The 66,656-nt window shown below is 40.6% G+C and overlaps 1 protein-coding gene across 2 annotated transcripts; it reads right to left on the bottom strand.

The window, feature by feature from the left end:
* Positions 1-7,295: 7,295 nt before the first annotated feature.
* Positions 7,296-34,232, bottom strand: PPP1CC (protein phosphatase 1 catalytic subunit gamma). Of its 2 annotated transcripts, XM_072600472.1 has the most exons (8): positions 34,095-34,232; positions 19,356-19,487; positions 17,728-17,958; positions 14,330-14,434; positions 9,645-9,868; positions 9,353-9,487; positions 8,627-8,687; positions 7,390-7,688 (listed from the first exon to the last, which is right to left on the bottom strand). In XM_072600472.1, exons 1-8 carry the CDS (start codon positions 34,147-34,149, stop codon positions 7,618-7,620), a joined length of 1,014 nt encoding a protein of 337 aa, XP_072456573.1. In that variant the 5' UTR covers positions 34,150-34,232; the 3' UTR covers positions 7,390-7,617. The 2 variants fall into 2 exon arrangements, with proteins under 2 accessions (XP_072456572.1, XP_072456573.1); XM_072600471.1 differs by having other exon boundaries at positions 7,296-8,687.
* Between the last annotated feature and the right edge of the window lie 32,424 nt (positions 34,233-66,656).

Genomic DNA, 66,656 nt, shown 5'->3' with positions numbered 1-66,656 from the left:
AAGATTTACAGGATCAAGGGTCCTTGATCTTGTTGGTGTGAATACACTCCCCAACCCTGAGATGATCTCTACCCCTCTACACACTGGATAAATGGTCTTAATCTTCCCAAGTTGCCATGGTCAACCCCGTTCCCCCCCAAAAAAACCCAAACCAAAAAACATTACCCTGACATCAGTCTGGTGATAAAGTCTCTAAACTTCATGAAACTGGTCCTCAGACAGCAGACAATGACAATATGGTGAGATGGAAAAGCCCCAGAACGGTGAGAAGTTTATATAATAGTGACATTGTAAAGACAAACAACTTTGAAAAACTTGAGAACTGTGACGCAGTGACAAACCACTATTCCAGAGGACTGACCGCAAAGCAGAGGGGTGATGGACTTGGGATGCAGGATGAGAAGCCCATTTTTGGATGTGGCCAGTGGAGGAAGTGGTCTTGCTTGACCATGCATTTTGCAAGCATTCCATTTCTCTTGTTTTTCTTTTCAGTTGGAGGGGAGAAGTGAAAGAGAGAAATAATTTTTTGTTAAACCAAAAACAAGTAAATGAAAAACTTTTTCAAAAACAAACCAACAAACACCTGGATTTAGGGCTAAATATGATCCCGGATCTGCTACATAGTACATGAACTTGGACATATGACAACTTTTCTAAGCCTCAGTTTCTTTCTTCTCTGAAAGGCGGTCAGACCTGATGATTTCTAAGGTTCCTTTTAGCTCTAAATCTGGTCTTATAAATACATTCTGTCACGTAGGAAGGTGAATAGGACTTTTGTTAGAGGTAATTATAAAGAGAAAAGTTGACCTCGAGCGCGCTTAAGGATTTATGAGTGAGCTGATTATCCCTCTCCCTCCCCCGCTGCGTTCTGATTTCTATAGCTAGCTTAAAAACAATTGATTATGCATGTAACTTTAAGAGCAAAGCCTATATAACAATTCACTCTTCAAAAGAGAACTAGGGGAAGACTCTCAGCACACTGGATGGATTCTCCGTGGATTTATGGAAAGACATAGGTTATGAGAGTTGCCCAGGACAGGTAGGCAAGACCACGGGCCATTAATATGATGCTGGAAATGGTCTGAATGTTTCATTATACAAATGAGGAAAATGAAGTAGGTCCAAAGAAGTGATTTGTCCGAGGTAACAAAGGCAGTAACTAGAAAGTGTAGTAAGTGCTTACTACATGTCAGGCACTTGTGTTAAATATCTCATTTGATCTTCACAACCCCATTGAGACAGGTGCTCTTATACTCACTTTTGCTGTTCAGTCGTTTCAGTCATGTGTGAGTCTTTGTGATCCCATCTGTGATTTTCTTGCCAAAGATACCAGTTTGCCAGTTTCTTTTCCAGTTCATTTAATAGATGAGGAAACTGAGGCAAATAGGGTTAAGTGACTTGCCCAGGGTCACACAGCCAGCAAGTATCTGGAGGCCAGATTTGAACTCAGGAAGATATCTTCCTGTTCCCAGCCCTAGCTTTCTATCTACTGTGCCACCTAGCTACTCTATTACCACTTCACAGTTCAGGAAACTGAGACAGGTAGAAGTTAAGTGACTTGCTCAAGGTCACACAGTTTTTTTTAATATCTGGGGTGGGATTTAATCTTGGGTCTCCTTGACTCTAGGCCCAGTGCCCTCTCCTCTACACCACCTAGCAGAACTGCAGTTACACACCTAGGTCCTCTGCTTTTAGACTCAGTCTTACATCTTCCCTGCTGGCCAGCTGCACATTAATTTCGGAGACGATCACCAATACTACTTCGTAGTTACTTAATTTTGCATCTCTTCTGTATATACTTGTGTCCCAGAAGTCTTGTACGGTTTTGTTTTGATGTTTTCAAGTTTGTATCTCATCTCCCTGGTTAAAATTTAAGCTTCTTGGAAGTAGACTGTTTCATTCATTATGTTTATTTCCCGAGTGCTTAGCACTGTTCCTGGCACATAGTAGGTGCTTGATTGTGATACTTGCAGAGATATTGCTTGGTTGTAGCCACTCTTGACTATCAAAGACCATTTGGCCAAGTCTATGGGGGAGCAAAGACCCATGTAACCTAATGAAATACCTGTGTAGTATTGAAGTCTTTGCAAATGTTCTCTAAATTGCTCTTAAAGAACTAGAAAAGTAATCAAGAAGCATTTGTTAAGAACCTACTATGTGCATTGCCAGAGCTAGCTCAGTGTTTGGGAGGCTCTGAAGAAGAGTGTGGGAGAGAAGAGGTATCAGATTACCAGTCTCCAGACCCGTTGTGCTGACCTCATTGTTATATGCTTGTGAAACATGGACAGTCTATACCAGTGCCATGCCAGGAAACTGAATCGCTTCCATTTGAACTGTCTTAGAAGATTCTGAGGATCACCTGGCAGGATAAGGTCACTGAAGTCGAGCTGAACTGCCAAGTATTCAAACTATGCTTCAAAGAGCACAACTCTGATGGGCTTGCCACGCTGTTTGAATGCAAAATGTACACTTGCCAAAAGGACTACTTTATGGAGAACTCGCATGAGGCAGGCGATCACATGGTGGCCAGAAGAAATGATACAAGGACATCCTCAAGGTCTCTCTCAAGAACTTTGGATTTGACTGTGCAACATGGGAGACACTGGCACAGGATTGCTCAGCATGGTGTGCCCACATCAGAAAGGGTGCTGTGCTCTTTGAACAAAGCAGAATTGAGACAGTACAAAGTAAACACAGGATGCGCAAATTTGGGATATCCACCCCAAATATTCACATGGACTATCTGTGCCAACCTGTGGTAGAACATTCCTAGCTCATGTTGGTCTGATCAGTCACAGTTGGACACACTGAAATTTCACTTTCTCATGATGATGTCATGAAGACGAAGGACAACCAACCATGTGCATGGCATCGTGCAGGGTAGATGGAAAGACCTGGAGGTTCTAAGGGTGGAAACTAGAGGCACTGCCTAGTCTGGGAGTGATGAGGTCAGAGTTTCTATTCTACCACCACTGGGAAAGGATGAGTATCCCTAAGGATCAGAGTGGAGACAGATTCTGGGCTCCTAGCAAGGATGAAGATGGGGGAAGACCAGTGTTCAGCCAGAAGGGGAAGGGGACACTGTAGACTCGGAACAATGCAGTATTCATTTACTCACTGTATTTGAGTGCAGACATATTTTTATATACTTTTTTATAGATATACTTAAGATTAGCATTATCTTCTCCCCCTTAAAAAAAGACTAGACTTGTTATTTCATTGGTGTAGAAGACTTCTACAACCCAAGTCAGCAGTCTTATAGTCTTAGAGAGGTGAGGTGACTTGGCCAGTCACATAGGTTATGTTTGAAATGAGACTTGAACCCAGCCCTTTTCCACTTGTTATCCATTATGTACACTACCTTTAGCATTACAGTATAAGATTATGCTTTCATAACCAGCTAATGAGCAAAAACAAAGATTTTTTTTTCGCACCTTAGAATAATCCCTCCAGAGTTAGAGGTGATAGAATAGGACCACCACCATGCCCTGGATGCAGCCAACATTTGCTAGGACCTGCATGAATGAAAGGTCAAGTCAGCACCACCATATGAGAACATAAAGGTATCAACCTCAGCCATGACACCAGCCAGAGTCTATAACACTGATTTTTACCTCAATAGGTGGGGTTGCATGTCCATATTGATCCTATCCCACTTGGTTGGAATTTAGTGAATCAGCCACTAAGCATTTGTGGCATCTGCTGCATGGATGGCACTGTGCTAGGCACATCATCAGGATCCCTCCCCTGGGGGGGGGGTGGTGGTTCCCCATCTCAAAGGGAAATAAGGTTAGGTACAGATTGGAGGCATCACCAACTCTTCTATGTGGAGCCTGAACATACTGGGATGATGTGATGGAAAGAGCTCTGATCTTGGAGCCAGTCTGGGTTCCAATTCATGCTCTGGCACTGGTGTGCCCTGGTCTAGGCTGTTTTATTTGTCTAGGCCCATTTCTTCCTCTGTGAAACAGATAATGCCTCCACTACTCACCTAGCTGAGAAAGTGAAGGGTAGCAACTGGCTGAAGATGAAGATGGGAACTTCAATTCTACCTCAGAAAACATCCATGACCATGGATGGGTAAGTCATTTAATGCCTCCTTTCCTCATGCAAAATGGGTATAATAGCATCTACCCCTCCTCCCCTTCTGCTGTGAGCATCAAGTGAGGTGATGTGTTATCTTGGCACAACTTAAAAGTGTCCTAGATATGTAATGTCATCACTATCTTCCAGAATTGCTTTGAAGAAAGCACCTTTTAAACCAGAAATGCTTAGTCCTATGCTTAATGAGTGGCAAATAGAATAGAATAGCAATAATAGAAAATTATTCCAGGTGTTTTTTTTTTTTTAAGAACACCACTTTATCTTAAAAGAACTTGTGGATGGTGGTAGTCTAAAACAGGCTAAATAAAAATTTCAGAAAATTCCTATCTGAGAACTGAGTGCCAAGGTAAGACAGCAAGGGCTGCCAACAAACTTAATTGCATGTCCCCATTCCTAAACCTTCTGAAATGACACCAATCCCATTGATGCTTCTCCCCAACTACCTGTGACCTGCTGTCCACAGTGACTTACCATAATGCTCTTTGTGCTGCTAATGCTGGAAGGACAGGCTAGGCACAGAGGATACAGATAAAACAAAGGCGCTGATTTCATCCAGAGATTGAATTCTCTAGCTGTTTTTAAACGCAAAAACCTTTTTAAAGCAATAGTTTATCAGAAATAACTTATGTAAAATATTCTAAGATATTCTCTTCTTGTGAGAGGCAGCCCGTCCCAGAAAGAGCAGACCTGAGCTCAAGTCCTTTTGACATATACTGAGTGACCCTGGGCAAGTCGCATAAGCTGAGTGGTCCAAGCAAGGAGGACCTTAAGTTGCAGAGCTGGTACTGAGGCATGTTGGCAGAGAGTTTTCTCCCTGGGAGATCTGTTACAGAGAACATGAATTCTTTACTCTTTTTCCTCATCACCTTCACTGGGGCAGCTAGGTGGTGCAGTAGATAGAGCACCAGTGCAGGAGTCAGGAGGACCTGAGTTCAACTCTCACCTCAGACACTTAACACTCATTAGCTGTGTGACTTTGGGCAAGTCACTTAACCCCAATTGCCTCATCCCGAGCCATCTCCTGTCATCCTGATGAATATCTGGTCACTGGATTCAGATGGCTCCGGAGAAGTGAGGCTGGTGACCTGCACAGCCCTCCCTCATTCAAAACAAAAGTCAAGGGCAAGTCATATCATTATTTCTCTGATGGCATGGTCTTCTTTGGCAACGAAGGACAAACACATATAACCTTCACTACCAGGGGACATTGGTCAGTTCCTATAATCTGCCCACTCTCAAAATAGAAAATTAGCAATTACCATCTTTGAGTTAAACACAGGAAACGGAAATGAATCTTCTCTCTGTCAAGAGACCGAATTCCTTATCAGGAGTAGGAAGGATAAAACTAAAGAGCTAAGGAAGTCAAAACTTGAGACCGGCTGACATCTTTTATCTTAAGACTAGTCTACAAGAATGTTTCAGGAATGCTGATCAACACACAGCCCTAACAGCAAATACTTGATTTTATTTTCCCTAATTATTACTTTTGAAAATTCCTAACAATTTTCTTCAATGAGGTTTTGAAAGGGTGACAGGAGAAGTTGGAAGCTAAAGGTCTCTTGGTACTTCTTTTACAGTTCCTTCTCATGACTGCACAGTCAAAACCTATTCAAATGAGACCCCCCAGTTCCCTGGCAGGGGAACTTAAATTTCCTCCTTACCCAGGAGAAGTAAAGAATAAAACCTCAAGCCTGTCAGGGCATATAGTCAGCAGTGAGCGATCTACTTGGTCAAGACGAAATTCTGAGGGGTGAGAACTGTGAGTAAGGGGTGACAGACTCTGCAATGCCGTGGTGACTCTTCACAAAGCTGTGTTATCCTGAATGCCAGTAGATGGCACAACACTAATCCTTGGCAGTGCAACATTCCAGTAACATACAGAATACGGTTCTGGGACAGTGCACAGAACGCTGGCACCCAAGCCATACACACGTTCCAATGTCTTCCTAGAAAAGGTCAAACAGCCTGTTTGTCCAAGAACATGACTGGTTTGCTGTTCATTTGAAAGTGTCCTGAACAACTGGTGTGTGGGCTGGCCCACTCTTAACAGAAATGTTGCAGGAACTTGCTGTTTAGCTACTTGAGGAGGATTACGGGAGGAGTAACCCGAAAAGTAGTTTCTGTTAAATTTTTACTCTCCATTTCTTCCACAGATATAAGCTGACCCACAGAAGACTGACTACAGTGCAATTTGGGAAGTTAATATGTATGGGAGGAAAAACCATTTTGTCTTCAACTAAGCCAAGTTCTCTTGAGGCAACTTTAAGAACTTCATTAAAAACAGACGTAGGTTTGCTGAAAATCAGGAATAGTATTAAAGTAAAATACAGAGAGAGGTCAGTAACAGACAAGTATTCACTCCCTACCAAGCTTTAGCGCTTACCAACCCCACAACAATTCATGGGTCCGCAACTACTTTCTTTCCCAAATGAGCCCAGTTTTAGGCCTAGGGCTGGTACTAATGATGCCCACTTTTAAGTCATACGTACACAAGAAAAGAAACGAGAGGACCCACCATGGATGCTGCTGAGAGGCAATCAGCTTACTTGGCCGCACCACGAAGCCTGAGACTTCAGCCTATCTTCTAGTTTTCCCAGGTGAATGGAGACCATTCAAAAACTTAAGAGCTGACTGAACTGAAACGGTCCCTTCCCCCAGTCCTGTTCACTCTGCATTCATGCATTCGTTCATTCCAGACTGTGCAAGGTACTATGGAGATGTGAATGTGTGGGGAGACAAAGACAAGCCAAGGTCCCTGGCCATGAACGCCCCTTCAGATTTGTTGCCCCTTCCCACACTCACTTCCCACACACTAAACCTGAACTGCCACAATAGCCTCTTAGCTGACACCTTCCTCCACTCAGAGACTTCCAATTAAGCCCCAGTGTAAATCTTCTAAAACTTTGAAAAGGATTTTATGGCACAACAGAATCCCATCATAGGGCAGCTTACTGCTATAAAGCATGGATGCCATCCAAAGCTAATAAACTACATTCCCCACAACAATGATCAGTTTGTAATTTGGGGCTTGGCTGCCCTTGCCCATCCCACCACTACAATGGTGCTGTACCACAGCTTGCTCAGACCTGGAACTTTAACCAAGTTAACTGTCTCAGAGTTTCCATTTTACATTTTTTTTCCTGAAAGAAGTGTATTTGAATGTGAAGAGACAAATCCAGATGAAGACATGGTGGTTTCCAGAGCAATTTATTCATTAAAATCTACTCGCTATGCCATCGACAGTTTTCCTGTGTGTATTGTGCTGATAAATTGACACTGAGAGGATTTAACAAGTTCTTCATTTAATAAGTCTGAATTAGTTTTCACCACATGGTATAGTACACTGTCATCTGTTCAAACAGATTTCTTCAACAGATCTTAGTTTAAAAAAGTCATAGATACTGTGAGTTTTGTATAAACTGGTGAACATTAGGTTAATTCCTTTGTTTTTTGACTTACAAGCCTCAACTTCACCGCAGAATAAAGCCTGTAGGCCAAAGAAAGCATAACCGATCACTCGTATAGAACAGTATTGTTCCTATAATTTGAAGCTTTCTGAATGGACGGGTTCAGGCCTGATGCAACTGTAAAAAGATTACTTAATGAATAGGCAATATGGAAATTGTACAAAATTTTATTAACTTTAATCATTAATAGCATAAACAGCACTGCATCACTATGGGCTATTCAAAATCAAAACTTCTTTTGAAATCCCCAAGAGGAAGGCATTTACATACAACCATGCCAACGTGTATTTACGGGTTGTGTCAATACATATTTCAACAGAAACTTTGGCTTTAGGAAAGTCACAAACATTTAAAATAATGGCTTTAATTGTCAAAAGTATATGGTAGGGGAAGTGTGCTTTAATTAAATATACATCATACCAGTGATGCTGGCAAGGTTGAAGGATATTCCTAACGTTGAGAGCAATAAAACTAGTTTGTACATGACAAGACAATGAAAGAAAAAGCAATCCCTCTGAAACAAATCTTTTAAAATGTAAAAAAAAAAAAGGAAAAAACACATTCACAGTGGTTTGTATAAACAATATGTATTTTATGACAATAACATATGTCTAGTCTCAGAGAACACTAGTGCCCTCCTTAGATCCTAAAGAAAAACAAGCATTTACACTACACATATATTGTACTGAATCAAAAAAATAAAAGTCAAATCGTACAGTTACCCCGAAAGACAGGATCAACTGCTATGGAGTGTGCAGCGGGGACACCAACGGAAATTGCTTTTTAAAGGAATAGAGAATTGTTTTTCAAAAAGGAAACTTTCCTTGGGAGTGGAGAAAGTCTTTCATTTGCTGCTGTAACCAGCAAATGCCATTCATTAAATCAAAAATGGGAAAAAGAAACCACAAACACGTATCTATTTGAGCAAGCTGACCAGTGCACGTTCCAGTTTAAAAGGAAGGAAAGAAAAAAAGGAAGGCTCTATCCTAGCACACAAGTCCCAACTAGGCAGTGTCAAATTGACCTCTATTTCTTTGCTTGCTTTGTGATCATACCCCGTGGTGGCGTGACAGGTCTGCTGGCATTGGGCTTCTTTTTCTCGGCAGGCTTCAGAATCTGAAATGGTCATGGAGGCAAGAGGGCATTATAGGAGGCAGTGGCAACTGTGTGTATGACATGGACACTTGAATGCCCAGCCAATTCTGACACTTAACTGTCCCGCACCCCCAACCCCCAGCCTCCCAGCAAGGCACAGGATGCAGGCCCATGTGGAACATGGTTCAGTGATACAGACTTGAGCTTTAAAGTGACATGTCTAATTGTACATCGGTGGTCCTCAGTCTGTGGACCAGGGATCCACAAGTGAATTTTTGGGGTAAATAATAATCAAGAAATCTAGAAGTATTTTTGCAAATGAACATAAATACTACTATGATTAAAAAAATATATATGTGAAACGTGTTCTTGTTTTTATAGTAGTTTTCCACTGTATTTTCTCAAATCAGCAAATGCTAGTAGTAAAAAGTGATCCCGATATTCAAAAAAGGTTAGGAATATCTACAACACGTCATTTGAAACTGATGTTGCTAAAGAGACACCTATTCTATTTGTAATTTACAAAACTTCACTCTAGGTGTCTCCCCTTCTTCCTAATTTAATTGTTGCTTAACAATATTACCAAAAATTTCTTTTACACACAAAGCAAAAAATAACACTGATTTAGACAAGGGTAAATTTGACCCAAAACAGCAGAAATAAACAAGATTTTTAACATACTGTACCTGAAAAGAACACATTAGGGTTTCGTCCACACTCATCATGGCACCTGCATTGTCAAATTCACCACAATAATTTGGGGCAGAAAAGAGTGTTACCAACTGCCTCTTTGCAAAAAATTCATATCCATCTTCAACCACCTTGGAGGAAAAAAATTTTTGTTATTAGGCACAATTTCTAAACACAGTGAAGCCAGTCCTCAATTCCCTTTTAAGTTTGTGGGTTGCTTAAGGAAACCTTTCATGAACAGTTAAGGGCTAGCACATGTGCTTGCATGTAAAATTCAAAATCTAATACCTGGTGGGCTCTACATATAAGATCCAAATCATGCTTATGCAGAAATTTGGCCACCACTTCGGCCCCAAATGTGAAGGAAACGCCTCTGTCATTTTCACCCCAGCCTAAGACGTCTTTATCAGGGTCAGACCACAAGAGATCACAAAGAAGACCTTGATCAGGTACATCAGTCGGTCGCATAATTCGTCGAATCTGCTCCATGGACTGAAGATCTGGTGATAAACCTGTACGACAAAAGGAGGAAAAGAAAAACCCAAAAAATTAGGGTAGAGGAACTTCATTTATATAATCAAGTGTCTATCACAGAGGACCTGGAATTGGGAAAAGCTTGACAGTGAGGGCCTTAAAATTGTAGGGTTTTATTTTCAATCAATCTTAAACACATACACAGAGACACATAGACACAGACACAGACACACGATTTCAAGTAGAAACCAGAATGTTAACATTTGGAAGGCAGTGAGTGCCCTTAAAATTGAGAGGAACCTACCTTAAAGAAAAATTCATTCTCTCAAATTTAAAACAAAATTGGTATTTGGCAAGTATTTTCCTGGATGAGATTTTGTTCTTAAAAGGCTATGCAAATTCCAGATTTTGCCACCAATGATGTTTAAATGTCTACAGATATAGATGATTCTAAGTGACTAGAAACATGTCTTTTAAAACTCCAGGCTGTCTAGAAAGAAACACTCAGCTTCCTGACCTCAATGCCCTCCTTTCTACAAACCCAATTCAGTTTTAGTTTCCGCTCACACTTCCAACAGCTCCATTTGGAACAAAACACACAACACAAGTGTGATCCTGGTCAAGTCACTTAACCTTTGTGGGGCTCACTTTCTTTATCTGTAAGATGAAGAAATTAGACTCCTGAGATATCTAATGGACCTGCTAGCTCCCAAACTATGACCCTACTTCATTAAAACTTGCTGATTTATTAAAATATAAAAAACCCCACAGAATCCAGAACATATATACCCTTGAAAGCCAAACATAGCTCTTGAAGGTAAAGAACATGTCTGTTCCAAAATACATAACCACTAGTTTCCATTGTCCTCTTAGACCCACAAGCCCTTGGATGGTTAATACTTAACCTGACTTACACAGGCCTTTAAAGGAGGTGAAGCATGTACGTGTCATGTTAAGTCTCTTCAGCCTGTCAGTCAACAGTAAATTTACTGAATGTTTACTCTGTGCCAGACACTCAGTGCTGGGGAGCTGTCCTCAGAAAGCCTGCCTTCTAAGAGACAAGACAACATTGCAAATAAGCAGCTCTATGCCAAATATCGATGGAATTGATGCAAATTCGACCGAGAGGGGAAGGCCTCTTGCAGAAAGTGGCATTTGAAGGCACAGAAGAGAAGAGAGAACATTCTAGGCAAGAGAGACAGCCAATAAAAAGCTATGGAAACCAAAAACCACTCCTCATCGATAGATGGTCAAAGGATATGAACAAAGAGTTCTCAAAAGAAGAACTGCAAACTACCAACCACAGAAAAGAAGGCTCCAAATCACTAATAAGAGAAATGCCAATCCAAACAACCTTGAGGTTTCATCTCACACCAGACAATGGCAAAGAAGAGAACAGTCAGTGTTGGAGGAGTTGTGGGAAGACAGCGCACTAACAATGCACTCTTGGTGGAGCTGTGAATCAGTACAACCATTTTGGAAAGCAATGTGGAAATGTGCAAAGAGAGTCACTAAGCTGTCCATACCCTTTGACCCAGAGATTCCATTACTAGGTGTATACCCCAAGGTAAACTGATAATAAAAATCTCCATATACACCAAAATATTTATAGCAACACTTCTCGTGATAACAAAAACTGGAAAGAAAAGTAGAGAAAAGAGAATGCTGATTTTTTTCCTTTTATAAATTTTGTGTTCTTTCCATGCTAAAAATCTTGCTCATTTCTGCTCTTTTGGATTAAATTTACTATTGTTTAAGTCAACGTTATTATTTTCTGCTCTGTGTTTGTGGAATATAATTCTAATAGGCACAATGGTAGTACTGTCGAGTAATAGTTAAATTAGAAAGAAGGGGAGACATCTAGAGTGAAATTTTGTAAATTACAAACACAATGGACATAACACCAGTTTCAGGGTTGTAGATGAGCAGTTTGCAACCTTTCTGAGTATTGGGACCACTTTTAAATAGTAGCTTTACTATTAGCACTCGTTGTGTGAAGGTGAGTAAAATATAAGAAGACTGGAAAGAAGGGGGGTGGGGCAAGTTGTAGAGGGCTTTACCAACCAAATAGAAAATCTGATATTCGATCCTGGAGGCAGGATAGAGAGCAAGTAGAGTTTACTGAATCAGGAAGCTGGACTTTGGGAAGATCGATGTGATAGAGGAATGCAGGGTGGACAGGACAGAGGCCTGAGGCCTGGAGACCAAGAGAATTACTCTAACAGTCTAGGTGAGGGGATATGCACCTAAACAAAGGGAATATGGAACACTGTGAAAGCAAGAATACTACTATGACTACTACCTACTACTGCTACTATTACTACCACCACCACCTAACATTTATATAGTGCTTACTAGGTGCCAGGCCTTGTGCTAAGTGCCTTCCAAACATTGCCTCATTTGATCCTCACAACGACCCGGAGACGCAGATGCTACCATTATCTCTATTTTACAAATAAGGAAACCAAGGCAAAAAGGGGTTAAGTGACTTACCCAGGGTCACACAGCTTGTAACAATCTGAGGCTGGCTTTGAACTCAAGGCTTCCAGACTCTGAGCCTGGAGGCAGAGCCTTTCTACTGTGCAGCCAGTTAACAAGATTTAGCAACGGAGCTGGCACCAAGACTGTGGACTTGGATAGCTGGGAATGATGGTGACCTCAACAGTAACTGAGAAGTTGCAAAGAGGAGAGGGTGGGTGAGAGAAGAGAATAAGCTGTTTCGCACTTGCTGCATCTGAGCTATCTACTGGACAGTCAGCTTGAGATGTCCACTGGGCAGGAGGTGATGCAGTTGGCTCACCAAGTAAGAGCATGCAACAGGAGTTCTTGACCTTTCTTGTGTCATGGAATGACCTTTGGCAGTCTGGTGAAGCCTATGGATTTGCTCTCAGAATGCCATTTAGTGTATAAAATAAAATACATAGGATTATAAAGAAAATCAATTATACTGGAAAGCAGTTATAAAACAAACAGAAAACTCAAGCTCATGGAACCCAGTTTATTGAGAGAAGAGTCCAAGACAGAGCCCTGGAGAATCCCCAGTTAGTGAGTGTGACATGGATGAAGACCCAACAAATGAGACTGAGGAAGAGAAGTCAGAGAAGTAGGAGGAAAACCAGAAGAAGCATTCTGAAAGCCCAGAGAAGAGGAGATCAACAGTCTGTCAAATGCTGACAAGAGATCAAAGAAGGAGGTTAAAGATGGACCTGAATCTGTGACTGATTTCACTGAAACCAGAGCTCTCAGATAAGGAAATTCCCTCTAATAATACAGATCAGCACTTTATCTGCAACTAAACCCTGAGTTTTAAGGGTCAGAGGGTGAGGCAGGGAGTGAACTTGAGCCCATGTCCACCTGCCTTTTAGGCCAGCTCTAACCACTACAACATGTTGCCTCTTTCCAAAAAGGATAAGGATGGAGAAAAAACTTTTAGATTTGGCCATTAAAAGAGCACTGGTAACTTTGGAGAAAAGTTTCTATTCAGGGATAAGGCTAGAAACCAAACTGCAGCAGGTTTGGAAGAGAGGAGAGAAAATGGGGGTACCATGGCTTTTTCAGGAGTTTAGCTAGGGGGAGGGGAGAAGAGGAGATATAGTAGTTGGTGGAGTTGGTAGATTAAGTGAGGATTTAAGGATGTTTGGAGGTTGCAGGGAAGAATCCAGTAGACAGAGAGGAGATTAAATATTAGAAAGTGTTGGAGGAGGGGATGATATCAAGGGTGCATAGAGAAGCTGGTTTTAACAAGGAAAAAGGCCATCTCTTCAGAGGCAAGAGTGAAAGAAGAGTTAACTGGGTATGTTGCCAGAAGGATGTGAAATCAGAAGGGTAGAAGAGGGAGGTTTTCAGTGAAAGGCTTAAATTGTGAGGATGATGTGGGAGGCTTGAGAGAGGTTTACTAACAGTCCCTATGGAGAGTGGGATGGAGAACTGATTTGGGAGTGGTTGGACTTCCCTGATCCAGAGAAGGCCACTGTGATTAGATTACAAATTTGTACTAGACACATTCAATATGATTTTGTGATTTCCTCCAGGCTCAGTTCAGCAACAAATGATTAGGAGAGAAGGAGTAAGACAACAGAGGTCCCATGGTTCTGCTGTAATGTGTTTTGAAAATCTGAATTTATTCCAATTCAACTGATAGAATAGAGGAGGGCAAGAACAGGGTTAGTGATCATAAGGCAAAGGGAATAATTCAATGACCTCTTTTAATGAGGTTAAAAAAGAAAAGAAAAAAAGAAAAAAACTAGAACCAAAAGACTAGAAACTACACATAACCAAAGATGACCTCCCACAAAATGGGTCATTTACCCTGAATTTTTCCTCAGACAAGTAATTCCAACTTGAGAAACATGGGTGGATCAGGGAAGATGGGTGACAAAGTCAACAATGAGAACTGCATTCTGGAAGCCAGGACTGATATTATGAGACCCATAAACATGAATATAAAATCAACTCTGGCCCTCCAAACAGCTACTTAGGAATCAAATTCTATCACATACCTCCATGACAGCAGAATATCTTCTCATCCACAATGGCTGCAATTGGTAAGCAATTAAAGCAGTCTGTAAAGGTTTTCCATAGTTTAATGTTGTATCTTCTTTTACCTATAAAGATTTTAAAATGACTTAATCTGTAGATTCACTTGCTCAACATAATTTTCAACCAAGTAAAATTCTAAATATCTTAATAATAATAATAAACCCTCAAGTACTAAACACTAGGGAGTTTGGAAGGCATTGGGAAGAATTAGACCATCTCTTTGGAGGTGTCTGATCAACCAACATCAAAAGTAATTCTTATTATATGGACCAAGGCGTTACGAATTTCATGGTGAAATCAGGTGCTGACATGAGAATATAATTAAGCCATTTTTGTCAAAGTCAATGAATATGTGATAACACAAATTCAACTTGAAATCCCTATTTTTACATGCCCTGCTACAAGGGCACCATCCACTTGTGCACCCAAAGGCCTGTCCATGCCATGGCTACTGCAGTTCTCCTGTCAAAAACGTCAAGGCCAGTGCTGGTGGATAGGAGAGCTGAGAATGTGAGAAGAGGGGCCAGGCTGAATGTCATTAGTACAGAACTACATTTCTGATTGGACACTTAAACTCTGCTTATTCAATACCTCCTCCTCCTGGCATGCATCTAATGCTGAATATTCTAAAGCTCCATGTACAGTGAAAAATAATTTCTGTTAGGCCTTATAAGCTGGAAAGGTTCAGTGATGAACTATATATAAACCAAGTACCAACCAGAAGCTCTTCACTAAAAGCTGGCCACTGGGGAATTTATCTTTTGGGGATCACTGTACTTATAAAGATTTGCTTAGTGACGGGAGGTCTATAGCAATTACACTTTTTTCAAGCATTAGTGTGTATGTACAAAGTATATGAATTAAGTACATTTTTGTTGGAATTCAGACAGAATAAGAAACTAACTTCTCTTTAAAGTAGTTTTCTAGGGAAAATGTGTCTCAAAAGCTAAATCAACTTGCAAATATTTGGAATGGATTGTTGCAAACTGTAAGAGAGTCTGCAGGTCAATAATCACCCCCAATTCCTCCAAGTGATAAATATCCTGGCAAATCTGGCATATGCCTTCATTCTTCTCATGGCAAACACAATGGTTTTTTCTAAGTATGCAGTCTGCATTTGATACCGAGGACCACTCCCTCCTTGAATGAAGTTGTCTCTTAAACAGAGATACAGTGATTTCTCTCACCCCTGACTACTTCCTCTAGTTGTTGTTTCAGAGAAGATCTAAGTTCTGACCTGACACCAAATATCTACGACTCTGGGACTAACTACTAAAACTGCCTTCTATTCTGGTGCAAAATATACCCCACCAATTACTGCAGAGTATGTATCAGACAGTTCCTGGAGTCAGAAAGAGGAAAATTAAATCTTTATGCGATGACAGGCTCATACTCCATTAAACTACAAATTTGATGATTGCTTCATAAAGGTGTAACTTTTCATGTTAAGATCATAAAGCTCAAAATACTTTAAGCATGATATCTGATATCTCTCTGGAAACAAGTTCATTATGGAAAACATCTCATTGTAAGGATGTGTCCAAACTCAAAACTGTATCACTGTATATCAGAGGTCCGTGAATGATAAGGGGAATTCAAGTAAGAGAATCATGCTGATTCTTTATAATATCAAAATCTTGATATTTATTTTCTGAAGGCAAATATATCACTGGTAAAAAGAAATATTACATATAAGCTTTGTACAAACATGATCCTACTCATGAGTAATGATTATACTGTTCTACTGATACTCTTCCCCCCATCCCCTCAGTCTCTTAAAAGCATTCAACAAGCACTTATTAAGCACTTACTGGAGGTAAGGGACTGTGCTAGAGATTGGGGCAATAGATAAAAAAATTTAAATTATCTCTAATTTCAAGGAGCCGAGTCTACCAAGGGAAAATATGAACACAGGTAAATTCAAAATATGTGCAGAGTAATTTGATAGAATGACTAAAATACAAGGAATTGAGGATTATGCGGAGTAGGGAGAGAGAGCACTCTAGGCACAGGCCATGCACAGGCACAGAAATCAGGAGTAGAAAGGGGGTCCACAAGGAGAAACGATGTACAATCAGTCGAAAAAAGCAACTTGAGGAGCCAGGGTTGACATCAGAGGTGAGGTTGGAGCAAACAGAAACTAGCTAGGGCTCTTTCTGTGAACTCATGCTTGGACTTTAACCCCATCAACACCCTAATTCCCTTAAATTTAAGAAAAAAGTAAATGAATACAATTACAAAGAGATGCTATAAAAAATAACTCTCTGGATGAAAATGCCATAAAAAATGCTTTATGTAAAATGATTCAAAAACAATCAATGTACACAAATGGAAAATTCTTAAGATCATAATTTCCAAAAATAAACACACTAGTTTGGGTTGAGTGTCAATGGCTAATCAAGGAACAACACCAGTAATCAACAGTTTTAAAATAACTTTTAAGAAAATAGAACACTTGGATTTTAAGCATACAGTCTCTGGTTTTGTTATAGATGTCATGAATCCTGAGAGCCTTAATGGTTAATATCTCCTAAAGGGCTGGAGAATGAAAGAACTATAATCACAGAGTACAGGAAAAACCAAAGTCATTGATTTTCGATAGCAAACTGTGTAAACAGTTAAAATTGAGGCTTCGTTGTTGTCAACAAAACAAATTGGCTTTGGAAAATGGATGTTTCTGATGCAGATTGTAAAACAGCACTTCTAGCTTGCTGTCATTCTTTGGTTGCTCCGTAACTCTTCCTAACACCCCTTCAAACCAGATTTTAGATGGAGAAAAAACCAAAAGGAAAAGAGGAAGAATGAGCCTCCTGCTGCTACTTTCATTCAAAGTTCTTCATCTCTAGGGTATGAGGGACAGAGGGAAGGAAGGGAAAAGTATTTATTAAGTACCTACAATATACCAGGCACTGTGCTAAACACTTTAAAGACACAATTTCATAATTATATTATGTAATCATGTAATGATGTACATCAAATTATATATAATTTCAAAATATATACTCAGCAATTTCATTGATTTCAATCAATATGTGCATTTTAACAAAAATTCATTACAACAAACCATTCTGGATACTGCATGGAATTCCTTGCAATATAAATTTTTTGCCTCTCACAGCAAATTCAACTTTTCATTGGCACATATATACTAAGAAAATGATACACATTAATAAGTGGTTTTAAGAACTCATTAAAAAAAGGTCTCAGAATTATGGTGGAGGGTATACAATAGTATACAGGGTATCCCCAAATTCTAGCCTTCTGAGAGAAGCCTCCAAGCTATCAAAGACAGTGTTACTCACCAGGTGGTGAACTTTTAAAAGGCTTATACAACTTCTCACAAAGGCAAGTTACTTACATTCATCATAAAATCCGTAAATTCTATTGATGCTGGCACATTCATGGTTCCCTCTAAGAAGAAAAAAATTCTCTGGGTATTTGATTTTGTAGGCCAGGAGAAGGCAGATAGTTTCTAAGGACTGCTTCCCTCTGTCCACGTAGTCTCCGAGAAACAGGTAGTTGCTTTCTGGTGGGAAACCACCATACTCAAAAAGCCGAAGCAAATCATAATATTGTCCATGAATGTCACCTAAAAGCAAGCATTGTATCATATAGCACTTTAATACTCTGAAGTCACTTCGTTTTTGCTAGTTAAACTTATGGAAACACACCCTCCATGGAATCTGGCATTAAATATCCTCTAATTTTAAAGTCTGACCTAAAATTCTGTAATTCTGTAGCAAACTCAGTGACCCCATGTTATATACTATATACCCTAGTACTTATTTTATTCAATTCAATGCAACTTAGTATACGTATTACTTAAATCTTTTCACCAAGGGAGGAGAATCACACCTGAACAAGAGACTAAATGTCTCATTAAGAAGACACTCCTGAATCTTCTTGTTAAATAATAGCTTTTCTTCCAGGTCTGCTGAGCACTAATAGAAAACAGATTTTAAAGTGCTACTGAGGGAAGTCTTTACTTCTAGTCCTTAGGCTTAAATATCTAATTTGCATGAAGGAATTACTATAAAATAATAACTTAGATTTGTAACTCAGTTTCTTCATTTATAAAAACATGAGAATCAGGAGTAGGAAATGATCTTTAAGGCCTCATTTCCAGCTCTAAATTCTTTACCCAGTGACATGGGCAATATAAGTAATATTTTAACCTTGTTTTGCATGTGAAAAGACTAAAATAGAGAGATTAAAAAAAAACAAACACCCCGAACTCCAAACCATTACATCTCTTCACCCTTTTCCCCATCTCTTTTCCCCTCCTCCAATACTCTTCTCCTTGATCATCAAAATAACTAAGGAGAATATTGACAGCACTTCTCCCCAAGGAGGGGAAGAGAAGACCTATATGGAGATTTCATAGGAAGTTCCAGTGAGAAAATCTCTAAGCAACACAGGTTGGCTGGGAGGGTGTGGAGAGGTTAAGTGACTGGCTCCACATCCCAATTCCCTCTCTGTCAGAGGCAGAACAGCATTTTCACCACAACCAGGGGATTCTCAAATATCAAAATAACAGAGGAACATAATATAGAGATAGAAGGGACACGTAAACTAAGTCAGCTGTCACAGGAGTAAGGCTTCAAGAATTGAACTGTTCCTCAAACCCTTATGCCTAACGAATGAAAGGGAAGTAGCATGATATAATGACAGGGAGTTGGCCCAAGTCTCAGGGAACACCTACAGTCAAACCTTGGCTGTGTAACCCTAGACAGGTATGGCCTTCTCTCTGTCCCAGACAGCTCCCTAAGACTCTAAGCTCAGAGCAGGTGCCCACATGGACTGGACATCAAGACTGCTGACTGGCAATTTTCTAAGCCTATGAAACTAGAACCTGTCCCCCCTCCTGCCTTAAAGAAAGAAGTGAGGGAGGGAGAATAAGACACCAAATAACTGCCTTATTAACACATCCACAATTGAATGACAAAAACAAAAACAAAATAAACTAGTTAATTTACCAGAACTTACCACATATTTTAAGTGGTGCTTCAAGTTCTAATAGGATAGGCTGACTGAGAAAAATTTCCCGTGATTTCAAGCACAGTCCTCTGATTTCATTCTCTTGTAGTTGGACATTTTTACCAGGCTTCGACCCTCTCACTGAGAAAAGACAAAATATGATCAGGTGAAATGCCTTTTCAAAACATCTATTTATTATTTATTTTTAGCATTCTTTTTAAAATTTTGAGTTGCAAATTTTCTCCCATCCTCTCACCCCTCCTCCACCTACTGAGAAGGCAAGCAATATTTCAATATGTATGGAAATCAAGGAAAACATAGAATATTTACATAATAGCTTCCTCAGATATTTTCAGTGTTTTACAGAGAAAATTTTAAGAAAAACATTGCAGTTTCCTTATTTTTATTAGAAACATCCTAGTCCAGTATTTAAAAGAACTTGCAACTTTAATACTCATTTCTAATCTAACAGTTGACATTTACATGGAAAGAAGACAGATATCACATAAATCCATACTCAGTTTGAAGGATCCTTTAAACTAATTTGTTGAAATTTAGGACCACGATGTTTAGATCCCATAAAGTGTAACAAAATCACAGTGTGTGTGTGTGTGTGTGTGTGTGTGTGTGTTTTTGGAACTGGAAAGGCCTTTAGTGACTCCCTAGCCCAACACTTAACTGAAAGAATCCCCGTGGTAGGAGTGCCACCAGCTGTCTGGCAGCCTCTGCCTCAACACCCCCAAAGCTGGGGCGGAGCCCATTCCTATCAAGTCTAAGACTTCGTTTTTGCAGCATTTGCAGTCCCACTACTGGTTCTGTCACCCTCTGGAGCCAAACAGAAATGGTCTTACACCAGCACTCCACCAGCCTTTTCCTTTTTCAATGCATATAAAGGCAAGAAAAACTATATTTTCCACATTTTTCATACAGAATCCAAATACAGCTCTTATCAAGCAGGGATCTCTTCATTCTTTGTACTTCTATCTCCAGCATCTAGCAAGTGTCTGGCACATAGTAGGCACTACAGGAGCAGCAAGGTGGAGCAGTGGACAGACTGCTTGCTGTGCCTTGAGTCAGGAAGATCTGAGTTCAAATCTAGTCTCAGACACTTATTAGCTGTATAATCCTGAGCAGGTCATGCCTTCTCTGCCTGCCTCAGTTTTCTCATCTGCAAAATAGGGATAACAGTATCTACCTCTCAGGGTTGCTGTGAAGATAAATTGGGATGATAACTGTAAAGCACTTAGCACAGTGCCTGGAACACAGTAAATGCTATATAAATGTTAGTTACTCTTATTAGCTACTGTTAGTAATAAATGCTTAGTGATTTTTTTCCTTTCTGAAGAGATATCATTTTAAAATGTGGTGTGGTCCATATTCAGACCAATGAATTACAGATCGAATCTTCACAATTTTACTTCAATTTATCATAAGGTTTTATCCAATAATCATTCTTGGGATAAATTCTTTATTACTAACAGTACAAAACCTTTTTGTCCTCTAAACTTAAACAAGCACTTCTTTCTGGAACTCTCAATTTACAGAACAAATCCCTCTCCATCCCTCATGACTTTATAGACCTCAAGCTTTTCTTCCATCACTAGTGTAGAAAAGTCCTAGTTTTTTTTTTTTAAATGTCCTCCTATGGCAGGCCTTCCATCCTTTTGATCACTGAGTTGACCTGCTCTGGACCTATTCCAGTTCCAGTGGAAACGGGTAACCACAGGAAACAGTTATATCAAGATGCATTCTATCACTGGTCATTCCTCAGGGGATCTATGAAGGTTTAGGCAAAGAGTTGAAATAAAATCTCAAGGCTAGTCATTTTCACAATGAAAGGCCAAAGGAATGAATATTATTAAAGAAGTAGGACACTGAAATGACCTACTTGGCCACATACTATAGAATTGTTCAAATTAAAATTTAAACAAACACTCTTGTAACAAATATGCATAGTCAAGCAAAACAATCTCTCATATTGGCCTTGTTCAAATATTTTTACATTCATTCACTCATCTGCAGCCCCAACCCCTAACAATATTTCTTGAGTGAATATCTGAAATTTTAGAGATCTCCCTTCCTTTTGCTACCTCTACTGAATCATTTTGTACTCTTTCCAAATTTATTTTCTTTCCATTTCCCAAGATTCCTCTGGTTTGCCTCTCCTCTTTGTCCATTTCTAGCAAACATACCAATAATTAAATTTGAAAATGCCACTTTATAAGCCCACCTACAATTATCCTCTTTTTATAGTCTACTTCCAATAAGGAATTCACTTTAGTTATTTGAGATTGTACAGATGTTAGGCGGTTAAAAAAACACACAAACTAGTGTTTTGCACGTACATTGTAGGCATTTAATACTTACTGAACTGAAATGTTACATAATTTAAGATACTATTTTCTTTAAAAGAGAAACTTTGTCAGAGACCTAAAGCTCCATTTGAGGGATTCAAAGCCTGGCCTAGATGACTGAACACATTTTCTATCTACATTTCCCCCTATTTTTTCAAAACTGTATAGTCCTACGGTGATTAGATTTTAAAAGCTACAAAAACTATTTCTGCACTCAGTAACTAGAATCATTAGTTTTGCTTTCAATCAAACACCTTCAATGATTTCATTATAATTTAGAAGTCACAATTATTTAACATAATTACCAATGACCTAAACAAATGTAAAACATGCTCTTTAAGTCTGCAAGTGACATTGAATGAGCAACAGTTTAAATTGAAAGAACCCAAATAAATTAGAAAGGATTAGTGAAGAGAATACCATTCAAGACCCAAGCAAAACGGGTTACCATCCTTAGGAAAAAGAAGTGTTACTTCATATTGGTAAGGGGGGGTCTTGCTCCCTACCTGTCCAGCAAAATGAATCCCAGGCATCTGAAGTAAAGGACAGGGTAGCTCCATAAACACTTAAGGTTAGCATTTATGCTGGTAGCCCAGTATTCTCTTCTAATATATTCTGATCAGAACTGGGAGGCTCTAATCAGTGATATCCTCCCCACCCTCCAACGATAAAGAACAAAGGTAACAGTAAAAAGAGGGAAGATGACAACAGCTGAAGAGCACACTCAGTAAAGAGAATGGTATTTATGAACAATTGACAGAGGAGTCAGGAGACCTGGTGGCTCACTGTGGTCAGAGCTCTGCTATGTGAGCCTGAAAAAAATTATTTGACTTCTCTGGGTCAGGAGTCTCCTCATTCTATAAAACAGTTCTCAAAGGGCATCAGAAAGGATCCTTAATTTGAAGTAATAGGACCTGAGTTCAACTCTCAGTTCTGTCACTTAATATTGTGGGAACCCTGGGGAAGTAATTTTATTTCATTTCTCTGGATGTCTCCATTTCCCCATCTATAAAATGAAGGAGGTAAACTAGGTGGCCCCAAAGTTCCCTTCCAGCTCTAGATCTATGAGCATTTTAGCTAAGTCCCCCTCCAAATTTAAAATCGTCCAATTCTATGAAATGAGAAAGAATTGGGGGGAGATGGAAGAGGGAATATTTATAAAAATCTTTAAGAATATTAAGTTTATGGAACTTAGTGTCAACTAAATTATGAAACTCAACTAGGCATGTGATATGATTAAGATGAAACAGTCTTTCCAAAAAAGCAATGGTGCATTCTTTTCTTCAGAAGCACTCACATTGGAAAGATTCTTGCTTTTCTAATCAGAAAAAAAAACCAACCCATCTAACAGTGAAGATGTTGTCATCTGGCAGGAAAGCTACAAACCTAAGCGGCTCAGGCAGTTTTCTCAACAGAAAAGAGGTACCTTTCTGCAGCATACAGGGAGTTGGTGACATTGTTGATTTATATGCTATTTCTGACACAAATAAAAACTTTATTCTCTATAACAGTTGCTTTTAAGACTGATTTGGGGGATATTTCTGTGATGACTTATTTGTACCCATAGAAACTTCACTCTTTTAAAAGCAAAATATAATCCCATTCCTAGATATTATTTCTTGACTTCTTACCCTCTTTGTTCCCCCAATAAAATGGATATATCCCCCCACATTAGAAAATTAAAAGGGACTTAGCTATACTGATAACTCTATAGCTACTCTCTATGCTGCTGCTGTGGAGTTTTAGCCATGTCTGACTCTTTGTGACTCCATTTGGCATTTTCTTGGCAGATACTTTAGTAGTTTGCTATTTCCCTCTCTAGCCCATTTTATAGATGAGGAAACAGAAGCAAACAGGGATAACTTGTATGTTACTTGTCCAGGCTGTGGGTGTTTGGGGCCAGATTTGGACTTGGGAAGATGAGTCTTTGTGATTCTAAGCCCAATGCTCTATTACTGTGCCAGCTAGCTGGCTGCCCTTAGCTATCCTCTAAATACACCAAATGAGCAAGTATGAGATGAACTTGCAATGCACTCAAAATTTTCTAGAACACACTAAGGTTCAAAAAATAATGCTTTATAACACTTATATGGCCTCAGGAAGCTACTCAGTTCCCTCAACTAACTAGGAGTAAAAGTTTTCAAACTGAGAAGTGTTATAGACTAATACAGTAAAATTGGACAAGACATACTACAAGTAAACTACTTGTAAGCAAAAACCTTTAAAAAACATTAGCCAAGTAGTTAGTGGCATCTTGGGTGAAGAAGGACTGAGTTTCCCTATCTTGTCTAGGATGGAAGTGTACTGGCTACTATTCACAGCCCAATTATACTACTGATTGGCAGGCAGCTGGTTTCAGACTTTTCCTTGAACAATTTATGTTTAAGTAAAAAAATCCAATGGGAAATAGTTCAGAATCTTTCTTCAAGTCAGACTTTTGTTGACCACAACAGTGCTAAAACCACTTTACCTGAAAATATACGATGACCAACAAGAAAAAAAAAAGTTTGGTCTAAGACTCAGAAAACAGAGGGAGGACTAGGAAAAAAGCAGCAAGATTCATTCACTCTTGGGTTTGGGATTGGATTCAGAACACCTGACCACTAACGCGGCTTGCAAAATGTCCCAGCTAAAGTTCAGGGGAAGGCATGCAATAAGGCTGCCTCCCCAGTCACTCTCGGCAATGTTTCTTTCCCTCATGCTGTCTGGAATGGAGACAATGTGGAATGCCAGTCCTTTCTCACTTGGTTCCAGGCAACCAGAGATATGGGGATTTAAGGTGTGGGTTCTTATTTCAAAGAGGGCAGAACCCCCTAAATTCAAAGCCAGGGTCCCTAAAGAGTCATGTGAATTGAAGTAGCTTCTGTCTAGCTTATTAGTGGAAAGAAAACTCCCTCAATTTCAAAGTGACAATAACTTTCAGAATGGCTAAAGCATGGAAGGCAGAAGAGTTCCTGATGCATCCAGAGAGTCTGGAGGAGTACACAGGTACCCCACCCAGGGAACCAGTCTTGGAGCTGGGAGCCTCTCTGTTGGCCTTACTCTTTGGCAGCCAAAAGTCACCAGCAGCCTTTTCTTTCCTTCTGCTAGAGGCTAAGTTCCCGATGCCTTTCAGGCTTAGGTTCAAATCCATTGCTAGTCTCTCTTCAGAAACAACTGTGTCTTATATTTTTAAGGATTCCTGTTAAGGAGTCTTAACTCCATAAGACATTTTCTACGATTTGCAGGTTTGTACTATGCTAGGAACTGCTGCTGGTATTTCACATGCTTGACAGTCACTCAATCAATAAATATTTATTAAGTACCTACTATGTGCCAGGTACTGTTCTACAAGTGCTCAGGACACAAAGAAAGGCAAGAGAGTCCTTCTTTTTGGGGAGCTTATTACAGTCAAATGGGAGAGAGAAGATGCAAACAACTATGTGCAAATAAACGACAGACTAGGTAAATTGGAGACAATAAATAAAAGCAAGGGTCTAGCAGTAAGAAAGATCAGGAAAGTCTTCCTGTAGGTGGGATTTTCAGCAGGAACTTGAAGACAAAAGGTTGAAATGAGGAGGGAGAGGATTCCAGATAGAGTGGAGAGTCAGTGAAAATGTTTAGTGACAGGAGATGAAAATGTCTAGTGACGGATGGAGTGTCTTTTTGAGGGACAGCGCTGAATTACAGAGTACATGGGGGCAGTAAGGGTGTAAGAAGGCTGGAAGGGTGGCGGGCGGGGCAGGTTGTGAAGAGCTTTGAATGTCCCAAAGAGGATTTTATTTTCAATTCTGAAAGTGCTAGGTAGCCAGTGGAGTGTATTGAATAGGGAGGCTGACACGGTGAAGATTAATTTGACACTCAAGCAAAAGATAGATTTGTTGTTGTGTGTTCGTCCTTGATTTTGGACCATGGCATCAGAGAAATGATGACATGACTTTCAGTTGACTTTGATTTGAGTGAAGGAGGATTGTGCAAGGTCATCCGCTTTTCTCTTCCGGAGCCAGAATTAGATTAGGGATACTGAGACAGTGAGACCAATCAGCAAAGCTACTGCAATAGTCCAGGTATAAAATGAAGAGCGAACTCACTATACTGAGTTTATGTGGTCGTCACTGAACTCACACTTTCCCATTGAGTCCATTTTTGTATCTAGAGAGAAACTATATTATTTATTTTGTGGTTTTCGGCTTCTAGAACTCTAAGAAGGTAGCCAATGTGCACAATACTTTTATACTATTTGACAGTATTTGCCTCTGTTCAAGTCAATGTATTTAGTCCTGTGGGGATACAAAGTATAAACTGTATCCACCTTTAGGAAGTTTATAAATGGTGGGAGTGGTATTTAGGAGTTCACAGGAATAGCAAAGAGAGTAGAGATTAGTAGAAAATCTCTTCTAAATGCAAATATTGTCTGTCTCCTCCAAACTACAGCCTGAGAAGACAGATAACAAAATTTTCCAATCAGGTCTTGGCAAGTCAACCTCGGCCCCCCCGGAACTTCTTTAAAATCTTTACAAGGGGGAAAACTACATATAGCTACTTTTAGGCTACAAGCTTTCTGTTTTACTGCCATAAAATGCAATAATTTAAGAAATTCTGTTACATATTGAATTTCTGAACTGAAGCAAACTTCATGTGACAAGCACCAAGCAAATATGTAACATACTACATTAACTGAATGGTAAAAGTGTAGGTTTAATATCTTAAAATATTTGCTTTTAAATTTTATTTATGCAGATACATTTATTTCTAATTTATTAGGCTAGAAATAAGCAAAAACAAACATGCGTCCATCACTCTACTAAAGTCACCCTAAAACTTTATAACTTTTTTGGGGGGATTTCTAATAGAACTCTACAAGACTCTTTGCATAAACGAATACTGCCTTTATCTAATACAGAAAGCTAAATAATGAAACTAAAACTGGCATTAAAAAGTATGATCAAACTAAATGACAGAATACACAGAAGGAAATTCCATTATTTCCATTAGCTACAAAAAATGACAAAGAAAAGTTAGGTCCTACTTAAAAATCAGTCACATAGAATTGAATCTGGGGAAAACAATCTCACAAAATATCATTTGACTAGACAAGGGGTGGTGGCAAACAAAATAACCCCAAAATACTGGAGTCCAGAGATGAAAACACTCAAAATTTACCACTCTGTTATAGCCTCTAAATAGTAATTCTATCTAACAGCAAAGTCAAATTATTTCACTGTCAGTTGAATCCCAAGGATGAAGCTAAATGTACTCCTATGCTCCATTTATCTAGATATTTCACAGTAATAAAATGAGAAATATTTTGAACATAAAAGAGGAAAATGAAAAACTTCTGTTTCAACAATAAAAACTTGACTTGCTGATAAAAAAAGCACTCAGTTATATTGACTTGAAAGCATTCGGCTTCTACTAGTTTGTAAGGACTTTAGAGGTCTGCAATAAAAAGTTGTCAAGCAGAATCTTCTGGCTTACAGAATACACCTGGCAAATCACTAAGCCTTAGGCCACCTAAAGACTTGTACCAGTTCCTGAAGGGTAACCTAATCAGAGAATTCATAACATGGCACTCTGGCAAATAAACCATATGGAACCACTGCTAATTCCATGTAGCATCATATATAAAAGAGAAGTTAATTCAAAAAGTCATATGCATGTTACATGGACATCATAGAATAAGAGACTCTAGAGATAGCAGGGACTGTCCAAAAGTTATTGTCATAGGTCCAAAATGAACGTTAGTTTGGGAGGTTATAGTCTGTCTGTAGGCAACTGAGTAGCAGTGGATAGGGCTCTGGGCCTGGAGTCAGGAACACCAGATTTCAAGCCTCAGACACTTACTAGCTGTGTGATCCTGGCAAGTCATTTAATCTGTTTGCCTCAGTTCCCTATCTGTAAAATGGGAATAATAAGGGCACATACCTTCCAGGGTTCTTATGACGATCAAATGAGATAATAATGGTAAAGCACCAGGCACACAGTAGACATTATATTAATGTTAGCTCATTGAAAACATTTCTGAAACCTCTGGTGGGGGAAGAAGAGAAGGTATGATTTCAGAATGATTTTACAAGACATCAGTCTTGTCACTGATTAGACACACCTTATTTTGTTTGCTGATCTTGCCTTGAGCACCCAGTCTTTTTCACCAGATGAGCAGTAAAGCTGAAAGCACCACTGTAGGTGCTAGTATAAAGACATTCATTTCTTTGAGGGACTACAAAGGGCCCAGAAACACTGTGACATCACAGCAGCAAGCCCAGGCCCTCCACGGTGACAGCCCTCATTTGTAGATGCTGGCGTGGGACTACCTGGGTAATTAAAAATACCTGGTCACCTCACCACCAAGTCCTGTACAATAATTCTTAATATGTATTCAATCAACCAACAAACAGTGAACGTCTATGATGGAGAAAACGTGTTTTTTCTGGAAGTGTTATGAGCACAACAAAGCAGTCTAAAGCTCCTGTCCCAGATCTTCAGACAGTAAGGTGAGATACACAAAAAAGACATTAAATAAATCCAAGAGATTATTAAATAAGTACTAAATGAGCAGTCTCAATAAGTGCTACATGAACTTTGAAGGAGATACTCAAATATTTCCCTCTCCTAATTCTTCCTAATTGTACATTTGAGGAAATAACATATTATTGGATAGTTTATTTAACTGTGCAGATGACAACATTTAAATACCTGAAATTTTGTCAAGGACACAATGAAGAAACAAATAAGCTACTCATGTGAGGAAGGATTTTACAGGATGAATTTTGGAGGTGGCTATATTACCAACAAAAAGAGAATGAAAAGTACTTGGAGTTATTATAGTAAGCACAAAAGTCAACAATAAGGAAAAACTTTTAACTGCTGTAGAAAAACTTCAATTACTCTGCAAATACAAAAATAAAAAGCAAGGTAGAAAGATTACGGATGAAATGTTTAGGACACATGGCCACAAGGAAATATCTAGTTACAAAGTTTTGTAGGGCATACATCTTATTAATTTAAAATAATCACACAGTAATAATCTTTAAATGCACCCAATTATATTAAATTCAATAGCAAGTTAAAAAGTCAATGGCAGCAGTCACAACTATAATATTTTAACAGACTTAGAAATAAAATCTGAAATACTAAAACCAAAGTAAAATTCACGAGGAATGAGAAGCAGAAACATGGTGCTGTGGAAAGAAAAATGAACTTGCAATAAGTGGCCCTCAGTTCAAATTCTATTCTGGTGACCCATCTGGATGGATCTCAGTTTCTTTATTTATAAGACCACAGGGTTGGACTAAACGACCTCAAAATATGTGATTCTAAGAATCAGTGTCTGACTCTCCTTTTCTCAATTCCAGCTCTGGAACTTAATAAATAGAATTTGGGCGAGTTACTTAACTGCTCTGAAAGCCAGCTTCTTAATCTGCAAAATGGGGATCATCTCCAATACCTACCTTACAGGGTTGTTGTGAGCAACACACTTTAATAATGAAATATAAAGTATTCAGTTTAGGTTTCCTTAGCAAACACACAGACAAAATAGCCCTTTACAGTAAACTTTCCATTTGGGCCCTCTAACTTTTTTCTTTGAGGGTAAAAAGCAACTAACTGCTTTTCAATTCTCTGAAACCTTGAGATGAGAGAAGTCTCAAGAACAGAGGAGAGGGCAAAGGGTACCACCACTAACTAGTTGTGATCCTTGATTCTGGAATGAAAAGTCACATAAACCCTGGGGAGAAGGGCAGTAAGCAACTTGGATACCCACCATTAGAACTATCTCTGTGTACTAATCTGGAGGCTACCTTACTGTAAGCTCATTTAAATTCAGAAGGAATAAACTGAAGCACTAAATTTGGTCATCTTTTTAGAATGCCAGAACTATTAGAGAAATTTAACCTTTTAAAAACCTATTTTAAGTTTGTTAACTTCCCCCCAACCTTCAAATCAGCCATGCTGCACTTTTCAATTGTCTTCAAGATGTCAACAGTCATAATTACCAATGACATTTAAATATTACTGCAATGATTCTTCCCCAGGTCAAACTAATCACATAATACTGTGAACTGAAAACTTTGTTATAAGCACATGCCATTAAAAAAAATATATAAACATTTTCCCAGACCTTCACTGTTGTTGACAGGAAACTAGATTCTCTCTCTCTCTGACCTCCACTGTTCACAATTTTACAGGAAAGGAATATCTATGTTATTACTTTTGTACATAATGCGTCCTCTCAAGAGCAGCAAAATCACACACATGATCTCAGTTTCATCACTGCCTCCTGCTTTATATAGACAATGCGAGAGTTCAAGGGGGAGAGAAATTCTCTTTAACCACAGACCAACAATTAAACTCTTCTCTAACCCTGCCTCAAAACAGCAGATTATCTGATTCTGGTGTAGAATTTCCAATGTCTTAGCAAGGGCATAATCAGAGGAGGACGTCAGTTACACAAAGCTGCAGAAAGGAGTTATTTTGAGAGATGGAAGGAACACCTGCATGAATTGTTACTGCACTTAACATAAACCATATTCTGCATCCAAGAAAAGAAATAAAAAAATATTATTATGTCCTTATGAAGAGTCTTCTCTCTAGAAAGGACCACTGGCCCTCTGTATTTACTGGGGAGATATCATCCACATTAAATGTCTACTTAGGGCCTTGAGGCTAAAGCCCAACCTCCAGTTATTCCAGTCATTGAGAATCACTAATTAGCAAATGCCTTTTCTCTTTCAGACATTTGCATTGCTACCAACATTCAATTATGTTTTCCTCTGCAGTTTGTACCATCCAGTTGTATCTTCTAGACCTGATTCTCGATGCTGGGTCTACTGATCAAACAACCACTAGGATATTTCTATTAACCTTCAAAAATAAGACTCCTCATTCACTCACAGCCATAGATAGCACTTTGGGACACTTCTTTGCATTTAACATTCTCTGTCCAGGACAAACATTTATAATATGCATTACATTCCCTGACAAGCTAGCTGTAGGGCAGGAACCTTATGAATTTTCACCCTAGTTTCCTGGTCACAATTCCTTACAGAGTGTTGGGTTTTTTTGGTCAATTAGTTATGTCCAACTCTTAATGACCCTTTTTGGAGGTTTCTTGGCAAAGATACTGGAGTGGTTTGCCATTTCCTTCTCTAGCTCATTTTACAGATGAGGAAACTGAGGCAAACCAGGTTAAGGGACTTGCCCAGGGTCACCCAAGTAGTGAGTCTCTGAGGCTAGATTTGAACTCAGGTCCTTCTGACTCCAGGCCCAGCACTCAATTCACTGTGCCACCTATTCTGTAGGTGCTTAATAAGCTGAATTTAACTCACTAAATACATCTTAAACATTTTTTTCTTGGAATGCCAAACAATAAAAGGTTCACCAGGAATAAGTATTCCTATTTTATTAATACTTGAGTGCTAAATGGTACTTGATGCTCTAAAAACTGAAATTTCATTTTAGAATTTCCACCTCAGAAATGACTGCTCCAATGTACGTTAATGTTATTAATATAACCAATGTACTTATTCAGGAGGAAGCTTTCAAAGGATTAAACAGAAGGAGGTTATTATAGATACCCTTTTTAGAGAAAGGCTGCATCTATGATGTCAAAACAAGTCATGGAATTCTAATCTGAGTGCAGCCCTGACCACAGACTTGTTTACATGACTTTGGGCAAGAACTACTCTAAAGGAAAAAGAAATTTTGCCTCCACTGATAAAAGAGAAATAAACAGTCCATTCTAAGTTTCCAGGAAAATGTGGCAACTACCATTAGAAACCATGAGCAAAGGTTCTGAGTTTAATGTGCACATCTTATGCTTTATAAAGCACAATTGCTACTTAGTATAATGAGCTGAGTGCACCTCTTAAACATGCAAGTATCCCCAAGCCTTTACTGAAATTATTAGCAAGTTTATTTTTCTTCATCTTACAATAGCTTAAAAAATGGAATGCTACTAATGTCAAAAGTTACTTCATTGTTGATTGTTTACAAAATACTATCTGTACACATCAACTTCTGTTCCATGTAAAATACCATTCCTGAGACGGAAAAAAAATAGTATGAAAAAGCTTAGTACCCCTAAAACCAAACTGACAAAATTCACATAAATTAAAATTAAAACTCTTCTGCGAAGAACTGACCCTGAAGCCAACCTAAGGAAGTCATCCATTTTGAGTTGGCTTCTCTACTGTGGAGTGGTTTTGCAGAGCCACACACCATCATCCTTACAAGCATGCAACTTTCTAAATCAATTTAAAGGCCTGTCCATTTTGAATATGTAAAAGATCTGCCTCAAGGAGGGAAATCTAGTACTGGCTGAAAAAGCATTTTCTTCCTATTTCCCGACATATCTCAACGGTTAAAAAAAGGAGGGTGTGTGTGTGTGTTAAAAACCCCACCACACAAAAAAATCTTACTAAACTTCATTATTAAGTCTTCCTACTTGGATGGTGAGCCACTGCCCAAGTGCTGATTCCAAGCATATGCTACAGGTTATTTAAATATTCATGTGCTGGCCTTCCCCAGCACCTAAGCATTAAGGAAATACTAGTTTATTACATTTAGTTAAATGATCAACTCATGCTACATGAGACAAGACGAGCTTTGCAATGACAGATTTTCTAAATGACAGGTAAGGAAATGTAAAATGAGGCTTCCAAAGGCAATATGCAAGTATGCTGGTATAAAAAACTGCATTAATAAATAAAACATATTAAAGACAGAATAATCATAATTTAATCATTTACAGGTTAACTTTGACTCTAGGTTTTAGGCCTGTAACTCATAAAAGTATCACATGAAGACCTTTTAAGTGACAAAGTAAATACTGGAGAGTTTATCTTTGAAGAGCAACCCACCAGCCTAACAAATGAACAAGAGGAAAAAGAAAGAATTCAATTTCTTCCATTTATCCAATTTCAACTTCAGATATTTAAACAGATTCTTTGCTCATCAGAGAATGCAATCTAGCTTTCATCGGTTTCTGGTCAAGGGAAAACTGCAATTTCATGTAAGCAAAGAACTACACTGAACACTCATAAAAACGGAATCATCTCATCTGGTAAAATATCTTTAACAAACATCAAGACAAAGAGCTCACATCTAACAGTAGCAACATGTCAGCAACACTGAAGGGGATACATACACATTCAGTTAGGTGGGTTTTTGGTTGTTGTTTAAAAAGAAGCTATTCGAAGGAAAACAAAATTTCATTTGGGTCATTACCCGTAGGTCATTTGCCCCCAAAGAGATGGGAATTTTAATGCCACACGGTTCATGCGCTTCTTTACTTTCTCCCCTCAGCACCAGTAACATTCACATTACAAAGAACCTCTTAAGAGGACGGCCGATAAGCACTTCACAGGAAACTTAGCAAAGCTGGACTACTTAGTGCCAAGAGCTCTTCGAAAGTCTGGATAAAATGTTAGCCTTGTTTCATATGCCCTGAATCTCCGGCTGCTTTACTGAAATGCTTCGCATCTTTTCCTTACATCGATCTCCAATCCTTTAGTCAAGTCAAAACTAGTGCATTTTAGCCCTCAATTATTACAAGAAGGGGAGGGGGGGAGGAATCACCTATTTTTTTTCTTAAACAAACAGAACCTTTTTCCCTCCTTGGTTCAGGTTTTATGCCAGAAGTGAAATAAGTGCCTACTTACTCAACGGAATTGTATTTTTTTTAAAGCAGGGAGTGGGGAGAGAAGGTGAAGTCATTAAAGTCCAGGTCTCTCGACTATAAACTTTAGAAAGAATACTCTCCAGGGCTAAGGTCTGCGGGGGGAGGGAGGGAAAGAGGGTGGGCTGGACAAAAGCCCGCAAACCTAGAAACCTAGTGAACCAACCACCCCATAAAACGGCTTTTGTGGAGGCCACTACGAGAAACCCGGCGCTCGCCCCAGCAGAAGGGGACGGAACACGCCGTCCTGCGGCTTTGGACGAGCCTAGCCAAGCTCACAGAAAAGTCTGCAGAGACCCGCCAAGGAGAAGCGGGGGGCGGGGGGCAGGAGTTACTTCACAGCTCGGTTTCTAATTCAAAGCCAAGGGGCCGGGGGTTGGGGGGGGGGGGTGTCGGGGGGAGCGAAAGCAAGGATTGGGGCAGAGCATCCAGGACGTGTCCGTGCGTCCCCTCGATCGCCGGCGGGGGTCATGAACGAGGGGGCCCCCCCGTCACTCCCCAGGGAGGGCTCAGGGTGTTCGGGGAGCTCTCGCTGTTGGTGCCCCCCCTCCATCTCAGCCTGCAAGGCCAGGCGGCCGGGGGTAGCCCAGAGCCCCCCGGGGCAGCGGCGGGCGCGGGAGCCTAGCACCCCCTAACCCCGCCGTGCACGGCCACCCTGGCCCCCCAGCCCCGGAGCCCCCAGCCCCAGGACCCCCCAGCCCCGGAGCCCCCAGCCCCGGAGCCCCGTCCGCAGCTCACCTTCCAGCAGCCGTTGGATGATACTGTCGATGTTAAGCTTGTCGATATCCGCCATCGCCTCCTCCTGCACCCCGGCCCCGGCGGCGGCGGCGGCGCCTCCTCACCGGCCCTCCCCCCACCCCCCGGCCCGGCCCGGCCCGGCTCGGCTCGGCCCGGCTCGGCCCCAGCAGCAGCAGCAGCAGCGGCGGCGCCGCCGCCCGCCCCCCAGCCCCCGGACTCACGGTCCCGTCCGCCCCTTCCCCACGCTCCAGAGCACAGAGAAGCGGCAGTGGCGGCGGAGGCACCGGGGGAAGCGGCGGTGGAGACGGCGGTGGAGACGGCGGCGAAGGAGGCGGCGGCCGGCTCCCTTCCCGTCCCCTCCCTCCCCCCCCCCAGGCTCCCTCTTCCTCCTTCTCTCCCGCTGGAGCCACGAGAGGGACAAAATGGCCGCCGACTCCTCAGCCAGCCTCGGGCGGCGTATGGATACGCGGGAGCAGCGCGGCAGAGCGGCCGGGACCTCTTTATGGGGGCTAGGGCCAAAGGGGAAGGGGGCGGGGACTCGGCGCGCGAGGCAGGAGGGGGCGGGGGGAGTGAGACGCGTCGCTCAGCGCTCTGCGCCGGGTCCTTCCGCGAACCGGGGAACAAATAGGGCCCCAGCTAGCGAGGGATTTCGAAAAGCCGCGCGGGGCAGACAGGGACCTGGGAGGGATGGTGGAGCTGGAGTTGGCTGCCCCAGCTCTGGGGCTCCTCTTCCCAACTCTCACGGGCCCTTTGAGCCCGAGGCGCACGGGAGCGGCTCTGGACTGCTGGTGCTGTCCAGCCTGGTGGTGTTCCCTCCCCACAGTCCGGAGGTTCCGTTGCATCCTTGGGATCCCCAAGCGCAGCGCATTTGGCCTGGGTCAGGATTAAAGAGGAAGGGGGTGGATTGTTTCTCTGGGGGCTCAGGCCTGCCCCTGTCCAGCCTCGTAGCCCTGCTGAGGGTTTCTCCTCCTTTCTGTGGCTCGGACTTTGGGCTGGATGGTACAGAAGAAAAGCAAATGCTTTCAATGCCCCCATTCTGTCAGAGGACAAGGCGAGGGGGCTTCGCTGGGCTGGCCCAAGAGGAGAACCAGGGTCTGAGGAAAGGGCGCCGGGCTGGGCGAGAGCACGTGGGCGACTAAAGTCACTTAAGAACCTCCTTTTTGTCTGCCTCTGGCTCTCCTTGTCTTTCTCTGTCCTTTCCTCCCCTTTTCTTTTTCTTCACTCTTTTCCTTCCCTTTCTTTCCCTTTATTACACTCTTTTACTCTTTCTTTTTTCCCTCTTCTCCCCTCTCCTCTATTCCCCTCTTTTTGCTCCCTCTCCTTCCCACTTTTGCCCCCTCTTTTAGTCGGCTTCTCATCTCCTTTCCCCCCTCCTCCTCCTCCTTCCTCTCTGTCTCTCTGTCTCTTGTCTCTCCCCCCCCTTTCCCTTCTTCCTTCCCCGCTTCCCTTCTCCTCTGATTCTCCCTTTTTTCCCTTTGCATTTCTGTTTCTTTTCCCTCCTTTCCTCAATCTTTCTCTCCCTTCCTCCATCCCCTCTTTTCTCCTCTCAGTAACCCACTCCTGCAAACTGCCCATGGGGCAAAGACACCTCATTATTTCCCAGAGTGAGGCAGAATTCCAAGAAGGGTCCCAAGTGTCCCTTGCCCCCCTGGAGATAATAAATAAAGAGTTGCTGAATTCACCTCATTCTAAGGAAAGAGAAGTGAAATTCTCTTGTTCCTTCACTCTCTATCCTAAAAATCCCCACTGTTCTCAGACACAGCCTGGGATGAGTCTGGGCTAAGGAGGATGGGGGAGGAGGGAGAAACGAGGAGGGAGGAAGACTTATTTGCAGAAAGCAAAAAAGATAGGGCAATGAAGATTCATTTTCGGAAAAAAACCAAATACAGTGGCATTCATTTTCTGACCAGGAAACTGCAGTGTTTATATTTGTACAATATAATCTGGGTATATGTCTCCCTTGTCTTTAAAGCTTGGAGGTTAAGGGGTTGCAGCCAGGCCCAACCTCACCACCAACTGGCACCAAGAAAGAATCACTTGCCTTTTTCTCCAGTGTCTCATGGTCTTTCTCTGTTAAATGGGAACAATTTAACAGCCCCACAGCTAGCCGTTTTTTGCATGCCTTTTCCAAGGCATGCTGTTGTTTTTCAATAGAGGTTGTATGGGCCTTGCCCCAAACATTTCCAGTGTGCACAGCCGTGCACAGCTGGCTTGTTCTTGCAAGACAGCTCATGTCTGAATGTGATGAATTTAGCACTATACGTAGCAAGAAGCCCGTAATTTTTGTTGGATGGAGAACTGGGTGCAATCTACCAAATTACAAGGAGTCTTAACACTCTTCTGAGTTGGAGCCTCCCAAGCCTGCCAAGGTCACCACATAGGCTTGGCGCATTTTGAAGTTGGTCTGGTTGTGTAACTCACCTGCAGAGAAAGTTTCTTGTGCTCCCTTTGCACGTGGAGAATTTGATTAACTAGGTGAGGAACTCAAGATAGATACTACCTTAATGGTGAGAAAACCTGAGGCTGCTGTTCTTGGCTGGGGGACAGAGGAGAGGGACACTCATTGTTTGACATTTTTATGCCAGAACCAACCATGACAGGAAAAAGACAAAGATTCGATACAGTCTTGAATTTTAAAAAAATTAATTGACATCTCTTACTTTTTCATAATCTCCTTTCTGGACCTATCCTACCTCAGACACTTGCTAACTGTATGACTCTGAGCAAGTCACTCTGTCTGCCTCAGTTTTCTCATCTATAAAATGGAAATAATAGTACCCACCCTTAAAGGCTGTGAGAATTCAAATGAGATAACATTTGTAAGCATGTTATGTGAATACAGTGTACCTAGCTTAGCAAAGTGTTTTTTCTTTGCATCTGATTCTCATAATAACCCTGGGAGATAGGTGCTATTATTATCCCCATTTTTACATTAAGAGTCTGAGGTCAAATTTGAACTCAGGTCTTCCTGACTCTAGGCCCAGCACTCTACCTACTGCTTCTCACAGAAGAGAGTAGGGACTATTTATTTGTCTTAGTATCTTAGGATTGTTCTGATCACTGAATGAGAATAACATAGATAGAGTTCTCTGCAGTCCTTAACATGCTTTATAAATGTGATTACTTTTATATTATTATCACTTATTATCATATTAGCTGTTACTGATCTTTGGTGCTGTTGTTGCAAGAGAGAATATTTGAAAGAAATGGACCACTGGCTGGGTTTTGGACATTATTCTACTGTCTGCAGCTTTTCCTGGGGATTTGCCCTGTAACAGTTTGAGATACATTGATACTCTAACCACCTTCTCATCTCACGTGTCCAGGATCGGGATTGGTGGAGTCTCTGAAATGCTTTCTACAAATCCTTCCATCTGTCCACAGGATGGCTCCTGTTCAGCCTCCTGGGAAGAGACATTAATATTTCAGGGAGATTGTTGGAGCAAAGTACATGGCTGGAGTGAGAGGAAGTGAAGGGGTGTGTGTGTGTGTGTGTGTGTGTGTGTGTGTGTGTGTGTGTGTGTGTGTGTGTGTGTGTGTGTGTGTGTGTACTTGCTTGTATGTGAAGCAGACTTTAGAACTAATCCTTCCTTGAAATTTGCTACTTTCCCTGTGTGGTGAAATCTCCTCTTCTCTACTCCACCAATAATAGTATGTTAGGTTTACAAAGCATTTTATATGTGTTTTCTCATTTGATGCTATCACCACAAGGCAGGTGATAGCATTATTCCCACTTTACAGATGAGGAAACTGAGGCAAACACAGGTCAAGTGATTTACCAGGGTCATACAATTAGTAAGTGTCTGAGGGAAGATTAAAACTCAGGTTTCTTAACTTCAAATCCCACACTGTAACTGCTGTATGGTTTAGTTGTCTCTCTGTTCTTTGTATAAACTAGCAGACATGGGAGGGTAGATTATGTTATGTAATGGTGGGCATAAGTCCTCCAAATTGCTTCAGTGGAGCTGCCTTCTTGAGCCAGGACTGAGCAGCTGTCTCCTCTGGATTCATTAGATATCACAGAACCATTGCCCGAGGCTGAGTGTCACTGTCCCACTGTGTCCCCCTTCTCCCAGAGCTGGAGTGTCTCTGTCACAACTAGTTAGCTCACTTGGTTAATATTCAGTGAGGAGGAGGCTGCTGGCTTGCCACCCCATAGCCAAACATTTTCCCTGAGCAGAGATGGCATCTTTGGCTAGTTAACTTGCATGTGTGTGTCCTTGAACATGAAAAGGGTGAGAGTGTGGCTGGTTGGGGACCAACTTTCCTCACTGCTAGAAGAAGTAGCATATCAAAGTATATATCCTGTTGGTGGTACTGGCTTCTCAACTGTGCAGGAGGGATGCTTAGTGGGTCAGTCCATAAGCATTTCAAAACTGAGAGGGGGTGGTATTTGCATCTGGGACAGGGAAGGATACTAGGAAAGGCCTCTTGCAGAATGGAAGATTTAAAGTGTCTTTGAGCTGTGGCAGTCCCAAGATTGCCTTCAGGAACATAGTGAAGAAGGCCAAGAAACTGTCCAAGCCCTGCCTTGAGAGTCTCAGATTGTTTAGAAGATGTCCTATCTGAAAAAAAAATGGAAAAGAACCTGGGTTCAAATCCTGCCTTTGACCCTTAAGAATTATGTGAACTTGGGGAACATTTTGCCTTCTCTGTTCCTCAGTTTCTTCCACTGTCAAATGAGGGAGGGTTTAAGACTCCTTTCAGCTCTAGAGCTAGGATCCTATGATCTTAGAAAATCCTTACGAGATCAAGATCTACTAAGGAATTATAGATTAGGCCAGAACTGTTGAGCTAGAAAGGACCTGGGAGATAATCTGGTCTAGTTCCTCATTTTCCAGAACGGGAAACTGAAGCCAAGAGAAGTAAACTGACTTACTTAAGGCACCTTAGAAATTATTAACAAAGCCAGAATCTGGACCCAGCTTCTTTGACTCCAAATTCCATGCTTTTCTACCCTAACAGTTTTGTCTATCAATATTCTATGCTTGCAAGTGTCCCCGATCTCCCATAAACTCTGCCTAAAAAAAAGGTCTACCCAATGTACTGAAGGATCTTCTCAGTCTCTTTTAATGTGTCAAGGATCTCAGTGCAGATCTTAGGCTTTTTATGTGCTATTTACTCTCCCTACATGACCAGGCACCACCCTGCCCGCATGCCCCACCTCCTTTTTCGGTTTCTCATGGCTTTAGTGAGGATTCTATGCCACTTTTCATTGCTGGCAACCTACTCAAATATGTAACTCACTTTAAAATTCTTTATTGAAATCTTCCACCTTTATAAAACCTATCTTTCTCTAATGTGTTTTCCTCATAAAAACCCAATCATAAGGATAAACAAGAAAATGACGGGGGAAAAACAATTGAGCAAAACTAGTTTATCTATCCATTCTGACATCATATGCAAATTTTAGAGGTAGATAGGAGCCACATTGGACAGAGCCCCGGGCCTGGAGTCAGGAAGACTTGAGTCAGACCCTTTCTACCTGGGTGACTTTGGACAAGTCATGTAACCTTTGTCTGCCTCAGTTTCTTCAACTGTAAAGTTGGGATAATAATAACCCCTACCTCCCAGAGTTGTTGTGAAGATCTTGTGAGATAATATTTGTAAAGTGCACATAGTAGGTATTTAATAAATGCTTGTTTTCTTCCTTTCTGTATGGAGAAGTAGAGAAGGATGTGCCTTTTCATAACCCTTCATAGGGGCCAGGCTTAGTTACAATTTTGCAGCATTCTATGTCAATTATTTTGTTATTTTTCTTTGCATTTCCAGTGTTGCGGTTATTGTATATATTGTTTTTCTAGATCTACTTCTTCCACTCTACATTATTTCCTATTAGTCTTCCCATACTGCTGTGTTTTTTTCCTAGTCTTTATTTCTGACATCCTAGCTCACCTACATAGCCTGCTTTGAAAAGACTTTGCTTCATCACATTAATAGCAGAATATTATTCACCCCATTTTATAGATTCAATGCAGTTAAATTCAACGGATATTTAATAAGTGCCTATTCTGTGCTGGACATGGTGCTTGCCACTGAGGATATAAATATGAGAGTGAGACAGGCCTTCCCTGATGTCAAGAAACTTGCATTCTTCTGGGTGAGGCAGTTCATGTACACAGATACATAAATACAAGGTAATTGGAGGAGGGAGAGAGAGCACTTAACCATTGGTGGGGTGGGGTTGGGTTAGGAGTCTGTAAAAGAGTTTGGGAAAGACGTATTGTGAAATAAGTCATTCAGGTAGGTTGGACCACCTTGCAGAGGACCAGTGATGAAGCATGCTGTCTCTTCCTAAGAAAAAGGACTGAAGATGTAGAATAGGAGAGATGTCTTCAGAGATAGCCAACATTCAATTGGGAGTTTATTTTGCTTAATTATGCATATTTGTTATATAGATTTCCTTTTTTTTTTCTTTTTCCAACTGGGGAAAATGGCAGGAAGAAAGAGGGGGTATGGCAGTAAAAAAAAAAAATTTAAATAAAACGATAAAAAATACAGATAGGTTGGAACTAGACTGGGAAAAGTTTGCGATGCCAGCCTGCTGATTTTGTATTTTTATCCTAGAGGCAAAATGGAGCAAAGGGAGGTGCTTGAGCAACAGTCATACCTACTTAGGGAAATGCTAGGGCCAGCTCATATGACTCATAACAGCAGATGATTAAATTTTCAGTATGAGTTCAATTTTAATCCTTGGAAATCAGCATATACCACAAGATCAGGGCTTGATTTGTTGTTTTTCTGATTGTCTAGATTTAAGAAACTGATGGAGAAAATGTTATTAATACAAATTCAACTTAAAAGTGTATACATATACTTTTCTTCAGAGAACTGATTGTTAAACATTTACCAACATACTCTTTGGATCTATCTTTGGAAGATCTTTCTTGTTGTTGAGAGAAGAATGAATTGTTGAAGGTCAGTGTCCAGGAGACCAACAACAAAATGATATAGATAAGAAACCCAAAATATTAAGAGACTTGCCAAGGTCAAAATGCTAAAAAATGACAGAGACAGATCATAAATTCATATCTCCTTCCTAATGAACAATTTGATGCTTGACACAACATCTTGTTTTGCTTTAGAACACTGAGAAAAATAAAACCTTAAAATAGATTTTTTTTATAATGTTACATTTTATAATTTATAGATGGTTTAATAACTGTGTAATTTTTTGCTTCAGGGTTCTAACTTAAATTTTGTATTCTTTCAATTGCATATGGTATTTTTCATTTGTAACTAGATCATAGATATGAAGGTAGAAGGGACCTTAGAATGTTGGAGCTGGGAGGGACATGGGAACATAGAATGTTCTAAAACAGAATTTTAGAGCTTTAAAAAGGACTTTAGCAGGAGCAGACAAGGAAACTGAGGCTCAGAGAAATGAAATCTTACTTGAACTCACACAGTTAGTGGTACCACTGGGATTTTTAAATTTAAATTTTCATAGTTTATCATTTTTATTTTTCAAGTAATAAGTTTTAGAAAATTAATCTGACCCTCCCACTATCCTCCCCTAATTGTGCAAATTTAAAAATAAATTCCTTAATATATATGTACAGAGTCTGGCAAAATAAATTCCCATATTAACTGTGTCCAGAAATGTATATCTCATTGTACATTTTAGGTTTATCACCTCTTCTGTAAGGAGATGAGTGGTATATTTTATATTCATTCTATAGACTTGTGGTTTAATATTGCATTGATCAGAGTTCTAAAGCCTTTCAAAGTTGTACCTGTCTATAAGGCAATCATCTTATGAACTGACCTCCTTCTTCTGTTCACTTTGTTCTGCATCAGTTCATAATCATGAACATCATCTTGTCTTTTGGCACAAAAATGTTCCATTGTCTTTATTGTGTGTCACAATTTGTTTCGCCATTTCCCAGAGGATGACACTTTGCTAGTTTCCAAATTCTGACTACCATGAAAAGAGCTGCTATAAATATTTTCATACATACTTATCCTTTTCCTCTTTCTTTGATTTCTTTGGGAGATAGGCCTAGTAGTGGATGAAAGGGTTTAATAACTTTCTGGGCCCAGTTCCAAATTGCTTTCCAAAATGGTTGGACCAATTCATATCTCTACCAACATTGGATTAGTGTACCTGTTTTTCCCACAGTCCCACCAACATTTATCATTTTTCTCTTTGGTCATCTTTTGTAATCTGCTAGGTATGAGATGGAACATCAGAGTTGCTTTAATTTATGTTTCTCTAATTGTTAGTAATTTAGAGCACTTAAAAATATGTTTCTTGATAGCTTGGATTGTTTCCTTTTAAAAGTGCTTGTTTATATGTCCAAAGGGCTATAAAATCATGCATACCCTTTGACCCAGCAATACTATTACTAGATCTGTATCCCAAAGAAATATAAAAAAGCAAAAGGACCAAAGTATTTATAGCAAATTGTTAGTGGTGGCAAAGAACTGGACATTGAGAGGATGCCCATCAACTGGGAAATGGCTGAGCAAGTTATGGTATCTGATTGTGCTAGAATATTATTGCTCTATAAGAAATGATAAGCAGAATTCTCTCAGAAAAACTTGGAAAGTAAACTGATATAAAGTAAAGTTAGCAGAACCGGGAGAACATTGTTCACAGTAACAACATTATTGTAAGATGATCAATTGTGAATGACTTAGCTCTTCTCAGCAATACAATCCAAGACAGTTCTGAAGGATGAAAAATGCTATCCATCTCCAGAGAAAGAACTGATGGAGTCTGAATGCACATCAAAATATACTTTCTTTTAAACTTTATTTTTCTTGGGGTTTTTTGGAGTGATTTGTTTCAGAACATGTCTAACATGAATATATATTTTGCAAGACTGCACATGTGTAAGCTACATACAATTGCTTGCCTTCTCAATGAGGGGTGAGAGAAGAGAGGGAGAGAATTTGGAATTTAAAATTTTTTAAAATAAATCTCAAAAGTTGTTTTTACATGTAATTGAGAGGAAACAAATAATTTTAAATTGCTTATTCATGTCCTTTGACCATTTATCTACTGGAGAATGACTCAGAATTTTTAAAAATAATTTTTTTTTATTTTGAACTTAAGAAACACCAAATAAACCGGATGTTTCCATATACGTAATAGTCTAGAAAAAGAGGTTTGAATGTGAAACTGTCCCTATTACATAAGCTTGATTTCCTTTAAAAATCTATAATAAATTCCACATGTCACTTTCAAACATCCTACTTTTCTGTGACTCTTTCTGGCCCTCTTTCTGTTCTCTTTTGTGTGGCTGGGCTTTGAACCCAGGGTCCTTTGATTCCAGATTCATGATGCCTCTCCCTTTCCTTTGGCTGAATCTTGCCAAATAATTGACTGCATTTATAAAGTATTTTGGACTTCTTATGAAGAAAAGCTGTATTTCTATATCTTACAATGTTATAATAATTACATTAGCAGCATGGACTGGATAAAATGAGAGCTCTGAGGAAGTTATAAAAAGGGGAATGAAAGAACCATCATAAACATAGCTGAAAAGGACCTTAGGGCTCATCCAGTCTGACGCCATCATTTTACAATGAGGTAACTGAGACCTAGAGAAATTAAGTGAATTGTCCAAGGTCACACAGACAGTGGGAGAGCTGGGATTTGAATCCAGGTCTTTTGGCTTCAAATCCCACTGTGCTACCATGCCTCTTGGTGAAAAACAACAAAACCAGCATTTGGGGAATGGTTGATGTATACAATGGATACACTGTTACTGTACCAGAGTCCAGAATAGGGAATTCGAGTAATTGTAGTTGTAGAAAGACACATAAAGGGATACAGGGAAGAAAATGAAAGCTGTATGTCTAACAACGATGTAACTATTGGCAGCAACAATAGTAACAAGTCCATATCAGATACAAAGAAACAAAATTTGAATGGGTCATGGAACTAAGGTGGATACTATCTGGTTAAAGTCAATATATGTGAGCCTGTGTGTGTGTGTGTGTGTGTGTGTGTGTGTGTATGTGTGTGTGTGCATGTGTGTGCATGTGTGTGCGCCTGTGAGTGTCTGTATACATACACATATATACATATTTTTTATTTGGAGAGGGGGTAAGTTTATGAACAGATAGACAATCACATAATTACAGAATCTCAGAGTTATGAGGAGGCCTCTGGGGCTAACTAGTCCAACTCATAAGAAGTCATTGACTTTTGAATCAGAGGACCTGAGTTCAAATCCTGTTTCTGACACTATTTGTATGACCTCTCTGGCCTTCAGTTTCCTCATCTATAGAATGAAGGAGTTAGAGGATATGACCTCTGACGTTCCTTACAGCTCTAAATTTACGATCCTATGATGAGAGGACTGTCATATGTCATTTCTCAGCAACCTTGTGAAGTAGATACTATGGGTATTATTATCCCCTTTTTACAGTTAAGGAAACTGGGTCAGGACAAACGCACATGGTTCGCACAATGGTTGAACATCTTTCAGTATTGATGATTGCTTCCCACACCCTGAAGGAGCAGAGGTTATTCTAACTTGTCATTGTTTCATGAGATGTGAGAGAGAGACAGACAGACAGAGAGAGAGAGAGACAGACAGACAGACAGACAGACAGAGACAGAGAGATAGAGAGAGACAGAGAGAGAGAGACATAGAAACAGAGACAAAGAGGCAGAGAGATACAGACTGATGGAGAAGAAGAGAGATCAAAGAGAGAAAGTAAGGGAGAGAGGGATGAAGAGAGAGAAAGAGGTGAGAGAGAGCGGTAATGAATGAGAGACAATAGTGTGGATCATTACATGTGTTGATGAAGTAGAGGAGTGTCGGCAGAAAGGAAAAACCCATGGGTATGGACTTCTCCCATGCAAATCCCCTCCCCCAGGCACTTCTATGCCTGAGTGTAGCCAGAATGGCTCCAAGGTCAAATCTTTGGTACTAATTCTGTGTTGGGTATGTTGGCTCTAGACTTGGCCAAGGTGGTTGAGTCTTGTCTGGGGTCATTTGGAGAATATGATATTTGGCTTCAGGTGCAAATCCCCATGGAGTAATAATCCCAGTTGGTGGGATGTGCTGTGGAACCCAGGTCAGGCTTTATCTCCTACCAGCTCCTATCTGACTTGGCATTTCTGAGCACTACAGAAAGCTCTACATAGTGAATAAAAATACAACTCGATGAGAAGCCAGTGTGCCCAGAATTGAGAGAGTTCTGAAGATGAGAATGTGTGTCTAAGTCTGTAAGAGCTGTCTTCAAATATCTCAAGAACTGTCATGTGAAGGAATGATTTATTCTATTTGGCCCCAGTGGTTGGAAGCAATGTTTGGAAACTGAGGAGAGGCAGCTTTCCTAAGAATCAGAGCTATGCAGAGGTGAGATGAGCTATTTTGGTAACTGACCAGAAGTAGGACTAAAGGTTCAGTGATGACTCCTAGGTGATCTACCTGGTTAACTGAAAAGATAATTGGGCCCTCAACAGAAACAGAAAAGTTTGAAAGACAGTGGGCTAGGGGAGGTGGGGAAAAATGACTTTTATTTTATATCTGTTGAGTTTGAGATGTCTTTGGAACATACTCTTAGAGATGTCCAGAAGGCAATGGGGAATGTGAAATAGGAACACAGGAGAAAGATTAAGGTTGGTTATAAAGATCTGAGTGTTATCTATAGAGAGGTGATAACTGAACCCATGAGAGCTGATGAGATCATTACAGGAGAAATTTAGAGAGGAGTGTCCAGGAGAGAAACCTGAGGGTACATCCACTTTTAATGAGCTGGAGGAATAACAGATTTTGAGGGGGCAGAATGGTCCTCAGCAGTCACCAAGTCCAATCCATGCAAAAAGAATCTCCACTCTAACATACTCAACAAGCAGTCAGCCAACTGCTACCTGAAGACCTCCAAGGAGGGAGAAACTACCACCTCTCAGAGACAATCTATCCCACTTTTATAAGACTGTCATTTTGGGGAAATGCTGGATACTTAAACTTCAATTTATCTCTTTCAGACATCCGCTCATTGTTTCTTGTTCTGCCCTCTGAGGCCAAACAGAAAAGTCAAATCACTCTTCCACATGATGACACTTTAAATAAGACATTTATCATGTCTCCCCTGAATCTTCTTTTCTTCGGGTTTAACTTTCCTAGTTCCTTTGAGTAATCCTCATCTGACATGAATGCAATACCCTTCATTGTTCTGGTTACCCTTCTCCCCAAAGTGGTGCCCAGAGATGATCATCTAGCAAAAAAGAGTGAAAAGGAATGCCAGGAAAGGGAAATGGGAGTTGACTTTCCTTACAACGTGATGCTTGCCCCATGGTAGGGCTTAAACAAAGGTTTGTCTTCCCTGATTGATTCACAGCTTGCTAGAGTAACCAGAGCACTAGTCAGAGTCAAGAATAACTTGAAGTCCCATTTTTCATAGTAGCTGAGTGACCAGGGCAAGTTATTTTACCTCACAGAGCCTCAGTTTCCTCATCTGTACAGTAAGGATAATAATATCTGCAGAACACATATCATAGGCTTGTTATGAAACTGAAATTAACTGATGTGTATATAAAGGCAGGGGGTGGGAAAGTAGGTTTCTTCTCCCTAAACTCTTCCTCCCTCTTAACATCACTATTATTGTCAAGGGCAACACTGTCTTCTTGGTTTTTTAGGCTCACAACCTAGAAGTTATCCTGGACTCTTTACTATCTCTCACTTGGCCCCCCTCCCCCCCACCCAGTAGCCAATCTGTTGATTTGACCTTCACAGTGTCTTCTGAACACACACCCTTCTCTCCTCTGACACTCCCACTAACCACTCTAGTGCGGGCTCTCATTGCCTCAGACCTGGATTATTACAATAGCTCTGATGGGGCTGCCTGCCTCAAGTCTCTTCCTACTCCAATCCTTTCTCCATTCAGCACTAAAGTGATTTTTTATAGCTCATATCCAGTCATTTCACCTATCCACCCCCCAACACCCTCTTTCTCTCTCTCTCTGTCTCTCCCTCCCTCCCTCCTTCCTTCTCAATAAATTCCTGTGGCTCCCTATTACCTCCAGAATCAGATACAAAAGACTCTGCTTGGCATTCAAAGCCTTGCATGACCTGGCCTCTTCCTATCTTTCCAAGCTTCTTACACCATACTCCCTACCATTACTCTTCAATCCAGCAACACTGGCCTCCTGACTATTATGCGGGCAAAACCCTTTTTCTCTCAGCTCTGGACTGTCCCCTATGCCTAGAATGCTGTCCTTCCTTATCTCCAATTCCTAGTTTCCCTAGCTTTAAATTCCAATGGAAACCTCACCTTTTATAGGAAGCTTTTTTCAACCTCACTCAATGCTAGGGCCTAAGCTCCTTGAGGCAGGGACTATCTTTTGTGCCTTTTTGTATTTCCAGTGTTTTAGCACAGTGCCGAGCACATAGTAGGTGTTTCCTAAATGTTTATTGATAAATTGACTGAAGCATTTCCCGTGGAGCTGGGAATGTGCTCTAGTCCCTTGATGTACAGCATACGTCCTTCAGTAAGGGGCCAGAGCACGGGTCCCCACAGAATGATTCCTTGTGAGCTTTCATGTGCAGTTATTTACCTGACTTCCTTTCTCATGGGTAAACAGAAGACGTCACACCCCACTGACACTGAGCAGAGAGCCATTGTTTCTGGGTTAGAAGAAAGTTCCCATTCCTACTTTTCTTTGCTCTCAGCACAGATCCCAAGCTGAACTTTTATAATGAAAAGGAATAAATCAAAGCCTAATGACAAGGTGAAAAACCACCCTGAAAGCCCTGCTGGACTCCCAGCCTTTCAAAGGAGACCAACTTCCTGACCCAGAACTGGTTCTTCCCTTCTCAAGACCCCCTGACCCTAGGCAACTAAGTGACTCAACAGTCAGATCACTGGACTTGGAAGCAAGAAGATCTAGGTTCAAATGCAATCTCAGACACATTCTAGCTGGGTGACCCTGGGCAAGTCATTTCACTGTCATCTGCCTTAGTTTTCTCAACTGTAAAATGGGGTTTTACCCTTCAGCATTGCTGGAATCAAATGAGATAATATTTGTAAAGCACTTGGCACGTAGTAGTTTCCCTTCATTTCTTCCCCACAAGAAATTAGAGTCTCAGAGATTAGATTTTCATCCATTGAAAAAAAATGAGATCTCCATTCTTCTGAGCAACTCTTAAACACTGACTATTGTGCCTTACTTGCTCGTTTGCTCACTGACTTTGCATCTAGTAAATGCTTAATAAATGCATTTCATTCATTTGTTCCTTCATTAATTCTCATGGGAAATGACAGGTCTGTGCTCTTGCCCAACATGCCATCCATCCATCAACACTGTGTGTGAGTGCGTGTGTATGTGTGTGCATGTGATAGGCTACGCCCAGATCTGGTTCCTCCCCCTGGGACAAAAACACCTTGCAGAGTGTCAGGATGACCTGCCAAGGCCAGAACAAACAAACTTGGGGAGGAATAATTCTGTTTCATTTCTAGATCACCTCCAGAAAAGACTATGTCTCGGGGAGAGGATCAACAGCCAGTTTTGTTACTGGGTACTGGCTACAGAGCTTTGTCAATGGAAACTAATTGGGCAGGAGCTCTTATTATAGGCTTTGTATATCCTAGGCCTGCATTGGCCCTGGTACAGAGATAGGTGCTTAATGAGTATTTGATGAATTGAAATTGGATAATAATATTATTGTTTTCCCCAGTACTTCAAAAGCTATCCTGGAGTGGGGTATTCCATCTGAGCCTCTTTGACCAATAAGGGTGTATTATGCACTTAGCAAGGTCAGACCCTTTGCTAAGCTGGGGAAACAAACACAAGATTTACATAGTTCCTGTCCTTAGAGGCTTATATTCTATTTGCATGAGATACTGTGATATCATCCCTAAATGAAAAACAAAATTTGAAAGTGTGCATGTTGTTTTCCATCTTAGAATAGAAACTCTTTGAGGATAAGGCCTGTTTTAATTTTGTCTTTATATCCTCAGTACCTAGCACAGTGCCAGGTACAGAGTATTTACTTTGTAAATATGTGTGGATTAATTTCTTGCTTCTAGGTATAAATTACAAGGGCGAGTTATGATTTCATTTACATAGGGAATTCCTGGTGTGGAAATTCCTTTCATCAATGTAGACCATAACCTGTCATTGATTTATTTTCTAAATCTTAATGCATCTCTTGAGACACATAAAAGTTAGGTGACTTTTCCAGGATCACATAGCTACTAAGTGTCAGAGATGAGATTTGAACCCACAGGTAGGATTTGGGGCTGCTTTTTTCTTTCTTTCTTTCTTTCTTTCTTTCTTTCTTTCTTTCTTTCTTTCTTTCTTTCTTTCTTTCTTTCTTTCTTTCTTTCCTTCCTTCCTTTCTTCCTTCTTTCTTTCTTCCTCTTTCTTTCTTTCTTTTTCTTTCTTCCTTCCTTCCTTTCTTTCTTTCCTTCCTTCCTTCTTTCTTTCTCTTTCTTTCTTTCTTTCCTTCCTTCCTTCCTTCCTTCCTCTTTTTTCTATTTCTTCCTTTATTTGTTCCCTCCTTCCTTCTCTCCTTCCTTCCCTTCTTCCTTCCTTCCTTCCTTCCTTCCTTCCTTCCTTCCTTCCTTCCTTCCTTCCTTCCTTCCTTTCTTTTTTGGCAATTGAGATTAAGTGACTTACCCAGGGTCACACAGCTTGCAAGTTCCTGAAGTCAGATTTGAATTCAGGTCCTCCTGACTCCAGGGCTGGTACTCTACCCAGTGTTTTACATATTTTCTGAAGTAGGGTAGGAGGATAGATATAAAAACTGAATAAGAATCTATATTAAAATACTTGCCCTCTGGAACTCAAAAATGATTTTAAAATTGTTTTTATATGTAATTAATAAAAAAAATAAAAACATTCCTAAAAAATCTGAATGTCATCCAGGCCAGCAATCCATTTTGTCTATACGTATAAATCATATTAGCATGCAAAATTACTCAGCTCAATTCATAATTTCATAACTTTGGAAGTTTCCTTCAGCCTTGCAGATTGCAGCCCATGTGTGCCTCGTGACTTTGTGACCTTGTGACCATGTGACTCTTGGTCCTGTTCTCCCATAAGTTTGCTACAGTGGAGACTCCCAAGGAGCTGGCAGCCTTCCTCACTTTCTCCCAACATTTCAAGAGCGCAGCAGAGCCCTGCAGCTGCCATCTCTCACTCTTGCCACCTGACCAGCCCACCCCTTCCTATCATACAGTTCCTCATTGACACTCTTATTCCTGTTTTTTCATAATGCCATAATAAATAGTGCCTTATTCTTTACTAGAATTATGAGAAATCCACAATTAAAAAGGTGAGGGGAGAGACTGCTATTCAAAAGTAGCATTTCCTAGTCAAGTCCCATGATTCAAGTGTCAGAATCTCCCACATGGGTCAAGAGGTCAGAGGAGTCTGGGGTGAAGGAATAAAGGGTGGTTTTGGTGTTATGGTGGATTGTAACTCAAAGGCATCCAATCCTGGAGGAGAGAACAGGAGCTTTTGTTTGAAATAGGAAAGCATCCAGACAACATTACTAGATGTTGGCATTAAGGTTTCTTTTTGGCATCGATAGCTTTTTTCCCCCACCATAAATATCTTTATTAAATATTTAAATGCACTGGCATAAAAATAGTACCTACATTTGTAGACATGTCTGAGACCCAGTTCATTGCATTTTAGGTTCCTTTCCTTTTTTTAATATAAATCATTCAAAAATGTTAAGATTCATTAACTTAGTCATCTCACTCAAATAGCTGAACTACAGCTTTAGGGAAGGAGTAGTGTCTAGCTTATGGTAAGAAAGATCACCAATTTGTCTACAGCTTTTTTAATAGCTTCAAGCTTTTTGGTCAAGTTTGGAATTTTATAGGTCCAAGCCTCATACATCCCAACCACAGTGCTGAGTGTCAGTCCAAGGAAAAACTAGATCATGGGTTGGTGGTGGCAGCCTGGTACAGCCTGTATACATCTACTCAATGCTTCTCTACCACCCTTCGTATGATACTGATTTTAGATTCTTCAGAAGCAACAGTGTTCCATGTTTTGCTACCAGATAGCAATAAATATGAAATAACATGACAAAGTATGAATAGTGAATAAATTATGCAAACTACAAATGTAGATGTGCATATGTATATGTACATATGTATGCAGATGTGTACATACGTGTATGTATTTAAATATGTGTAGTGTATATATGCACACACTTATAATACATTTTAATGCACATAGATATGCAAAACATATATTGTGTGTATGCATATGTGTACATTACATGCATGTGTCTATAAATTTGTGGTTATTTAGGAGCCATTTCTCATAATAGAATTACAGATTTAGACCATCTTATATCAGAGGAAAAACTCAGATCTTCCTGATTCCAAGTCCAGCGTTTAATTCATTTATACTATGCTGACTCATGAGTCATGAGAGCTGAAATCTAATGATGGTCCTGTCACTGTTAGTTGTGTGACCTTGGATAGATCACTTGTCTTTTCCTCTGTAAAATGAGAGGCTTGGACTTATAATATAGTACCAATAATAAGAACTCCCATTTATGAATCCCTTTAAGGTTTATAGAGTGTTTTCCTTCCCACAGTCCTATGAGAGAGATGATACAGATGTTATTACCATAATTTTTACAAAATTCATTACCTGTGTGATCTTGGGAAAGTCATTTACCTCTCTGGGCTTGAGTTTCCTAAAGAGTAAAATGAAAGAATTAGATGTAGCATTGTAAAGTGGGGAAAATGCTGGATTTGGAGTCAGACGACCAGGGTTCAAGTTCTGGCTCTGATATTTGCCAGTGTGACCTTGTACAAATCACTTTACCCCATACCTCAGTTTCCTCATCTGTAAAATGAGGGGCTGGGCTAGCTGATCTTTGAAGCCTCTTCTAGCTCATATTTATGATCCCATGATTTGATATGATCTAAGATTCTTTCTAGTTCAAATTCTTATTTTCCAAATGAGAAAACTGAGGGACAGAGAGATTTAAAAGCATAAAACTAGCAAGAATCAGTCAAAATTCAAACCCAGATCTTGAGACTCCAACTTCCTTATGCTTTCCATTGTCTCTCCAAGTACAGAAAAAGACTGATAGATTTGGTGTAAGAGGACCTGGATGCAAATCTTAGTTGGATGAATGAATGGGAAAAAAAGCATTTATTAAGCATTATTCATTTAACTTATTAACTATTAATTTATTTGTTACAGGACAAGAGTTCACATGATGGTCAGAAGAAGTGATACCAGGACATTCTCAAGGTCTCTCTTAAGAACCTTGAAATTGATTATGGGACATGGGAGATACTGGCACAGGACCGCTCAGCATGGTGTGCCCACGTCAGAAAGGGTGCTGTGCTCTATGAGCAAAGCAGAAGTGAGGCAGTTCAAAGAAAATGCAGGATGAGCAAATTTAGAAAATCCAACCCAAATGTTCACATAGACTATTTGTGTCTGACCTGTGGGAGAGCATTCCGAGCTTATATTGGTCTGGTCAGCCACAGTTGGACACATTGAAACTTGACTCTAGCATAGTGATGTCATTCGAATCATCTTTGAGAATTAAGGATGATAACCACCATTAATTAATTTGTTATGTATCAAGCTGAGGGTACAGAGAGAAAAGTACGAAATTCTTTACTGTCACCATCTAATAGAAAGAGACAGCAAACGTAGGTGAGCTCCGTCACAGGGCAGATGGCAAGACCTGGAGGGCCCAAATGGTCAGTAGTAGGGTAAATGGCTAGACCTGGGAATCCCTGGGGAACGTTGAGGTATTAACGTCATTGAAGGAGACTGGTCCATCATCACTGAGAAGGGAAAAATGGACCGATAGCTCAGAACTGAGCAGGGATTCTGGGGTCCCTATCGTCTCTATGGCAAGTCCATTTCACTTTTGATAGCTCAGTTTCCTCCACTGTAAATTATTATCTACAGATGGTCTCTAAGGTCCCTTCTCACTTTCAATCTTATTATTCTACCACTAACTAACAATAGTTGACCTTTATATGGTGCTTTGAGATTTGCAGAAGAATTTATGTATACCATCTCATTGAATCCCAACAACAATCCTGGGAAGTTGGTGCCATTATCACCCCCATTTTACAGACGAGGAGAGTGAAATTAAGAGGCTATGATTTGAGTTGGGGGCAGGTTTTGAGCCTTGGTCACTTTGACTCCAAGACTTATTCTCTTTCTTCTGTCTCTGCCTTCAGGGTCTCCTCCAACTCTAACCTTCTAGAACGTGAAGAGCCCAAGGCTGGGATCCAGGAGAATCTTGGCTCTGATATCATTGAGTTGTGTGACATTGGATAGCCCTCACCCAACAGACCCTCATCTGTAAAATGAGCTATTAGCTATTACACCTATGTAGTGCCTTTAAAGTCTTTCTCATGTGTTACTTGATTTTACTTTCTCGATTTAACTCATCCACAGGGTTATTATGAAGATTAATATGAGGCAGTTGGGGGTACAATGAATAGAGCCTAGAGTCAGGAAGACTTTGACTAGTTGTGTGACCCTGGGTGAGTCACTTAACCTCTTCTTGTCTCAGGTTCCTCAGTGCTAAAATGAGGATAATAACAGCACCTACTTCCTAGGGTTGTTGTGAGGGTCAAATGAGATGGTAATTATAAAGTGTTTAGCATAGTACCTGGTACACTGTAGGTGCTTAATAAATGCTTGTTTTGTTCCTTCCTCAATAGGCTGTGGAAAGTACTTTGAAAAGATGAAAAACATCAGTTTTTTTTAAGGAGGGGAAAGTGGGACTAAGGGAGGAAAAAAGGAAGGAGAAAAGGAAAGAAAAGGAGGGAGGGAAAGAGAGAAGGAAAGGAAGAAGAGAGGGAGGAAACAAACATTTATGAAGTACCTACTAAGTGCCAGGCACTGTACTAAATCCTTTCTACAAACATGATCTCATTTGACCCTCACAACAATCTTGGGAAGTAGATGCTGTTATTGTCCCTATTTTACAGATGAGGAAATTGAGGCAAAGAGAAGTGAAGTGACTTCCCAAGGGTCACAAAACTAATAAGTGTCTGAGGACATCAATCTAAACTCAGGTTTCCCTGATTCTAGACCCAGAACTTTAGCCACTGAACATGGGTCAGTCAAGATACAAACCAACTTCAACAGTCTACGATGATGGGAGGAAACTGATATGACATTTAAATAGTGATAAATGTAAACTCCTACATCTGGGTTCAAAAAATCATCCTTTCAAGTACAAAATAGGGAAGGCCTGGATTAGATCACAGTTCTTATGGCAAGGCCCTGGGATTTTAGGGGAGAATAGGATCAGTGAGAATCAGTGGAGGGATGTGGGAGCCTTTTTGGCTGATGTAGTTGGTAGCTTCATTAAGAGAGATGTAGAATCCAGAGAAAAGAGGCCATGGTACTTCTGAAAGGTGGCCTTCTGTTCTGGGCACTGAATTTTACTAAAGAACTTGACCAGTCAAACTGAAAAACATCCAGAAGAGGATGACTGATATGCTGAGAGTACAGGAAACAGATTGATCCTGGAACCAATCCACCAACTCTTAGGAGATGACTGTTAAATTTTCAGGGTGAACTTTCTCACCTGGAAATCTCTTCAAATGTTATAAGTCAGTGCTTGGTTTATTGGTTTGTTGACTGTCTAGACTGAAGAAAGTGATGGAGAAAGTGTTAATAATGTAAATTTAGTTTAAAAATGTGTCTTGAATAGCCCCTCCCCCTTCCATCCTACCCCCAAGGGCTCCCCTGTCAGAAAACCTTGCCATGTGACAACTAGTTGAATCTACAGAGAATGTTTAGTGGGGAAAGGAGAAAACTGAAAGAGGTTAAGGCATGATAGCTCTCTTCAAGCTGTCATGTCAATCTGGCCCTGGAGGTCAGAATCAGGAACGATGAATGGCAGTACAAAGTTATCCAATCTTTTATTAGGTACCTACCACTACAGTTCATTTTACAGATGAGAAAACTGAGGCAAACAGGGTTAAGTAATGAACAGTAACATGTACCAGAATGGGCAGGTAGGGGGTGCAGTGGATATAGTGTCAGACCTGGCTGGAGTCAAGAACACTCATTTCCCCCCATTTCAAATTTGGTTACAAAGACTTCCAGGCTGTGTGACCCTGGGCAAGTCACTTAACCCCATTTGGCTCAGTTTCTTCATCTGTAAAATGAGCTGGAGAAGGAAATGATAAATCACTCCAGTAGCTTTGTCAAGAAAACCTGAAATGGGGTCACAAACAGTTGGACAGGACTGAAAAATGACTGAACAACAAGAACATACCAGGCACTGTGTTAAATCCTAGGGATACAAAGAAAGACAAAAGACGGTCCCTGCCCTCCAGGAGCTCACAATCTAATGGGGGTGGGATGGAGAAGAGGTATATGCAAAGAAGTACATATAAAAAGAAAAATCCGGGGGCAGAGCCAAGATGGTGGAGTAGAAAGATGCACATATACTAGCTCTTTCCCCACAACCCATAAAATACCTGTAAAGAAAGACTCTCAACAAATTCTAGAGCAGCAGAAGCCACAGAACAACTGAGTGGAGGAGATTTCCAGCCCAGGGTGACCTGAAAGGCTGACAGCAAAGGTCTGTTACACTGGACATGGAGTGGAGCCTAGCCTAGCCTTGGAACAGTGCCGGGAGGAGGACCTGAGCAGGTTTTGGGGATGGAATTCCCAGCAGCAGGTTTACAGATCCCTCAACCCACAGGGAAAGACATAAAAGTCAAGGTTTCTGTGTCCAAAATATCCAACATAATTATTCAATGGTCTCAAGTCATGGAAGAGCTCAAAAAGGATTTTGAAAATCAAATAAGAGAGGTGGAGGAAAAATTGGGAAGAAAAATGAGAAAGATGCAAGAAAATCATGAAAAGAGAGTCAACAACTTGCTAAAGGAAAATGCTGAAGAAAGTGACACCTTTAAAAATAGGTTAACTCAATTGGCAAAAGAGGTTCAAAAAGCCAATGAGGCGAAGAATGCTTTCAAAAGCAGAATTAGCCAAATGGAAAAGGAGGTTCAAAAGCTCACTGAAGAAAATTGTTCTTTAAAAATTAGAATGGAACAGATGGAGGCTAATGACTTTATGAGAAACCAAGAAATCACAAAACAGAACCAAAAGAATGAAAAAATGGGAGGTAATGTGAAATACCTCATTAGAAAAACAACTGACCTGGAATATAGATCCAGGAGAGACAATTTAAAAATTATGGGACTACCTGAAAGCCATGACCAAAAAAACAGCCTGGACATCATCTTTCATGAAATTATCAAGGAAAACTGCCCTGAGATTCTAGAACTAGGAGGCAAAATAAATATTGAAAGAATCCACCAATCACATCACCAATCCACCACAATCACATCCTAAACCAAAAAGAGAAACTCCTAGGAACATTGTGGCCAAATTCCAGAGTTACCAGGTCAAGAAGAAAATATTGCAAGCAGCTAGAAAGAAACAATTTGACCACTGTGGAAATACAATCAGGATAGCACAAAATCTAGCAGCTTCTACATTAAGGGATTGAAGGGCATGGAATGTGACATTCCAGAAGTCAAAGGAACTAGGACTAAAACCAAGAATCACCTACCCAGCAAAACTGAGTATAACACTTCAGGAGAAAAATGGTCTTTCAGTGAAATAGAGGACTTTCAAGCATTCTTGATGGAAAGACAGGAGCTGAAAAGAAAATTTGACTTTTGAACACAAGAATCAAGAGAGGTATGAAAAGGTAAACAGGAAAGAGAATCATAAGGGACTTACTAAAGTTGAACTGTTTACATTCCTACATGGAAAGACAGTATTTGTAACTCTTGAAACTTTTTTTGGTATCTCGGTAGTTGGTGGGATTACACACACACACACAGAGAGAGAGAGAGAGAGAGAGAGAGAGAGAGAGAGAGAGAGAGAGAGAGAGAGAGAGAGAGAGAGAGAGAAGAGAGTACAGGGTGAGTTGAATAGGATGGGGTCATATCTAAAAAAATGACATTAAGGGGTGAGAGAGGAATATATTGGGAGGAGAAAGGGAGAAATGGAATGGGGCACATTATGTCTCATAAAAGAGGCAAGAGAAAAACTTTTCAATGGAGGGAAAAAGGGGGAAGGTGAGAGAGAAAATGTAAAGCTTACTCTCATCACATTTGACTCAAGGAAGCAATAAAATGCACACTTATTTTGGTATGAAAACCTATCTTACAATACAGGAAAGTGGGGAAGAAGGGGATAAGCATGGTGGGGGGGGGTGTTGATGAAAGGGAGGGCAATGGGAGGAGGGAGCAATTAGAAGTCAACACTCTTGGGGAAGGGCTAAGTCAGAAGAGAGAACAGAAAAAATGGGGAGCAGGATAGGATGGAGGGAAACATAGTTAGTCTTACACCTGACTATTATGGAAGTCATATGCAAAACTACACATACATGGCCTATTTTGAATTACTTGCCTTCCCAATGGGGATGGATAGGGAGGGAGGGAGGAAGAAAAGTTGGAACTCAAAGTTTTAGGAATAACTGTTGAATATTGTTCTTGCATACAACTGAGAAATAAGAAATACAGGTAATGGGATATAGAAATTTATCTTGCCCTACAAGACAAAAGAAAAGATGGGGATAAGGGAAGGGAGGGATGTTAGAAGGGAAGGCAGATTGGTAATTAGAATGCTTGGCGTTTTAAGGTGGGGGAGGGGAGAGATTGGGAGAAAATTTGGAACTAAAAATTTTGTGGAAATGAATGTTGAAAACTTAAAATAAATAAATAAATTTTAAAAATATAAATAAATAAAATAAAAAAGAAAATCCAGGCTTGATGTTTGGTTGAAGATACAAGAAGGACATTTTTTTTGACTTGATGTCAAATGAGCAAAGCTGTCCAAAAGTGGAATGAGTTACCTTGGGAAGTAGTAGGTTCATTTTTACTATAGTCTTCAAGCAAAAGCTGGATGACCCCTGCTGAGAATATTGTAGAGTTGATCAACAAACATTTAGTAAGCTTTTATTGTGCCAGGCATGGTAGTAAGCTGTCAAGGAGCTTGAGGTTGGGGGTTAAGACTCATATGATGTGGGTTATTGGAGAGAGAAGACAGAGGAGGTATAATGGAGAACTCCAGAGGGGCCCAGGCTGGTGAGAAAGGAAGAGATGGTTGGCCTAGACACCTACCTCAAACAGAAGTTGTGTGATGAGCCATCCAATCAAAGAGAAGGGTCACAGGGGAGGCAGACCCTTCAGATGCGTGAATTCTAGGGATGAAGAGATTTTTCCAGCATGAGGAGTGGGGCATAAGGGAAGAGTCTGGAGGAGTATAGCTTGGTGGGAAATCAAAATGAATGGAAGGGGAATGCTGACTCAAGTTGGGGTTGGACAAAAGAAAGTTTAAGGTCTCTCAGTTCTGAGGCAGTGGAATGAGTGTGAAATCTGGAGGTGGCAGACCTCAGGCCAGATCTCATCTCCAACTCTTCTTACATATCTGACTTTGGCTAAGCTAACTTCTCTGGCTTGAAGTTTTCTCAATTTTGAAACTAACAAGCTTTGGAGTCCTTTCTAGTTCTAAATAAAGGTTGTTAGCATAGTGCCTGCATGTAGTAAGTGCTATAGAAATGCTTTTCATTCATTCATTTTTTTTTGCCCTTAGATAGCATGGCCTTTAGGCTTTGATAGATCATATGTTCAGAGATTTAGTTGTCACACCTTCTCCTTTTTCAGATGAAGAAGCTGAAGTCCAGAGAAGTTAAATGATTTACCTAAGGTCATACAGGTTAGACTTGAACTCACATCCCATGACTCTTAATCCAGCCCTCTTCCCACTGTATGATATTGCCTGAAGGAATAACATATTAGGCTCTAAGACATGTTGGTTTTTAACAACAGGTCCAAGGCCTAAAGGAAATCGATCTGTGGGACCCCAAAACTTTTGATAAAATAAGTTTAATAATGAAAACCCTCAAGAATCTTGTGAACATAGTAAAAATTTTAATAAAGTCTGAGGTCAGGTTGGCAGATCAGAATGTGCTACTACTCCTTCCCTAATGACTCTAACACAATAGATGCATGAAGAGGACTGGAAGAATGTTGGCCCATTGGTGAAACGTTTTTCATGGGTGGAGTGAGCCTTGCAAAGGGTCAGGTTGTCTCATGTCCTAATACTTGAGGCCACGCTGGGGAAACATATTCTGCTGGGGGTGGGTGGGGCTTGTTTTCTTCTTCCAGAGCCTGGCTAGGCTTTTGGGCACCCAATAAAAGACAAACCTGTCTTGGGCTTGCCTGGTCCAGCAACTCCCTGAGTTCAGTCATCTCTAAATGGGAGGAACTGAATGATCACTAGAATCTTAGGGAAGGACATTCCAAAGTTGTGACTGTGCTGAAAAATAACTAGTCAGTGAGTCTATGATCCTATGACCTTATGGGATCAAGGATGGAGACACTGAAGAATGAGAGAGTTGATCCTCATTCCCACCCTTGGTGCTCACACATGCATACTAGTTGTGTCAGCCACATGGTCAATAATCCAGATGGAAACTGAAGAAGTTCCTCAGTTATCCAGACTCTTCCTCCTCCCTGCCTTGCTATATGTTTGTCCAAACTGCATGTTATTAATTAAGAGATTTTAATGGCCAGATCTGATGGTCTTTTCTAAGTCATCAACTTTCTTGACCTCTCTTCAATTCTTTTGACCACCTTGTCTTCCAGGATACTCTTTCCTGAGTCTTTGGGATATTACTCTCTCCTGGTTCTTCTACTACCTGTCTGGCCCCTCCTTCTCAATCTCTTTGGATGATGGGGGATATCACCACCCCTAGTGATGGGGGAGTTTCCCAAGGCTCTGTCTTGGGTCGTCTTCTCTTCTTGCTCTAGGTGACCTTATCAGTTCTCATTGGTTTACTTATTATCTTTACTCAGGTAGTTCAACAATCCACACATCCAGGAAGGAAGGGAGGAAAAAAGCATTTGTTAAGCATTTACTGCATGTGAGGTAATGTGCTCAATGCTTTACAAATATCTCATTTGATGCTCAAGACAACCCTGGGAGGGAGGTGCTCTCGTTATTCTCATTTTACAGTTGAGGAAACTGAGGCAGACAGAGGTGAAATGACATGCACAGGGTCACATAGCCAGGGTTTGAGGATGGATTTGAACTCAGGTCTTCCTGACTCCAGGCCCAGTGCTCTATTCCAGTGCATCAGCTGATGGCCTCATTTTTCTCCCTGAGCTGCATCCTCACGTGCAATGACCAGTTGGACATTTCCAAACAGACATCCTAGAGGCATCTCAAACCCATCTCAAATGACCAAAACAGAGCTCATCCTCTTTCCTCCAAACCCAACTCTCTTCCAGACTTTTCTATTTCTAGTAAAGAAATAACTTTTTAAAAGAAAAAACTCCCATTCTTCCAGTTTTTGAGGTTTATAACCTTGATTTTATTTTTTTAAAAAATTTAAATTTGAAAAAACATTATTTCCAGTTCCAAAATCTCTCGCTCCCTCCTAAACTCATAAAGAAGTCAAGAAATACAATACCTGTTATACATATGAAGGCATTCAGAGCATGAATTCACATTAGCTATGTTGCAAATAAAGAGCAAGAGAAATAAAGAATCCAACTTTATTCATGATTTTTATTTACTCGTCTTCATCTTGCATATCCAATCAGTAGCCAAATCTTTTCTTTTCCTTGTCTCTGCATCATCTCTCATGTCTGCCGCCTTCTTTGTTCACAGGAACATCAACTTAGCAGAGGTCTTCTCACCTCTTGCTCAAGTCTCCTAATTGGTCTCTCCCCACTGTAGTTTCTTGCTACATACAACTGCCAAATTTTCCTTAAGTGCAGATCTGACCATGATACTTTCATCCCCAACAAACTCCAATGACTCTGCTATTGCCTCAATCAAATATAAACTTCTTGGTGGCTTTTGAAGCCATTTACAACCTGGTACCAACCTATCTTTACAGCCTCCATTTTGTACTTTGCTATCAAGCCAAACTGGGGGCCATACTCAGTTATCCTGATTTATATCTGGCCACTAGACCCAGATGGCTCAGGAGGAGAAAGTAAGCCTGGTGATCTAGCACAGCCCTGCTTCACTTAAATCCAATTCATTTTAAGTCATGGCATCACCTCCCTGACATCATGGTCCTTTTCAAGTACAAAGGACAAACAACAACTATCAAGCCAAACTGGTCTTCTCTCTGTTCTTCACACCCAGTATTCTCATCTCCACACCTTTGCCTTTGTACTGGCCAAAACCATGCCTGGAATGCTCACCCTCCTCATCTCCATCTCATAGAAATGCCTCTTTTCTTTCAAGATACAAGCACTACCTTCTACAAGAAACCTTTCCTGTGTCTCCCCACCTCTCCCTAGCTGCCGTGTATTTATTATCTTCATACTTATTCTGGGATGTATATGTGTATACATATACATATCCCTGTTAGAATGTAAGCTGCATTAGAGATTATTTCATTCTTTGTCGTTGTATCCCCAGGCCCTAGTGCATAATAGACACTTAAATACTTTCAATTGATCAGTTCTGAAATGATATTTAAACATCTGGGTATTGTAAACATCTGTATGGCTGATTGACCTTTTCACTTTCATTTGTGTGTATTATTAACTCTATAACAGAGAGTAATATATAAACAGAAAAAAAATGGAGATAGGAGGTGGGATTTTTAAAATGGTAGAGATGGCGGCAGGGCATGGTTACACAAGGGGAAAAGGGGAGAGAGAGAAGAGAGAGGAGAGAGAGAAAGATAACAGGAAAGAACCAAATAGTTGTGTTTTTTTTTAATGAATCTGTCTTGCCAAAAGTCTAGTGAGTCAGAAAAATTTTAGGTCTTAATGCAAAACATTCATTTCTTTATAGAAGAGTTTTGCTCTTAAATTTTAATCTGAGCAGTTCCTCTTAAAGTAAGGAATTTTGTCAGCTCTGTCTCTTCTCTCTCTCCTCTCTCTCCTTCTTTCTCACTGACATGTCAGGCCTTTTGGAAAAGCAGCCAGGTCTGTATCTGGGAGACTACTGATCAGACTGTGGGTCACCTTCAGCGCAGTCTTTCCACCTTGGGTTGCTGAGACCAAAAAAATGTTACTTGTTGGGTCACAGAGGAGAGGGTTAGGCAAAGATACACACACACACACACACACACACACATACATATGTACACACATATACATATACATGCACATACACGTATATATACATATACATATATACATATATAGGAGAGAGCTAGAAATGACAGACTTTTTGTTTTGTTAACTAAATAATAAGCTTCTCAAGGACAGTATTCATATCTCCTATACATCTTTTATTTTAGCAACCCCAGCCCCTTATCCCCCCACCATCCAGTGATTCATTGTACCTTGCCACCACTGTCTGTTGCAGGAAGCAAGGGCTCTCTGCTACTCCCCAGCTGGGATGGGAACTAAGGAGGAGAGATCGAGAGCTGTTCCCTGGGCTATTTACAGGCACCAGCAACTAACCAAGCAATCAGCCAATCAACAAGCAGTTATTAAGGGCTCACTATGTGCTAGACACTGGGCTAAGCATTGTGATATAAAGCAAGGCTCTCTTTTATCTCTCCCTGGAGATGGAGCCAAAATGATAGAATGGCAGGAAGAAGTATAGCTGAGCTACCCAGGACAACTCCTCCACAAAGATCTAGAAAATGCATCAGATCTAGTCCTGATAGGAAAATGCAATAAAAAATCACAGTGAATCATATTTCTAGCCCAGGTCAGCATAAGATGACAGATAGAGAGGTCTGCAAGAACTGGGGATGGGGTCTGGCTTATGAACTGAGACTGCCTCAGGGCAACAAAGGTCCCAAAACCATGCAGTCTAGGCTCTCAGACTTGTTACTCATTGGGACTCCATTTCCCCATATGAGAAATGGGAGGAGGGAGCAGAAGTAGCTAAGGATTCTTCTAGCTGTGAAATTCTGTATTGTCTGTTCTAAACACCAGTTATATTCTCTATTCTGTGGTTCCTCCTTGCTCTGACATTCTGTGTTCTGAGGGCCTTCCCAGCTCTGACAATCTATGTTCTGAGGGCCTTCCCAGCTCCAATATTCCCTGTTCTAAGGCCCCTTGCAGCCCTGACAATCTCTGTTCTAAAGGCCACATTAGACTGAGCTCCTTGAGAGTAGGGCTGTCTGTCTTTCTTTGTCCCCCAAAGTCTTAGTATAGTGCTTGGAATATAGTAGGCCCTTACTAAAAGTCTGACTACTGCTTTTGAGGTTCTTTATTGTGAGGGCCTCCTGGTTCTGCTGTTCTACATTTTAAGGTCTGTCCCAGCTCTGACATTTTGTGACTTATCAGCCACAACGGACTTTTTTAATGCACTTCTGTCACATTCACAGAAGCTCTAGCATCAGCAGTGTCCATAATCCAATTGCCTCAAGAAAATTGGACACAGGGGTGAGTTTGAAATTGAGGATGAATGTCAGCTGGTGGGTCCCGGAGGCTGGCTGTTGACCTACATGCTATGGAGAAAAGAAGCGGGGGTTGGGGGTGGCAGGGAAACTCTCAGCAACAAACAACCTGCATAAATCTCCTTGAAACGACACAGACCTTGAGGAACAGAGCCTGGCTGCAAGGAGGGGAATCATACATGGTGTTCCACAAGTCTGAGTTTTAACCTTTAACAGCTTTTGGAACACCCTGTAAAGTCATGCTGGTTCTAGCAGCACAATCATAGCCATAGAATCCTGGACTGGATCATAGAACAGGGGATGTCAGGACTGGGAAGGGCCTTAGAATAGGGAAGATCAGAGCTGGGAGGGCCTTGGAATAGAGAATGTCAGGGCTGGGAGGAGCTTTAGAACAGGGAATGTCAGGGCTGGGATGGGTCTTAGAATAGGGAATGTCAGAATCATAGGATCTTAGAACTGGAGATAATGGGATATTTCATTTTCCCTCAGTCCCAGAATAGGAATTGGTAGCTCATTCTAATTTGTTATTTATAAACATTTCTCAAGCATCTACAATGTGCATTCCCCTGTGCTTGGCCATAGGGATGCAAAAATATTGTTGTTCACAGACCCTACTCTCAAGGATCTTACAGTCCAAGAGGGGTGGGGTCTGGGTGGAAAGATGGACACTCAAAGTTAGCTAGAAGAGAGATCTTAGACAGTACCTTGTCTAGGCCCCTGATTTCCTGGATGGAAAAGGGGATTGATTTGTTTAGGATTAATCACACAGGGAAAGGTAGTGGAGCTGGGGGTCCTCTGATTGGGTCCCCAGCAGCATCATTGCACAGTAGGACCAAAAGAGGCAGATATTAGGAGCATAGATTTAGAGATAGGAGGGACTTTGGAGGTCATTTAGTCCATTCCCCTCATTTTCCAGATAAGGAAAGTGAGGCCCTGAGAGGTACATTGACTTGCCTAAGGTGGAAGAGAAAGGATGTCGGGACCAGGATTTAAATCCATGTCTTCTGACTCTAAGGCCCCTTACTGCTCTCCCTTCTCTACCATTTGGATCAGTAGAGCAGGAAAGGCAGCAAGTCAATGAAATGGGGAGTTCAAGGGTGTGGATGAGTGTATATATAGATAGACCAAGGGTTTTAACCTAGGATCCTTGAACTTGTTAAAAAAATGTTTTCGGTATTCAAAAGTGAAACAGTTGGCATGTTTGTTCTAGTTCATTTCATTTACCATCCTGTAAGGCACATATGTTTAAGCTTTTTCCCCCCCCCAGCTAATGGGGACAAGTTTGAAATGCAATATGAATACTTTAAGACTTGGTCTTGGTGTGTGTATTAAATTCTGGAGCCTTGATTTAGATCTTTCATTGTACTGTGTGATCTCCTTTTAGGTGTATTGCACTAAGTGAGACTTGTTAAACAAATCTTCTTTTCAAAAACTGGAAAAATATTTTGATAACTATTTCAATATAATTGATTTCCTTTTGTGCCTTTAGTTGTGGTTTGTCCTTCATTCTTGGAGAGGACCACGGCATCAGGAAGATGACGACATGATTTGCAAGTGGATCGGATTTAAGTGAGGCAGGGCTGTGCAAAGCCACCTCCTCAGGAGCCATCTGGGTCCCATGGCCAGATATAAATCAGGATGACTGGAGATGACCCAGCATGCCTTTGCTGGTCTGCCAAAGGTGCCAGGGCATTGAAAAAGTGAAGAACTCCTTGTACAGACACACAATACATACTCTAAATATATTTTGTAACTTCCTACCTACAAGTTATTTACGTTATCTCTCCCATTAGAGTGTAAAGTCCTCTAGATTAGGGACTGTTTTTGCTTTTATTTTTTCATTGCCAGGGCTTAGTAAAGTACCTGGTATGTAATAATTGCTTAATAAATGACTGGTGATTGATTGGTTTTAACTACTGTACTAGTCCTGGCAATGGAACCAGTTTCCTGAGTCCTGCTGAGAGGTCTGGGTTAATCCCTCAAGGGTCGTCACTTCTTGGGACAACTTTGGAGACCAGAGTTGGAGAGAAGCAGTCAGAGCATGACTGCCTTTAAGGAAACTCCAACTGAGTTTTTCCCCTAACAGGAAAGAAAGTCCTTAACCACTGTACAAGATACAAAGGAACATGGCTGTGGATGATGCACATGGGAGAGAATAGGAGAACAAGCAATCCACTGGCATTCTGAAGACTCAAACCAACAGTGCTTTTGGCCATTGTAGGGATGGACCATCTCATCAGCGACAGAGTTTCTTTGGGAGGTCACCAAGGAAAGGGAAGAGATCTGCTGAGTGGCAGACAAGAGCCACCTGAGTTTGTGGAAGTGCAAACAAGTCAATCATAAAGAGGCTTGCTGGGGGTGGGTGAGGGGATGGATGGGGGAAGGTCAAGGTCACACTAATTTATGAGCAGATGGACAATGGGTTCCATCTTGGACTAGCCTTAATTCAATTTAAGTATGCAAACATTTATTAAGCATTCTATATATGCATATGTATACATATGTATACACACATGCACACACACACACACACACATATATATATAAATATACACATATACACATGTATATGAAAAGCATCTGTAACCTAGGTGGCATAGTCAGTTGAGCATTAGGCTTGGAATAAGGAAGACCTGAGTTCAAATCTGACCTCAGACACTTATTAGCTATGGGACCCTGGGCAACTTTGTCTTTACCTACCTCAGTTTTCTCATCTGCAAAATGAAGGGAATGTAATGGAATAATAATCGTAAAGCCTTTAGTACAGTGCCTGGCACATAGTAAGTGTTATAGTAAGTTCATGGACTCTAGGTTAAAATTCCTTGGTTTATCTAAATATGTTTTGAACCTAGTAATTTTGATTCATCAAAGAACTTTTTGATCTGTTGGGCAGGAGGCAGGAAGCTTTGACTAGGAGGAAGGGGAAGTATTTATCGCCTACTGTCTGAATCTGGAGGTAGCTAGGTGGCATAGCAGATACAGAACTGATTTCATTCAGGAAATAATAATAGCTACCATTTATAGAGTGCTTTAAGGTTTGCAAAGTATTTTACATGTGATCTTCACATAACTCTGTGAGATAGATGCTAATATTATCCCCATTTTACAGGTGAGGAAACTGAGGTCAAGAGAAATTAAGTGACACAGCTAAGAAGTATCTGAGGCAGGATTTGAATTCAGATCTTCCTGATTTCAAATCTAGTACTCTACCCACCCA

This window comes from Notamacropus eugenii, chromosome 4 (assembly GCF_028372415.1).
Source record: "Notamacropus eugenii isolate mMacEug1 chromosome 4, mMacEug1.pri_v2, whole genome shotgun sequence".
NCBI classification, from domain to species: domain Eukaryota; kingdom Metazoa; phylum Chordata; class Mammalia; order Diprotodontia; family Macropodidae; genus Notamacropus; species Notamacropus eugenii.
Note: the sequence above shows the minus strand (reverse complement) of the source record. Positions and strands in the feature narration are given on the sequence as shown.

Coding starts and splice junctions, on each gene's coding strand:
- PPP1CC (XM_072600472.1), bottom strand. CDS start 34,149: ATGGCGGATATCGACAAGCTTAACATCGACAGTATCATCCAACGGCTG. Junction 17,959..19,355: donor AGCACCACTTAAAATATGTG/GTAAGTTCTGGT, acceptor GCTTGCTTTTAG/GTGACATTCATGGACAATAT. Junction 7,689..8,626: donor ACCTGTCACGCCACCACGGG/GTATGATCACAA, acceptor ATCTTTTTACAG/TTGCATCAGGCCTGAACCCG.